Below are 72,089 nucleotides of genomic sequence, written 5' to 3'. Positions count from 1 at the left end.
AAGAAAGCAATCTCCAGCAGTGAGCAAAGTGACTTTTATTTTTAAACACAGGTCAAAATACAGCAACGTTTCGGGCTAAAGCCCGAAACATTGCTGTATTTTGACCTGTGTTTAAAAATAAAAGTCACTTTGCTCACTGCTGGAGATTGCTTTCTTTTACTTGGATTGTTTGGGCTTGGTCAGCCCTCTCCGTGCACTAGTGAGTAGTGGGTGCTGTATCCATCTTTATTTACTTTTTGTGGCGGTACTCACCAGAACTAAGAACCCCCACCTCTGCCAACTTTTAACAGGTAACATTTGTAATCATCATTTAAATACTCCTAGTTTTCACAAGATGGGCTGTAAAATACATCACACATTGTAAATAATCTTGTCCCTTTGCTTTTTCCAAAGTTACTGAGCAGAATTTATCAATCAATAATCAATGAGTACCGGCACTTTTCCTTTTACAAAACCCCTCCACTGTAAGTATGTCTATTTATGTATACATATGTATTTATGTATGTATATGTGTATATATGTATTTACAGACATATATACACATATAAACACATATATACATATATATATATATATATATATATATATATATATATATATATATAAAATTATATATATATATATTTATACACACACATATTTATAAGTACATTTGGAGCTGTTTGCAGTTACAGTAAGTAGATGAAAACATGTAAAATCATATTTATGCAATATTAATTTTTAATAAAGTGTGTTTTTACTGTAAATATTTCACATTCCAAATGTCCTGCACATAGGGGACTATGCAGATATTCCGATACATATCTGTATATATCTATACCTGTGTGTGTGTGTATATATATAGAAAAAATTGGCCAGGTATAGTGGTCCCATGAAATTTCTTAGTAGTCCCACTTTTTCAACTCCAAATTTTTACAGTGTCATACATAAACTTGTAATACACAGTTATACACTTTTATTACACATTTGTATTAAGAATAAAACACATACGGCTAGATTACGAGTCTTGCGTTATAAGTAAAAAAGCAGTGTTAAGGCTCATAACGCTGCTTCTTTACTACCGCTGCTACTACGAGCCTTGCAGATTTAGGGGCACTGCACATTTTTTTGGCCTTACCGCAAATCAACTTACTCAATTTGCATATAGTCTATTTTCAATGGGACTTCCATTGCGCCGGTATTACAAGCTTGTCCTGGGAGGCCAAAAAGTGAGCGGCACAGCCTATACCGTCAAAATTCGTAACGCATTCTAAAGTCAGTAGTTATGAGTTTTACACTACAACGCTGTAACATAAAACTTATAACTAAAGTGCTAAAAAGTACACTAACACCCATAAACTACCTATTAACCCCTAAACCGAGGCCCTCCCGCATTGCAAACACTATAATAAGAATATTAACCCCTAACCTGCCGCTCCAAACATCGCTGTCACTATAATAAACATATTAACCCCTAAACCACTGCACTCCCGCATCACAAACACTAGTTAAATATTATTAACCCCTAATCTCCCGCCCCTAACATCGCCACCAATTACCTTAATTTATTAACCCCTAATCTGCCGCCCCCAACGTCGCCGCCACTATACTAAATTTAGTATCCCCTAAACCTAAGTCTAACCCTAACACCCCCCTAACTTAAATATAATTAAAAGAAATCTAAAGAAACCTACAATTAATAACTAAATAATTCCTATTTAAAACTATATACTTACCTGTAAAATAAACCCTAAGCTAGCTACAATATAACTAATAGTTACATTGTAGCTAGCTTAGGTTTTATTTTTATTTCACAGGCACGTTTTTGTTTATTTTAACTAGGTAGAATAGTTACTAAATAGTTATTAACTATTTACTAACTACCTAGCTAAAATAAATACAAATTGACCTGTAAAATAAAACCTAACCTGTCTTACACTAATACCTAACCTAGCCCTACAATTAAATAAATTCCCTAAATTAAATACAATTAACTAAATTCAATACAATTAGCTAAATTACAAAAAAAACCCCCACTAAATTACAGAAAATAAAAAACAAATTACAAGATCTTTAAACTAATTACACCTAATCTTATAGCCCTATCAAAATAAAAAAGCCCACCCAAAATAAAATAAACCCTAGCCTAAAGTAAACTACCAATAGCCCTTAAAAGGGCCTTTTGCGGGGCATTGCCCCAAAGAAATCAGCTCTTTTACCTGAAAAAAAAATACAAACAACCACCCCAACAGTAAAACCCCCCACCCACACAACCAACCCCCCAAATAAAACCCTAACTAAAAAACCTAAGCTCCCCATTGCCCTGAAAAGGGTATTTGGATGGGGATTGCCCTTAAAAGGGCATTTAGCTCTATTGCAGCCCAAATCCCTAATCTAAAAATAAAACCCACCCAATTAAAAAATCCTAACACTATCCCCCGAAAATCCACTTTCAGTTTTGAAGATCAGACATCCATCCTCAACGAAGCCGGTAGAAGTCTTCATCCAAGCGGCAAGAAGTCCTCAAAGAAGCCGGGAGAAGTCTTCATCCAAGCCGGCAGAAGTGGTCCTCCAGACGGGCAGAAGTCTTCACTCAGACGGCATCTTCTATCTTCATCCATCCGGCACGGTGCGGGTCCATCTTTAAGACATCCGGCGTGGAGCATCCTCTTCAATCGACGGCTTCTTCTACAATGAAGGTTCCTTTAAATTACGTCATCCAAGATGGCGTCCCTTAGATTCCGATTGGCTGATAGAATACTATCAGCCAATCAGAATTAAGGTCGAAAAAATTCTCGCCTAGATTTAGAGTTTTGCGGCCAAAGGGGTGTGTTAGCTACGCATGCTTTTTTCTGGCCGCACCTTTTAAATACCGCTGGTATTTAGAGTTCACAGAAGGGCTGCGTTAGGCTCCAAAAAAGGAGCGTATAGCATATTTACCGCAACTGCAACTCTCAATACCAGCGGCGCTTACGGACGCGGCCAGCTTCAAAAACGTGCTCGTGCACGATTCCCCCATAGGAAACAATGGGGCATTTTGAGCTGAAAAAAAACCTAACTCCTGCAAAAAAGCAGCGTTCAGCTCCTAACGCAGCCCCATTGTTTCCTATTGGGAAACACTTCCTAAGTCTGCACCTAACACCCTAACATGTAGCCTGAGTCTAAACACCCTTAACCTTACACTTATTAACCCCTATTCTGCCGCCGCTATCGCTGACCCCTGCATTTTATTATTAACCCCTAATCTGCCGCTCCGTACACCGCTGCAACCTACGTTATCCCTATGTACCCCTAATCTGCTGCCCCTAACACCGCCGACCCCTATATTATATTCATTAACCCCTAATCTGCCCCCCACAACATCGCCGCCAGCCACCTACAATAATTAACCCCTAATCTGCCGACCGCACCTCACCACTACTATAATAAAGTTATTAACCCCTAATCCGCCTCACTCCCGCCTCAATAACCCTATAAGAAATAGTATTAACCCCTAATCTGCCCTCCCTAACATCGCCGACACCTAACTTCAATTATTAACCCCTAATCTGCCGACCGGATCTCGCCGCTACTCTAATAAATGGATTAACCCCTAAAGCTAAGTCTAACCCTAACACTAACACCCCCCTAAATTAAATATAATTTAAATCTAACGAAATAAATTAACTCTTATTAAATAAATTATTCCTATTTAAAGATAAATACTTACCTGTAAAATAAACCCTAATATAGCTACAATATAACGAATAATTATATTGTAGCTATTTTAGGATTAATATTTATTTTACAGGCAACTTTGTATTTATTTTAATCAGGTACAATAGCTATTAAATAGTTAAGAACTATTTAATAGATAAAATAGTTAAAATAATTACAAAATTACCTGTAAAATAAATCCTAACCTAAGTTACAATTAAACCTAACACTACACTATCAATAAATTAATTAAATACAATACCTACAAATAACTACAATTAAATAAACTAACTAAAGTACAAAAAATAAAAAAGAACTAAGTTACAAAAATAAAAAAAATATTTACAAACATTAGAAAAATATTACAACAATTTTAAACTAATTACACCTACTCTAAGCCCCCTAATAAAATAACAAAGACCCCCAAAATAAAAAAATGCCCTACCCTGTTCTAAATTAAAAAAGTTCAAAGCTCTTTTACCTTACCAGCCCTGAAAAGGGCCATTTGCGGGGCATGCCCCAAATAATTCAGCTATTTTGCCTGTAAAAAAAAAACATACAATACCCCCCCCACATTACAACCCACCACCCACATACCCCTAATCTAACCCAAACCCCCCTTAAATAAACCTAACACTAAGCCCCTGAAGATCTTCCTACCTTATCTTCACCATGCCAGGTTCACCGATCTGTCCTCCGAAGTCTTCATCCAAGCCTCCGAAGTCATCATCCAAGCCCAAGCGGGGGCTGGCGATCCATAATCCGGCTGAAGTCTTCTATCAAGCGATGGCTGAAGAGGTCCAGAAGAGGCTCCAAAGTCTTCCTCCTATCCGGGCAGAAGAGTAGATCCGGACCGGCAACCATCTTCTTCAAAGCGGTGACAAGCGGCTCCATGTTGAAGACCTCCGGCGCGGATCCATCCTCTTCTTGCTACGTCCTAAGTCCGAATGAAGGTTCCTTTAAGGGACGTCATCCAAGATGGCGTCCCTCGAATTCCGATTGGCTGATAGGATTCTATCAGCCAATCGGAATTAAGGTAGGAAAATTCTGATTGGCTGATGGAATCAGCCAATCAGATTCAAGTTCAATCCGATTGGCTGATTGGATCAGCCAATCAGATTGAGCTCGCATTCTATTGGTTGTTCCGATCAGACTTAGGACGTCGCAAGAAGAGGATGGATCCGTGCCGGAGGTCTTCAACATGGAGCCGCTTGTCACCGCTTTGAAGAAGATGGTTGCCAGTCCGGATCTACTCTTCTGCCCAGATAGGAGGAAGACTTTGGAGCCTCTTCAGGACCTCTTCAGCCACCGCTTGATAGAAGACTTCAGCCGGATTATGGATCGCCAGCCCCCACTTGGGCTTGGATGAAGACTTCGGAGGCTTGGATGAAGACTTCGGAGGACGGATCGGTGAACCTGGCATGGTGAAGATAAGGTAGGAAGATCTTCAGGGGCTTAGTGTTAGGTTTATTTAAGGGGGTTTGGGTTAGATTAGGGGTATGTGGGTGGTGGGTTGTAATGTTGGGGGGGGCTATTGTATGTTTTTTTTACAGGCAAAAGAGCTGAATTCTTTGGGGCATGCCCCGCAAATGGCCCTTTTCAGGGTTGGTAAGGTAAAAGAGCTTTGAACTTTTTTAATTTAGAATAGGGTAGGGCATTTTTTTATTTTGGGGGTCTTTGTTATTTTATTAGGGGGCTTAGAGTAGGTGTAATTAGTTTAAAATTGTTGTAATATTTTTCTAATGTTTGTAAATATTTTTTTATTTTTTGTAACTTAATTCTTTTTTATTTTTTGTACTTTAGTTAGTTTATTTAATTGTAGTTATTTGTAGGCATTGTATTTAATTAATTTATTGATAGTGTAGTGTTAGGTTTAATTGTAACTTAGGTTAGGATTTATTTTACAGGTAATTTTGTAATTATTTTAACTATTTTATCTATTAAATAGTTCTTAACTATTTAATAGCTATTGTACCTGGTTAAAATAAATACAAAGTTGCCTGTAAAATAAATATTAATCCTAAAATAGCTACAATGTAATTATAATTTATATTGTAGCTATATTAGGGTTTATTTTACAGGTAAGTATTTATCTTTAAATAGGAATAATTTATTTAATAAGAGTTAATTTATTTAGTTAGATTTAAATTATATTTAATTTAGAGGGGTGTTAGTGTTAGGGTTAGACTTAGCTTTAGGGGTTAATCAATTTATTAGAGTAGCGGCGAGATCCGGTCGGCAGATTAGGGGTTAATAATTGAAGTTAGGTGTCGGCGATTTTAGGGAGGGCAGATTAGGGGTTAATATTATTTCTTATAGGGTTATTGAGGCGGGAGTGAGGCGGATTAGGGGTTAATAACTTTATTATAGTAGCAGTGAGGTGCGGTCGGAAGATTAGAGGTTAATTATTGTAGGTAGCTGGTGGCGACGTTGTGGGGGGCAGATTAGGGGTTAATAAATATAATATAGGGGTCGGCGGTGTTAGGGGCAGCAGATTAGGGGTACATAGGTATAATGTAGGTTGCGGCGGTGTACGGAGCGGCAGATTAGGGGTTAAAAAAATATGCAGGTGTCAGCGATAGCGGGGGCGGCAGATTAGGGGTTAATAAATATTATGTAGGTGTCGGCGGTATTAGGGGCAGCAGATTAGGGATACATAGGGATAACGTAGGTTGCGGCGGTTTGCGGTCGGCAGATTAGGGGTTAAAAATGTTTAATAGAGTGGCGGCGATGTGGGGGGGCCTCGGTTTAGGGGTGCATAGGTAGTTTATAGGTGTTAGTGTACTTTAGAGCACAGTAGTTAAGAGCTTTATAAACCGGCGTTAGCCCGGAAAGCTCTTAACTACTGACTTTTTTCTGCGGCTGGAGTTTTGTCGTTAGATTTCTAACACTCACTTCAGCCAAGACTCTAAATACCAGCGTTAGAAAGATCCCATTGAAAAGATAGGATACGCAAATGTCGTAGGGGGATCTGCGGTATGGAAAAGTCGCGGCTGCAAAGTGAGCGTTAGACCCTTTCCTGACTGACTCTAAATACCGGCGGTAGCCCAAAACCAGCGTTAGGAGCCTCTAACGCTGGTTTTGACGGCTAACGCCAAACTCTAAATCTAGGCCTCTATTGGCTGATGCAATCAGCCAATAGGATTGAACTTCAATACTATTGGCTGATCCAATCAGCCAATAGGATTGAGCTTGCATTCTATTGGCTGTTCCAATCAGCCAATAGGATTGAAGTTCAATCCTATTGGCTGATTGCATCAGCCAATAGGATTTTTTCAACCTTAATTCTGATTATTTAATTATAGGGTTAGGTTAGGTGTTAGTGTAAGGCAGGTCATGTTTTATTTTACAGGTCAATTTGTATTTATTTTAGCTAGGTAGTTATTAAATAGTTAATAACTATTTAGTAACTATTTTACCTAGTTAAAATAAATACAAACTTGCCTGTAAAATAAAAATAAACCCTAAGATAGATGCAATATAACTATTAGTTATATTGTAGCTAGCTTAGGGTTTAATTTACAGGTAAGTATTTAGTTTTAAATAGGAATTATTTAGTTATTAATAGTAAGTTTTATTTAGATTTATTTTAATTATATTTAAGATAGGGGGGTTAGGGTTAGACTTAGGGTTAGGGGTTAATAACTTTAGTATAGTGGCGGCGACGTTGGGGGCGGCAGATTATGGGTTAATAAATGTAGGTAGCTGGCGGCGATGTTAGGGGCGGCAGATTAGGGGTTAATAATATTTAACTAGTGTTTGCGATGTGGGAGTGCGGCAGTTTAGGGGTTAATATGTTTATTATAGTGGCGGCGATGTCCGGAGCGGCAGATTAGGGGTTAATAAGTATAATGTAGGTGTCTGCGCTGTCAGGGGCGGCAGATTAGGGGTTAATAAGTGTAAGATTAGGGGTGTTTAGACTCGGGGTTCATGTTAGGTATAAACATGAAATGTGTTTCCCTATAGGAATCAATGGGGATGCATTATGGAGCTTTACATTGCTTTATAGCAGGTGTTAGACTTTTTTTCAGCCGGCTCTCCCCATTGATGTCTATGGGAAAATCGTGCACAAGCACGTACAACCAGCTCACCGCTGACTTAAGCAGCGCTGGTATTGGAGTGTGGTATGGAGCACAATTTTGCTCTACGCTCACTTCTTGCCTTTTAACGCTGGGTTTGTAAAAACCTATAATACCAGCGCTGTAGGTAAGTGAGCGGTGACAATAGCGTGCAAGTTAGCACCTCACCCCTCATAAAGCAAAACTCGTAATCTAGCCGTTAGTACATAATTATAAACCTATTCATGATATAAAAAAATGTATTCTCTTACCTAAAGAGCCATTCCTGCCTTAGCTTCATGGCATCTAAAGAAAAAATAGACTGGCACACAGACAGTCAGGGACAGAAACACACACATCACTTACACACACACACTCCCCGCGCACACTCCACTTTGTATATAGCTGTTACTGAGGCCAGTATGTGTGTTTACAGTGCTGCTTAGAGTGCTGTACATATATCAAACCATTGCTTTGTCTAAATCAAAAGTGCCCAAAATATAGATCATGGTCTGTCACTACATATTTAATAGTTGACTCACATCACACAATTGTTTTGGGACATCTAATTTACCCATAGCTAGAAGTATTCATACACAAACAAATCACACATCCACACACACATAAACACACACCACACATATACACACACAACACACACATACACACAACACACACACAAATACACACACAACACACACATATACACACACCACACACATAAACACACACCACACATATACACACACAACACACACATACAGACAACACACACACAAATACACACACAACACACACATATACACACACCACACACACATAAACACACACCACACATATACATATACACACATAAACACACACCACACATGTACATATACATATACACACACCACACACACATAAACACACACCACACATATACACATACAACACACATATACACACACCACACACACATAAACACACACCACACATATACACATACAACACACATATACACACACCACACACACATAAACACACACCACACATATACACATACAACACACATAAACACACACCACACACACATAAACACACACCACACATATACATATACACACACCACACACACATAAACACACACCACACATCTATACATACAACACACAAATACACACACCACACACACATAAACACACACCACACATATACACATACAGCACACATATACACACACCACACATATACACATACAACACACATATGCACACACCACACACACCACACATATACACATACAACACACATATACACACACCACACATATACACATACAACACACATATACACACACCACACACACCACACATATACACATACAACACACATATACACACACCACACACACACATAAACACACACCACACACAAATAAACACACACCACACATATACACATACAACACACATATACACACACCACACATATACACATACAACACACATATACACACACCACACAAATACACACACAACACACATATACACATACAACACACATACACACACACCACACATATACACATACAACACACATATACACACACCACACACACCACACATATACACATACAACACACATATACACACACCACACATATACACATACAACACACATATACACACACCACACACACCACACATATACACATACAACACACATATACACACACCACACACACACACATAAACACACACCACACACAAATAAACACACACCACACATATACACATACAACACACATATACACACACCACACATATACACATACAACACACATATACACACACCACACACACCACACATATACACATACAACACACATATACACACACCACACACACACACATAAACACACACCACACACAAATAAACACACACCACACATATACACATACAACACACATATACACACACCACACATATACACATACAACACACATATACACACACCACACAAATACACACACAAAACACATATACACATACAACACACATACACATACAACACACATAAACACACACACACAAAAACACACAAAACACACATATACACACACCACACATACATAAAGTGCTCGTTGAACATACGCTAAAACACGTTAGAGCAGTGTCTTCATGCATTCACAAGCAAGAGCCATACAAAACATTCTATTGTGCATTTAAATCTCATCTGTTTACACCCCTTGATCACCAGACAGGTCTGAGAGACATTGCTTTGCAATGTGCTGCCAGCATCTTTAGCAACCAAAAACAAGTTTAGTGTGACTCCTGCAATATAGGATGTTGGCACCATTAAATAAATTGTAGGTAATAGGGCCCTGAAAACAATGTCCAATATTGAGTGTTAAATTAGGGCATTGTATTACATACTAGCATCACATGATTAAGGGAAACGCCCCGAAACGTTGTGTTTGTTGTTAATCCCCATGCTTTAATAATAAAGGGATTTTAGTTAAGGTAATGAATACAGCCTCTCTGTTGTCTGCTCCCTGCAAAACAATGAACACAATATACAACATGTATAGAAAAACTGTTTCATAAAGTTAAAGCTTATTACATTTCCAAGTAGAACAGCAAACTGCAGAAATCACAAGAGGGGGTACATTGTCAGTCCCTAAGCAGTATATACAGTATAGCAGGGGGTACACTGTCATTCACTGGGCACAGCAGCTAGGTAACACTAGAGGGGGGTATACAGTCAGTCAATAAGCAGTATATACAGTGTACAGCAGAGAGTACAATGTCAGTCACTGGGCACAGCAGCTAGGTAACACTAGAGGGGGGTATACAGTCAGTCAATAAGCAGTATATACAGTGTACAGCAGGGGTACAGTGTCATTCACTGGGCACAGCAGCTAGGTAACACTAGAGGGGGGTATACAGTCAGTCAATAAGCAGTATATACAGTGTACAGCAGAGGGTACACTGTCAGTCACTGGGCGCAGCAATTAGGTAACACTAGAGGGAGGTGGATGCGGCCTCAATGGTCACCTACTAAAGCATGATCATATTTAGCCTAAGCATTTCCTACTACAGACCCAGTTGAACACTAAAATAATCTGACATTAAAAAAGCTGCTATGCACCAACGCCATCTGAAAAAGTCACAGACTGCTGAAGTTGACATGGCACATTCTCATTGTTGCACTACAGTGGCATATTATATACATACATCCCAACATCTAAACATGTGTGCTAGTGAACATATGTAAAGGGGTAGAGTCAGGTCAGTCAACAAACAGGGTCTACGTGGCCACTGAGCAAGGTCTGATTATCTTGGAAGTGTTTAAAGGGACATAATACTCATATGCTAAATCACTTGAAACTGATACTGTATAACAATAAAAAGCTGACAGGAAAATATCACCTGAGCATCTCTGTGTAAAAAAGGAAGATATTTTACCTCACAATCTCCTCAGCTCACCAGAGTAAGTTCTGTGTAAAAAGTTATACTTCACCTGCTCCCAGCTGCAGGTAAAAATAAAACAAAAATGAAGAAACGAACAGCAACCAATCAGCATCAGCAGTGCTGAGGTTATGAACTCTTACTGTGATCTCATGAGATTTGACTTAACTCTCATGAGAATTCATAGTAAACTTCCTTTACCTGATTGGTGAAATAAGATGAGAGTTCACAAGCCTCATCCCCTAAGCTGTCCCAGGACAGACACACTAAAATGCTGCTTAGAAATCCTTTACAATGGGAGGTGGCTACTGAGGAACTTTTGAGGTAAAATATCTTTCTTTTTTACATAGAGATGTTAAGGAGATATTTTCTAGTCAGCTTTTTACAGCTATGCTGCATCACTTTCAAGTGTTTAAACATTTGGGTATTATGGCCCTTTAAGCACTCTGAAGCAAAGACAGCAGGGCTAACTTCCTAATGTAGCAGGGAGATGTATTTATGTATATAAATATATATATTTGAAGCACAAAACAAAGGTACAGAAAAAGGCAGTCTTCGAAAAATAAACAAGATTTTACCACAGTCTGGATAGAGATGTAATTCATATCCAATAAGAGATCGATATTTTATATGATCTGTTTTATTTAACTATAAGTTTAATCATGCGTGCCACCCTAATCTTGCATGCTCCATTTTGAAAAATCCTTCCACATACAACAGTTCACACAAACACAAGGGGTAGATTGATCATAGTGCGAGCGGACATAATAAGATGTAACGTATCATGTCCGCTGCACATCGATAAATGTCGACAGCATACGCTTTCGGCATTTATCATTGCACCAGCAGTTCTTGTGAACTGCTGGTGCAATGCCACCCCCTGCAGATTCGCGGCCGCTAGCAAGTGGTGTCAATCAACCCGATCGTATTCGATTGGGTTGATTTCTGTCCGCGGCCTCAGAGCAGGCGGACAAGTTATGGAGCAGCGTTCTTTAGACTGCTGCTTCATAGCTGCTGTTTCCAGCGAGACGAAACAGGGGCATAAATCTCCATACGGAGCTTGATAAATCAGCCCCAAGATGTTTAATGACCAGTAAATGGTATTCTGGACAGAGATTTTTGCAGCTATCTCAATCGGCAAATAGGTATTTAGATGTTAAATCAGTATGAAATTAAATTATTTTTATTTCTGAACGCCTGCACTTTGCAGATAATACATTCAGAATATATATCATACGTAGGCTGTAGCTAATAACAACCAGTCCCCCAGCGCTATAGCTAAAACCCCCGATATCAAAAAAACACAACTACCTTACCATATATTCTCCTCATCTCTCCAGATCTTCTCGTGAGCAAGATAATTTCTGCAGGGACACCCTGTTCCACCCACCACAACCCTTCTGCCTCTAAGAATACCCGCGCGCAGTTAAATATATATATATATATATATATATATATATTTTTTAAACATTTTAAATAAAATTTAAAAATATATTTGCACAGAAAAATGTCTTTCCTGTGCCCCCCAATTCGCCCGACGTAATTTTATACTCATCCCGGACCACCGGACAACTGGGTTTTTCAACCCCTATATGTATATATATATATAAATATAAATATATATATATATATATATATATGTTATATATATATATATATATATATATATATATATTGTACTAAAAACCATCAGATATATTTAGAACTATTTATTTATGAATAAATAGAACATATTCTGTTATGTGAAGAATATTGGAATGTGAAATATTCATATTTTCATGTCGGGAATACGTGAAGGTGCACGCAATATTGTAAGTTTGGCTTTTTGCGCTAATCTGGCCCTTAATTATGTTCCAATTACAAGAGACATATGTGCATAGCCACCAAACACCATCTTAGCTCCGAGTAGTGCCCTGTTGCTCCTGAGCCTGTCTAAGAATGATTTTCAACAAAGGATAACAAGAAAATTAAGTAAATTTGATAACAGAAGTAAATTTAAAATCTCTTAGAATTAAATGCTATATACTGCAATAGTTTTATTTTGACTTTTGTGTCTGTTTAACCACTTAAAATACATATAAGTGAAATTGAAACAACTCAGTCTGAGTTCTGTTCTAATTGCAACAGCTGTGAGCTTGTACCGACATCTCAGTCAAATCATGTGAACTATTCCATTGGTCCAAAAACTATAGTGACAACTTCCGTTTTTAATTAACAAAATGTGTATATATTGTTACGATTTGTAACCAATTTTATCTGCTTTGATATCTGATGAAACGACCCTTTGGGGGTTGAGAAACGCGTCATAATAAAGCTTGAATATCTTTTAATTTTGGAAGTTGTTCACGTCCTTTTATTCAGTGCTATTGAACTGGTTATAAGCAACAGACCAGCCCTTGTAAAGACAAAGATCTTCCACGGCCATGGAAACAGGCACTCATTGAGCCGTTACCAAAGGGGAGAGCCTTAGGAGGTGTGTCGTTTGGCAGTGTACTAGCCACTGTTTAAGTGCTAGCAGGCAAAATTGTACTGGTCATAGCACAGTACCACAGCTTCTGGTAAGCTTATTACCTTTTCCACATTGTATCACTTTTATGAAAACGTATCACGCTATGTGGCGCCCTCTCTTTTCTATTCCTCCTAAATACGTTATATAAAAAACTTGTGTATATATATATATATATAATAAATACAATAAAAGTGACTGGTTTTGGTAAGACCTTTGGAGTGCTTTTCTGTTCACTGTTCTTTTATATATATATTGTGCCAAATATAATAATATTATGAATTTATAAATACTTGCTGTATGTATGACTTCTTTGTTAATGATGTTTTTACAAGTTAATAAAACCTACTTGGCTGCTTTAATAGAATCTGTAAAAATCACATATGACTCATAGTTGACACACAATAAGTTTCAGTACAGTATAATAAAAACAGATAAGAATTATACATCTATTCATTCATTGATGCACATTGCCATTTCCTTATTGATTGACCTTGAATGGGAACCAAATAAAGGTGATTAAAAATGATAGCCAAAGTCTTTAGTGTTTATATTATTTCTCCCACTTGGTTCCACAGTATACTGACATATTATATTCATACCATATAATTGCATGTAGCAAACATTTATGCCATAGACATGAATAGGTATAGTACATATATTACCTGATATTTACTTTCATAATGATTCTCAATTATCATACTGTAGTCACATGTTCCCGCATTGGCACAATTGCAAACCTGAACCGTTGGGACAAAGATTGAGCCAGAGAGTTGATCATTTACCCGCACTATCAGCTTTACAGGATTTATGTTCTGTACAGTCCATGCCAATTCACCGTCTATTAATCAAACATAAAAAATATATTATTTTTAAATCTTCCATTTCTACATTTCATGCTAATTTAAAGGGGCAGTGAATATGTTGTAATTACAATATTTTTATGCTGTCTTGCAATAAATTAAGATACTAGGTAAGTTTAAAAAAATGCCTTCTTTGCTGCAATTGTTTTTCAGTAACTAAACAAAATAATTAAAGGGACAGTCTACACCTTGGTCATCTTAAAGTCTTACCTTAGATTAAGCTGCAAATAGCCTTCTGCACCTTTTCTATATCATGAAGCAGGAATAGTAAAAAAAAGTTATTTTAAAATTAATATTGTTTCTTGCCACTTTGAAATGGCTGCCAAGTTCAGCCCACTAATGACATCATGATCTGGGCTGCATATGGCATCCAATCACAAAAGGCTCACTAGTTGGATTCAACAGACTGTCAATGCTATCAGCAGAGTGCCTAGATGCAGCACAGATAGTTATGTCATCAGTGGGTGGAGCTTGGCAGCCATTTCAAACTGTTCAGAAACAATATTCATTTTAAATAACTTTTTACTGTTCCTGTGCAATAAAGAAAGGGTGCAGGAGGATATTTCTAGCTTAATCTAAGGTAAGACTTTAAGATGACAAAGGTGTAGACTGTCCCTTTAAACCCAATAGTGGAAATGGTTACAGCTTTAATAACAATATACAAATGGCTAAGGATGTTCTGACCACATCAAGTCTTGTGCATGCTTTGGATTTGGACAGAATGCTGAATCCTGAGTCTTGGAAGTCAGAAGGTATATGCCTTTAGGTAAAAAAAGACGGAGTCTCGGAAGGATAATCAGTTATGGAGGAATAGGCCATATAACTATAAACTCAAACCCCGTAGTAAAATAGTCTCTATTTGTTAATGTTGCAAATCCCATGCAAGAATGAAAAGTACGGAAGTAGGACAACTTGTTTTTTTTAGAATCTGAAACAATGTCTAAGCATCATGTAGAAAAATAAAACTTTAGAGAACTAACAGACAAACTCGCATCTACAGCATTTTGGAGAAACTCCAAAACTGGCAAAGATTATAGGAAAATCCAAAGAATGAACTGGCCCCAGAGGTGAATATGTTGTTCATTGGCCCCCTGCAAGGGATATGATATAAGAAGAACAGGCTTTTAAATCTAAGATTACTATGTCACAACATGGTGGCACTCACCACTTTATAGAATTGGAAAGCCCATGATTTTTAAAGTTTAATTACAATAAAAGGGGATGAAATAAATAATAAGGGGCATGTATGGGATGTCCCTTGTTTCTGGCGAGCCTTCAGGCTTGCCGGAAACAGAAGTTATGAAGCAGCGGTCTAAAGACCGCTGCTCCATAACCTGTCAGCCTGCTCTGAGGCCGTGGACAGAAATCAACCCGATCGAATATGATCGGGTTGATTGACACCCCCTGCTAGTGGTCGATTGGCCGAGAATTTGCAGGAGGTGGCATTGCACCAGCAGTTCACAAGAACTGCTGGTGCAATGATAAATGCCGACAGCGTATGCTATCAGCATTTATCGATGTGCAGCGGACATGATACACTACATTATACCATGTCCGATCGTACATTGATAAATATGCCCCTAAATGTATTTTGCAAGTTTTTTGCAACACATAATTAAACATTTACAATCTCAGAGGGTCTAATGATAATTTAAGACTTGTTCTCAGAATAATTCGAACTTGATTCTGAAACAGCTCTTCATGTGTTAATATATATTTAATACATTACTTACTTAATTTTAGTACTGCTCCAGGTGGACTAGGCCTGACAAGTGAATATTGAAGACTATCGTTGTTGTAGTCGATTGCATTGAAAATAGTTTTGAATGTTGTATTTACTTTCAGTTGAAGAACAGATGGGCCAAGAATCCATGGGACCCCATTCCCTGATAATAAAAACAAACAAATGAAAAACGTATTTTAGAAGAAATGTTTTCATTGCATGAGGTAATTTACGTGGAATCTCAATAATACAGTTTATTAAAGGGAAGTCCAAATTAAACCTTCATAATTCAGATAGGGCATGTAATTTTAAACAACTTTCTAATTTTCTTTTATTACCAAATGTGCTTTGTTCTCTTGGTATTCTTAGTTGAAAGCTAATCCTAGGTAGGCTCATATGCTAATTTCTAAGCCCTTGAAGGCCACCTCTTATCTCAATGCATTTGACAGTTTTAACAGCTAGAGGGCATTAGTTCATGTGTTTCATATAAATAACATCGTGCTCATGCACGTGAAGTTATTTAAAGGACTACTCAATGCAGTAGAATTACATAATTCACAAGTACACAATAACAAGACAATGCAATAACAGTTACTCTGAATTTCAAATAAGCAGTAGATTTTTTTCTGATGAATTTATTGTTCTCCCATTTTCCAGCTCCCTGTATCATGTGACAGATATCAGCCAATCACAGACTAGTATACGTATACCCTGTGAGCTTGGGCACATGCTCAGTAGGATCTTGTTCCCCAGAAAGTGTGTATATAAAAAGACTGTGCAAAATTTGACAATGGAAGTAATTTGGAAAGTGTCTTAAAACTGTATGCTCTATCTGAATAACGAAAGTTTATTTTGATTTGAGTGTCCCTTTAAGAGTCAGCACTAATTGCCTGAAATACAAGTCTGTCAAAAGATCTGAGACAAGAAGGCAGTCTGCAGAAGATTAGATACATGGTAATTACAGAGGTAAAAAGTATAATTTTATACTTGTGTTGGTTGTGCAAAACTGGGAAATGGTAAATAAAGGGATTATCTATCTTTTAAAACAATAACATTTTTTAGTGTTTACTATCCCTTTAATGTGGTACTAGTGTTGCAGTGTTATCGAAAAAAGTGATAATGATATGAGATTTTATTATACCATCTAATCTTATTGTTTTATTAGCTGACATAGATCTCAGTTTTCTAAGAAATAGTATTATACTCTGTATAACAATATATTTGTTTCTTATACAAATTGCATTGCACTTGCAAAATAAGGCTAACAGTTTCAGAAAGTTGAAAGGAGAGGGAAGTTGTCTGAGTTGCATGGGGGAATTCTCTGGGTGTCTCTGAAGCTTTCTCACAGCCCTAAATGTATTCAATAAGAATTTTACACCTGCAGTTCTCACTGATTTATATCAACAATTGCACATATGTGAAGTTTGCTCAAAGTTCACAATACACTTATTTTACTGACAGAAGTGATGTATACAAAACCTTCAGTTTAATTTGTATCTTCTGCAATTTACATCAGTGGCAGGTGCTCCTCTGTTAATCTCACTATCCCCTGTGAGATTCTGTATCCCAGAGAGCTTCATTACTTTCTATCGGCTAGATTTAGAGTTGGGCGGTAGCCGTCAAAACCAGCGTTAGAGGCTCCTAACGCTGGTTTTGGGCTACCGCCGGTATTTAGAGTCAGTCAATAAAGGGTCTAACGCTCACTTTCCAACCGCGACTTTTCTATACCGCAGATCCCCTTACGTCAATTGCGTATCCTATCTTTTCAATGGGATCTTTCTAACGCCGGTATTTAGAGTCGTGGCTGAAGTGAGCGTTAGAAATCTAACGACAAAACTCCAGCCGCAGAAAAAAGTCAGTAGTTAAGAGCTTTCTGGGCTAACGCCGGTTTATAAAGCTCTTAACTACTGTGCTCTAAAGTATACTAACACCCATAAACTACCTATGTACCCCTAAACTGAGGTCCCCCCACATCGCCGCCACTCTATTAAATTTTTTTAACCCCTAATCTGCCGACTGCACGCCGCTGCCACTTACGTTATCCCTATGAACCGCTAATCTGCTGCCCCTAACACCGCCGACCCCTATATTATATTTATTAACCCCTAATATGCCGCCCCCAACGTCGCCGCTACCTACCTACAATAATTAACCCCTAATCTGCCGACCGGACCGCGCCGCTATTATAATAAAGTTATTAACCCCTAATCCGCCTCACTCCCGCCTCAATAACCCTATAATAAATAGTATTAACCCCTAATCTGCCCTCCCTAACATCGCCGACACCTAACTTCAAGTATTAACCCCTAATCTGCCGATCGGAGCTCACCGCTACTCTGATAAATTTTTTAACCCCTAAAGCTAATTCTAACCCTAACCCTAACACCCCCCTAAATTAAATATAATTTTATTATAACGAAATAAATTAACTCTTATTAAATAACTTATTCCTATTTAAAGCTAAATACTTACCTTTAAAATACCCTAATATAGCTACAATATAAATTATAATTATATTGTAGCTATTTTAGGATTAATATTTTTTTACAGGCAACTTTGTAATTATTTTAACCAGGTGCAATAGCTATTAAATAGTTAATAACTATTTAATAGTTACCTAGTTAAAATAATTACAAAATTACCTGTAAAATAAATCCTAACCTAAGTTACAATTAAACCTAACACTACACAATCAATAAATTAATTAAATAAAATACCTACAATTATCTACAATTAAACCTAATCAGATTGAGCTCGCATTCTATTGGCTGATCGGAACAGCCAATAGAATGTGAGCTCAATCTGATTGGCTGATTGGATCAGCCAATCGGATTGAACTTGATTCTGATTGGCTGATTCCATCAGCCAATCAGAATTCTCCTACCTTAATTCCGATTGGCTGATAGAATCCTATCAGCCAATCGGAATTCGAGGGACTCCATCTTGGATGACGTCATTTAAAGGAACCGTCATTCGGCTAGTAGGCGTCGCTTGAAGAGGTTGGATCCGCGTCGGCTGGGAAGAAGATGGCTCCGCTCCGCTCCGGAAGAAAGAAGATTGAAGATGCGGCTTGATAGAAGACTTCATCCCGATGATGGACTTCCGACTTCATCCCGATGATGGACTTCTTCAGCGCCCGCTTGGATCAAGACTTCAGCCCGATGATGGATTTCTTCAGCCGCCGCTTGGATCCAGACTTCAGCCCGAGGATGGACGTCACTCTTCAGCCCCCCGCTTGGGCTTGGATCAAGACTTCGGACCCTCTTCTGGACCGATCGGTGAACCCGGCGAGGTGAAGACAAGGTAGGAAGATCTTCAGGGGCTTAGTGTTAGGTTTATTTAAGGGGGGTTTGGGTTAGATTAGGGGTATGTGGGTGGTGGGTTGTAATGTTGGGGGGGGTATTGTATGTTTTTTTTTTACAGGCAAAAGAGCTGAATTCTTTGGGGCATGCCCCGTAAAGGGCCCTTTTAAGGGCTGGTAAGGTAAAAGAGCTTTGAACTTTTGTAATTTAGAATAGGGTAGGGCATTTTTTTATTTTGGGGGTCTTTGTTATTTTATTAGGGGGCTTAGAGTAGGTGTAATTAGTTTAAAATTGTTGTAATTTATTTCTGTTTGTAAATATTTTTTTATTTTTTGTAACTTAGTTCTTTTTTATTTTTTGTACTTTAGTTAGTTTATTTAATTGTATTTATTTGTAGGAATTGTATTTAATTTATTTATTGATAGTGTAGTGTTAGGTTTAATTGTAGATAATTGTAGGTATTTTATTTAATTAATTTATTGATAGTGTAGTGTTAGGTTTAATTGTAACTTAGGTTAGGATTTATTTTACATGTAATTTTGTAATTATTTTAACTAGGTAACTATTAAATAGTTATTAACTATTTAATAGCTATTGTACCTGGTTAATATAATTACAAAGTTGCCTGTAAAATAAATATTAATCCTAAAATAGCTACAATATAATTATAATTTATATTGTAGCTATATTAGGGTTTATTTTACAGGTAAGTATTTAGCTTTAAATTGGAATAATTTATTTAATAAGAGTTAATTTATTTCGTTAGATTTAAATTATATTTAATTTAGGGGGTGTTCGGGTTAAAGTTAGACAGCTTTAGGGGTTAATAAATTTATTAGAGTAGCGGTGAGCTCCTGTCGGCAGATTAAGGGTTAATACTTGAAGTTAGGTGTCGGCAATGTTAGGGAGGGCAGATTAGGGGTTAATACTATTTATTATAGGGTTATTGATGCGGGAGTGAGGTGGATTAGGGGTTAATACATTTATTATAGAAGCGCTCAGGTCCGGTCGGCAGATTAGGGGTTAATGAGTGTAGTTAAGTGGAGGCGACGTTGGGGGCGGCAGATTAGGGGTTAAAAAATATAATATAGGGGTCGGCGATGTTAGGGCAGCAGATTAGGGGTACATAGGGATAACGTAGGTGGCTGGGGTGTACGAAGCGGCAGATTAGGGGTTAAAAAATAATATGCAGGGGTCAGCGATAGCGGGGGCGGCAGATTAGGGGTTAATAAGTGTAAGGTTATGGGGTGTTTAGATTCGGGGTACATGTTAGAGTGTTAGGTGCAGACGTAGGAAGTGTTTCCCCATAGGAAACAATGGGGCTGCGTTAGGAGCTGAACGCGGCTTTTTTGCAGGTCTTAGGTTTTTTTTCAGCTCAAACAGCCCCATTGTTTCCTATGGGGGAATCGTGCACAAGCACGTTTTTGAAGCTGGCTGCGTCCGTAAGCACCGCTGGTATCGAGAGTTGCAGTGGCGTTAAATTATGCTCTACGCTCCCTTTTTGGAGCCTAACGCACTGAAAACCCAGCCATTCTGTGAACTCTAAATACCAGCGGTATTTAAAAGGTGCGGCCAGAAAAAAGCATGCGTAGCTAACGCACCCCTTTGACTGCAAAACTCTAAATCTAGGCGTATGGGATGCAGCTCTCATCTCTCTGGGACATCCAGATTTGCCCTTTTCTTATAGAATTAAGAGAGTTCTGCCTCTGTGAAGTCTTTACTATAATTTCTCTCCATGCTAGAGAGGCTGAGTATTTGCAAAGATTACTTCAGCAAATCAGTAAAACATTTTTTCTAATGTGAAACCTCTACCAACTTCAACCGCATTTCAGTTGTTCAAAAACAAAGTTTTATGACAGTTTAAATGATTTTTCTAAAATATTTTCCAAGATATTTTAACGCTTAAAGGACCACTAAATAAAATAGAATGGAATAATTGACAAATACACAATAAAAAAATAAAAAGACAATGGGATAGCACTTACTTTGAATTTGAAATAAGCAGTAAAATATTTTCTGGTAAATTTCAAACTTAATCCAATTTTTCTTCTTCCTGTATCATGTGACAGCCATTAGCCAATCACAAAATGGAACTGGAGCCTCACAAAGTGTGCATATAAAAGAATGTGCGTGTTTTGATAATGGAAGTATATTTGAAAGGTTTTTTTAGTTGCTTGCTTTATCTGATTTGTGAAACTTTAATTTTGACTTTAGTGGCCCTTTAAAAAAAAATAAAAAAAAATTATATGCACATTTTCTGCGCACGAGCATGTCTAAGAGTGCTCAGTATATACGTATATGTGTTTTGTGATTGGCTGTAGGATATCACATGGTACAGCGGGCTGAAAAATGGAAATAACTGTTAAATTTGCGTAAAAGATTCTAGTTCTCTACTTGTTTTAATACTTACCAAAGAGTGTAATAAGCTGTTTGAAATCACTGATGTCCTTTTTAGTTTGTAACCCCACTGCTGTATTGTTTGTCAGCAGTAGGTCACTAATACACTGCATTAAACCTGAACAAGTTATGTTTGCATCATTAACAAGTCCCTGAGAGGCTGAGGTCAGCAGCACAGAGGTGAATGTTGGTCTGAATGCTTTCCATATGTCTACTCTTTGGTTTGAAACAAACAGACTTTCCGGGGGAGGGACAATCCCTAAAATAAAACAAAAAACAATCACAATTACATTATAATGGTCACAATATTCTGTTGTGGATAAATAAAAAGATATTACAAAAAACAGCATTATCTGATACTTCATACAAAACTGAATTTATCAAGTCTTCATCCTGTAGAACTTCTGATATAGGAACAGACATGCTGTGACTCACAACTCCTGTGTAAGTCATCCACTTTTCAAATAGGTTGCTGTGTATGGTCATGTCAAGATCAACAAGACTGGAGATTGGACGCTAACTTTGTAGGCATCATTGATACAAATGTGACACCAAAGTCAACAAAAAATGCCAGATTTATCAAAGCACAGAGAGAAAAGTTTCCCAACTAGGGAACCTGTCCACAGTGAACGGCAAGCAGATATACAGCTTTTAATATTGCACAAGAAAATTCTATGAGCAGGGTCGTCAATCAACCTTAATGAATGATTTTGGGGTGTTTTAATTCCGCAAACAATAAGGTGGTAGTTCGGTTAAAAAGCAGTTGTCGAATGGCCACAACGTTTCAATATATGTTAAGTAGGCCTGCATCAGCATGCCTACCCACAAGGGCTCTAAACCTACTTCTGCTCCTTGATAAATTTTACCCAAATTATAATTTTCATGCGAAATACAAGGGTGTGTAAAATTTATAAACCACAAAAAGAGCACATTTATGTTTCCTTTGGGACTTCTGCCAACAAAAGTTTATATTCTTCTCATTTAGTTTATACTTTTTTTTTAATTAAAGAAGGTTAGAAAAGAGTAGTAGTTTCTGTTCACCATCACACTCCTGTGCCTTCTCTGTCTTGCAACTGGTGCCCATTTCTGGTTTTATCATTCCTACAGCCTGGTAGGACAGTTCCAAGCTTAAATTATTGCAACTGGTCAGCAGAATCAACAATTTTAGAGGTTATACGGGCGTGGGCTCTTTATACTTGTTTACTATAATCTTGCATATTGCAGGATTTACATGGTTTGAGTGCTCTACCCCTCTGCTTTCCATTTTCTTAAAATGCCTGATTTCTAAAAAGAAACTGCACTAACCCCACTCATGGGCCACTGATCCCCTCCCACCAAACACCTGAGACTCTGCCACTGATGGATATAACTCCACCCACAGAACACCCATGACTATGTTCACAAGTCTCCCTAACTCCCAGAAGGCTTCAGCAAATGTTGTGAGGAGTGTAACACAGGTTCATCATTACTCCTCTTTGCCAGCATATGTTGGAACCCAAGCAAGCCAAAACAAGCATAGATTGATTCTTTTTGAAGGTACTTTTAAGAAAATACAACATATTTTGTTTTGATTAGTAGTTTTTTTACAAAACTAAATTACTGGTTCCTGAAATAAAAAATAATCATTGTTCCCTAAAATTGTTTGTGTTAAAAGTTGTTGTTTTTTTAAATGTAGAGTGACTTCTGTTATGTTACAGTTAAAGCTCACTTCTAATCCATCTATCTTTGCTGCATAATATTGATAACTAAGCAAATATATAATACATGATGTTTGAGAAACATGTTATACCAAATGTTATTCAAAACGACAAAGAAAAGAGAAAGGTTTAACTGGGAGCCGTCAGAGCTATAGCGGCTTGTTCTATGGGATGGTGCAGAGGGGAGCCTCTTTTAGTCCATTTGTGCCTTTTACAAAAGAAAACTTTCATGAAACATGACAGCTATAAATTCAGTTTAAGTTGTTTTTTGTTCACACTAGTAATACATTGATATGAATAAAAAAAAATCAAATTATTTAAGTATTTAGGATTCAGGTTATTGTAGCAAAACTCCCAACAATGCAGAATTTTAAGGGATTGTCTTGGGAGAGGAACACCCTTAGTTGTACGGGATATCACATATTAAATATATATCTACATTTACATATACATATGTAAATATGTTTCCTGCAATGAATAGAGCTTTAATGAATCTAGACCATGTATGCAAATACACCTCAAAATTCTAGATTGTGGTGATAGAGTGTCTTGAAGAGGAGCAACATAAAATAATTATTCCAAATTAGTTTGGAATACTTGCAAATATGTCAAACAGGCCAGTTCAGGACTTTATCAAGTGCCTTTAAGGGTCGAATTTGTATAAAATGGTCTCAAAAACATTTAGAAAAGTCTTTAGAAAATTCATTGTGATCACTAAGAAAATTTTTAAATCCATGTTAGAAATAGTTTTTTTTCCCATGAGCCAAAAATGTGCTTGCTGCTCAGAGGAATAGCCAAAAACCTGCTACTGTGATTGTGTTGCAACGAAGAATGCCCTTTTTGGTCTGAAAATACAGCCAAAAAAAATAATCAGTTGATAGTGGCCTAGATTACAAGTGGAGTAATACATTTTTATCATTCTTGAGTGCTAATTATGCTCAAGTTAAATCAATAGCGATCTCATGTTTGCGCTGGTATTACAAGTTTTGTATGTGAGTGCAAGACTCAGGCGCGCTAACATCAGGAGGTATGATATTTCAACTGTGCTTACTCCATTTCCCCTTAGACTTCTATGAGGCACGCTACAAAAGTTTATTTGTTTTTTGTTTTTTGCTTAAGCATTAACCCAAAGGTTCACTAACCCAACTGCACTAAAGCTGCATTAGGAATTCTTAAGATACATATGTTATCTTAGAAGAAAATGTTCTTTTTAATTTTAAATATATATTTCTATATATATCTGTATATTTTTTTTGTAAATTATATATCTATAACTATATATCTGTATGAACATAGAGAGATAGATAGATCACACTAATTCTAACATTATTTCAGCTTCTGCCTGAGCGCAACCTAAATCTTTCAATTTAGCAATATTTAGCATTTTTTGAAAATACAGGGTGTGCTAAAGGGATGCACTAAACCATCTCTGGTAAATCTGTTTTACCATGGACTTGTAATATCAATTTGCACGCTAATTTTAGCGCAGTCCAACAATATTGTAATTGCACCATGCATTATCATAAGCGCTCTACTTATAATGTGGGCCATATTGTGAGTGGCGCCAAAATGCTTGGAACTTACTGCTTGCCATCCATATTGCATTTTTGTGATTTCTGGCCCTAGTTTGTTTATTAGTGGAGTTCGAAGTCTGGACAACCTACTGCACATTATAAAGTTTCATAAGTAAGATCCTCAGTATGTTTTCATGCATTCAATAGTCTTTACTTTTTGTCATACGGTGATTGTAGCTGCCGCTCCCCTATTGTATACTGCTTACATATTAATTGCAGTGTTTTTTTAACACAATCCCTATATTTAAAATGTATATCACTACCTCTAGATAAGCTTTCTTTTCTACCCAGTTCACTTGACAGCCTTATTTGGCATTCTGAATATGCAAAGCAATTCTTGGCATAAAAGACATATAATTTATGATACATTGTGCGCTTGTCTGCTAATTCCAAGTAATGCTGAAGTAATTATATATTTCCATTTTGACTTGTCCCTGATTTCATATCCCATCGGCTGACAGTTTGTACACTGCAAGAGCGTGGTTAGCATAAACAGCTGTGTCACATATGCTGTTAAAATAAAATACATTTGAAAATTATGTATACAAATTCAGAAACTTACAAGAAAGACCAAAATTATAAATGTTTTCTTCAGCTGGAATGTTGCCATTGTTTAAAGATAACATGTTTCCATTTGACTGTGTAAAGTCATCTGCTCTGTTGTTACTCCATAATCCCAACAGTCCGAGTGTTTTGTATAGGAATGTCTGAGGTAGACGAACTATTGCTTGCAAAATGGCACCTTCTCCAAGGCTTACAGACATTTGCAGACCACAGCGATATAGAATAGCAATCTTGTTTTCTTCCAGTTTGATAAGTGCAAAATTATTCTGACTGAAATACATCACATCTGCAAAATAATAATAACTATTTAACATTCATAATTTTACAAAAATGATTACTTGACCCCCGAATCTCACAGGGGTTACATTTGCTTTACCAAAGGCAATTTAAAAAAAAAAACATTTATGCTTACCTGATAAATGTATTTCTTTCCATATATGATGAGTCCACGGCTTGAGTAATTACTGTTGGGAATATCACTCCTGGCCAGCAGGAGGAGGCAAAGAGCACCACAGTCAAACTGCCAAGTATCACTCCCCTACCCACAACCCCCAGTCATTTGACCGAAGGGAAATGGAGAAAAAGGAGTAACACAAGGTGTAGAGGTGCCTGAGGTTATAATCAAAAGAAAAACTGTCTTAAAATAAAGGGTGGGGCCATGGACTCACCTTATCTGGAAAAAAATAAATTTATCAGGTAAGCATACATTTTGTTTTTCTTTCCTAAGATATGGTGAGTCCACGGCTTGAGTAATTACTGTTGGGAACCAATACCCAAGCTAGAGGACACAGATAAATAGGGGGGGACAAGACAGGCAGTCCTAAACAGAAGGCACCACCGCTTGAAGAACCTTTCCCCCAAAAGAAGCCTAAGCCGAGACAAAAGTATCATATTTGTAACATTTGGTAAAAGTATGTAGAGAAGACCAAGTTGCAGCCTTGCAAATTTGTTCCACAGAAGTTTCATTTTTTAAAGCCAAGAAGAGGGAACAGCTCTTATGGAATGAGCCGTAATTCTCTCAGGAGGCTGTTGTCCAGCAGTCTCATAAGCCAAACAAATTATACTTTGTAACCAAAAAGAAAGAGTAGTAGCAGTAGCTTTCCGACTTTACGTTTTCCAGAGAAACAGACAAAGAGGGCAGAGGACTGGCGAAAATCCTTAGTCGCCTGTAAGTATAATTTAAGAGCATGTACAACATCCAAATTGTGTAACAAACGTTCTTGGAAGAAGAAGGATTAGGACACGGAGAGGGAACAACAATTTCCTGATTGATATTTCTTTTAGAAACAACCTTAGGAAGGAAACCTAACTTAGTACGAAGAACCACCTTATCGGCATGAAAAATAAGAAAAGGGGAATCACACTGGAGAGCTGAGAGTTTCCGAGACTCTTCAAGCAGAAGAGATAGCAACAAGAAACAAAACCTTCCAAGCTAAAAACTTAATGTCTATGGAATGCAACGGCTCAAATGGAGCCAGCTGTAAAACTTTAAGAACAAGGTTAAGGCTCCAAGGAGGAGCAACAGACTTAAAGACAGGCCTCATTTTGACCAAGGCCTGACAAAAAGATTGCACATCTGGCCAAACGTTTATGTAGTAAAACTGATAAAGCAGAAATCTGACCCTTCAGGGTACTGACTGACAATCCCTACTCCAGGCCTTTCTAGAAAAAAAAGATAAAATTCTATGAATTGTAATTCTACTCCAAGTGTAGTCCTTGGATTCACACCAAAAAAGATATTTATGCCATATCTTATGGTAAATCTTTCTAGTAACAAGCTTGCAAGCCTGAATCATGGTCTCAATGACCGACTCAGAAAAACCACGCTTAGACAGAATTAAGCGTTCAATCTCCAAGCAGTCAGTTTCAGTGAAACAAGATTTGGATGAAGGAAGGGACCCTGAATCAGGAGGACCTTCCTCAGAGGTAGTCTCCAAGGTGGGAGAGATGACATCTCCACTAGGTCTGCAAACCAGATCCTGCGGGCTATTAGAATCACAGGCGCCCTCTCCTGTTTGATACGAGCAATGACTCGTGGAAGGAGAGCAAACTGAGGAAACAGATATGCCAACCTGAAAACCCAAGGAACCATCAGAGCATCTATCAGAACGGCCTGCGGATCTCTTGACCTTAAACCGTACTTTGGAAGCTTGGCGTTCTGACAGGACGCCATCAGATCTAACTCCAGAGCTGGAAAACCCCTCCGGATGGACTTCCCACTCCCCGGGATGAAAAGTCTGTCTGCTCAGAAAATCCGCTGCCCAGTTGTCTACTCCTGGAATGTGGATGACGGATAGACAGCAATTGTGGGTCTCTGTCTACTGAAGAATCTGAGTAACCTCCTTTATGGCTAAGGAACTCCGAGTTCCTCCCTGGTTATTGATGTAAGCCACAGAGGTTATGTTGTCTGACTGGAACCTGATAAACTGGGCTGAGGACAACTGAGACCAAGCCAATTGAACATTGTAAATCTCCCTCAACTCCAATATGTTGATGGGAAGAGCAGACTCCTCCCAAGTCCAAAGGCCCTGAGCTTTAAATGAGTTCCAGACTGCTCCCCAGCCCAGAAGGCTGGCGTCTGTGGTCACGATCACCCAGGAAGGTCTCTAAAAGCATGTGCCCTGAGACAGATGGTCCTGAGAAATCCACCACAGGAGAGAATCCCTTGATTACTGATCTAACTCTATTCTCTGAGATAGATCTGCATGGTCGTCATTCCATTGTCTGAGCATGCACAACTGGAGAGCTCTCAAATGGAAACGAGCAAAAGGAATGATGTCCATGGAAGCCACCATCAGACTGATTACCTCCATACATTGAGCCAATGAAAGATGAGCAGTAGCCTGAAGAGAGAGAAAAGAGGAAATTATTTTGTTTTTCCTGACCTATGTCAGAAAAATCTTCATCAATAGAGAATCTATTATGGTTCCTAAGAACACTACTCTTGTAGCAGGGGAAAGGGAGCTTTTTTTTCCAAATTCACATTCCATCCTTGGGAACAAAGAAAAGACAACAATATCTCTGTGTGAGATTTTGCTTGTGGAAAAGATGGCGCTTGAACCAATATGTCATCCAGGTATGGTGCCACAGCAATTCCACAAGAATGAATCACTGCCAAAAGAGCCCCCAGAACCTTTAAAAAAATTCTGGGAGCCGTGGCTAGACCAAATGGAAGGGTCACTAACTGGAAATGTTTGTCCAGAAAGGCAAATCTCAGGAATCTGTGATTTCCCTGTGAATAGGAACATGAAGATAAGCCTCCTTTAGGTCTATGATTGTCATGAACTGACCCTCTTGTACTAAAGAAAGAATGGAGCGTATAGTCTCCATCTTGAAGGATGGAACTTTGAGAAACTTGTTTAGACACTTCAAGTCTAGAATGGGACGGAAAGTTCCCTCTTTTTTGAGAACCACAAATAGGTTGGAGTAGAACCCGAGACCCTGTTCCTGCACTGGAACTGGAACTATCACTCCCAGGGAGGAAAGATGTTGTATACATTTCAAGAATGCTTCTCTCTTGATCTGGTCTGCAGATAATCTTGAAAGAAGGAATCTTCCTCTGGGAGGAAAAATCTTGAATTCCAACTTGTAACTCTGGGATACTATGTCCACAGTCCAGAAATCTGGGACATCTCGTATCCAGGCTTGAGGGAAATGAGAAAGTCTGCCCCCCACCTGATCCGATCCCGGATCAGGGGCAAACCCTTCATGCTGATTTGGAATCAGCTGCGGGTTTCTTTGATTGTTTCCCCTTGTTCCAAGACTGATTGGGTTTCCAAGAAGACTTGGATTGTTCCTGCTTGGAAGTAGAAGGGGAAGGCTTTCCTTTAAAGTTACGAAAGGAATGAAAATTACTCTGATGTCCTTTAGGCCTATTCTTCTTATCTTGAGGTACAAAAGACCCTTTTCCACCCGTAATATATGCAATAATTTCTGCCAAACCGGGTCCAAACAAGGTTTTGCCCTGGTAAGGAATCACCAGGAGCTTGACTTTATAGGAAACATCCGCAGACCAGGATTTCAATCATACCGCCCTGAGGGCTAGGACAGCAAAACTAGAAGTTTTAGCTCCTAGTCTAACAACCTGTAAAATGGCATCTGCAATAAAGGGATTGGCCAATTTAAGAGCTTTAATCCTATCTTTAATTTCATCCAAGAAAGTCTCTACTTGAAGAGAATCAGACAAGGCGTCAAACCAATAAGATGCCGCACTAGTCACGGTGGCAATACACACTGCAGGTTGCCATTGGAGACCTTGATGAACATAAATCTTTTTCAAATAAGCCTCCAGCTTCTTGTCCATTGGATCCTTAAAAGCACAGCTATCCTCAATAGGAATAGTGGTTCTCTTGGCCAGAGTGGAAATGGCCCCTTCAACTTTGGGTAAAGTATAGATAATCTCCCTAGCACGGTCCGGCACAGGAAAAACCTCCGAAGTGGAAGGTTCATCAAATAAACTATTAAGTTTTACAGGATTTCTTAGAAGTGACAACGACAGGGGTATTGGAGTCATCTAAAGTAGCTAAAACCTCCTTTAACAATACACAAAGGTGTTCAAGCTTAAATCTTAAGGATACCACCTCAGTCTCAGAAGAAGGAATTATACTGTCCGAATCTGAGATTTCACCCTCAGAAAGTTTCGATGTATCTTCCTCATCAGCAACTTAGAAAGCAGAACTGAGACACCTTACTTTATGAATTTCTAGATTTCCTCCTGTGTTTTCCCTGTAATCTGGGAATGGCAGCTAATGCCGCAGATACCGCTGAAGATACCTGGGCAGCAATTTCTGCTTTTAAATAAACTTCACTAAGAATTATATAGGAACTGCAGGGCACTGCATGTGATGCCATTGAGGCTTGGGATATAGCAGGAGAAGGCTGAGGTATTATTTTAACAGCTTCATTCTGAGAGACATTAGGCTAAAAAATGTGACCTTTATTTTGCAAGATTTTCTTGACACATGAAGAACAAAATTGCATAGGAGCTGCAATTTGTGCATCTAAACATAATAAGCATGAATTCATGAGAGCAGGCTCTTGCTCTATATATCAGACATGCTGTGAAACAGTAAATAAACTTGTACAGATAAGTTTCAAAGATTTTAATATTCAATTAAAATAAGCCAAGGAAAAAATACACTTTAAATTGTATCCCAAATTAGGATCGATCCCCAGCTAAAATTATGTGAGAAAAGTTAAGAAAAAACATTTAATAAACATCAAATAAACTTCTAAAATACCCCTCAGGCAACCCCACACCTCAGTTACTGAGGTGCCTTACCGCTACCAATTAAGACCGGATCACCCAGAAATGGAGAAAAACAACTTTTTTCTTAGAAACTTTATGAAGTAAAGCCGGTCATGTGACCGTAACTGACAAGCTCAAATTACTGCTGCGACACAGGGAGACACTAAAAATAGCTTCCTGGTACACTGAGTAACAGAAATATCCGTTTTTTTCAAACTTGACAGTTTAAAATGTTGCATCGCTTTATTTTAAAGCAAATGGGAAATTAATAAACTGCTGAAATAGAAAATTCAGCCTTTCTTTCAGTTTAAACTTGTATTGTTTTATCAAGTAAATATGTGTCAGAAAATAAAGCCTAATAAAAACATTTTACCCTTTCTGTTTAAAAGAGTTTAAATGTTAGTCTCACACATGCTACAGTGCCTGCTTCATACCCCAGTGTAACCCATACAACAGGATTATCTATGTCCCAATAAAAAAGCAGTATATTTTAATTTAAGTGTATAGTCCCCCCAACTGGAAGAAAAAGCACATACCTGCTCTGCTGTCCAGCATGTAGACAGTTACAAGGTATGAAAGGACACAGTTCCTCACAGAGACCTTTGAAAAAAAAATAACAGAGTAGCAAGCTCTGGCTTTCTAAACTAGGGCAGCAATTGTTAGGAAAACGCAGTAAGAACCTCTTTACAAGTTCCTAACTGCTTTAAAGCCACCACTACCCGACTGCAAGGAATGACGTGGAATACAGCTATAAACTTGCTTGTAGATGAAATCAACATTTTTCTTCAGACACCTAAACGTCACCTCCTCCATGCACCGAAGGCAAAGAGAATGACTGGGGGTTGTGGGTAGGGGAGGGATACTTAGCAGTTTGGCTGTGGTGCTCTTTGCCTCCTCCTGCTGGCCAGGAGTGATATTCCCAACAGTAATTACTCAAGCCGTGGATTCACCATATCTTAGGAAAGAAAAAGGTTTCTGAGGGAAAACAGATAATTTACAGCTAGATTACGAGTTTTGCGGTAAGAGCTGCTCGGTAATAACTTGCAAGTTATTACACCGCTCACTTCCCTACAGCACTGGTATTACAGGTTTATAAAAACTCGGCGTTATCAGGCAAGAAGTGAGCGTAAAGCAAAATTGAGCTCCATACCGCACTCCAATACCAGCGCTGCTGAAAGCTGCGGTAAGCTGGTTTTACGTGCTCGTGCACGATTTCCCATAGGCATCAATGGGGAAAGCCAGCTGAAAAAAAGTCTAACACCTGCAAAAAAGCAGCGTAAAGCTCAGTAACGCAGCCCCATTGATTCCAATGGGGAAACAAAATTTATGTTTACACCTAACACCCTAACATGAACCCCGAGTCTAAACACCCCTAATCTTACACATATTAACCCCTAATCTGACACCCCTGCATCGCCACCACCTACATTATACTTATTAACCCCTAATCTGCCGCTCCGGACATCGCTGCCACTATAATAAACATATTAACCCCTAAACCGCCGCACTCCTGCATCACAAACACTAGTTAAATATTATTAACCCCTAATCTGCCGCCCCCAATGTTGCCGCCACTATACTAAATTTATTAACCCCTAAACCTAAGTCTAACCCTAACCCTAACACCCCCTAACTTAAATATAATTAAAATAAATCTAAATAAAACTTACTATCATTACCTAAATAATTCCTATTTAAAACTAAATACTTACCTGTAAAATAAACCCTAAGCTAGCTACAATATAACTAATAGTTACATTGTAGCTATCTTAGGTTTTATTTTTATTTCACAGGCAAGTTTGTATTAATTTTAACTAGGTAGAATAGTTACTAAATAGTTATTAACTATTTACTAACTACCTAGCTAAGATAAATACACATTTACCTGTAAAATAAAACCTAACCTGCCTTACACTAACACCTAACCTTACACTACAATTAAATCAATTACATAAATTAAATACAATTACCTAAATTACAAAAACAAACAAACACTAAATTACACAAAAGAAAAGAAGAAATTATCAGATATTTAAACTAATTACACCTAATCTAATAGCCCTATCAAAATAAAAAAGTCCCCCCCCAAAATAAAAAAAAACCCTAGCCTAAACTAAACTGTCAATAGCCCTTAAAAGACCCTTTTGCGGGGCATTGCCCCAAAGAAATTAGCTCTTTTACCTGTAAAAAAATACAAACAACCCCGAAAAGTAAAACCCACCACCCACACAACCAACCCCCCAAATAAAATCCTAACTAAAAAAAAACTAAGCTCCCCATTGGGCATTTGGTTGGGCATTTAGCTCTTTTTCAGTGCCCAAACCCTAACCTAAAAATAAAACCCACCCAATAAACCCTTAAAAAAACACTAACCCCCGAATATCCACTAACAGTTTTTGAAGACCGACATCTATCCTCAACGAAGCCGGCAGAAGTCTTCATCCAACCGGGCAGAAGACTTCATCCATACGGCATCTTCTATCTTCATCCATCCGGCGCGGAGCGGCTCCATCTTCTTACGACGACTCTTCCAGAATGAAGGTTCCTTTAAATGACGTCATCCAAGATGGCGTCCCTTGAATTCCGATTGGCTGATAGAATTCTATCAGCCAATCGGAATTAAAGGTGAAAACATCCTATTGGCTGGTACAATAAGCCAATAGGATTGAGCTTTAATCCTAATGGCTGATCTAATCATCCAATAGGATTAAGCTCGCATTCTATTGGCTGTTCCAATCAGCCAATAGAGTGCAAGCTCAATCAGCCAATAGGATTGAGCTTCAGAATTCTATCAGCCAATCGGAATTCAAGGGATGCCATCTTGGATGACGTAATTTAAAGGAACCTTCATTCTGGAAGAGTCGTCGTAAGAAGAGGATGTTCCGCGACGGATGTCTTGAATATGGAGCCGCTCCGCGACAGATGGATGAAGATAGAAGATGCCGTCTGGATGAAGACTTCTGCCCAGTTGGATGAAGACTTCTGCCGCTTCATTGAGGACTTCTGCCGGCTTCGTTGAGGATGGATGTCAGGTCTTCAAAAACTGTAAGTGGATCTTCGGGGGTTAGTGTTAGGTTTTTTTAAGGGTTTATTGGGTGAGTTTTATTTTTAGGTTAGGAATTCTATCAGCCAATCAGAATTCAAGGGACACCATCTTGGATGACATCATTTAAAGGAACCTTCATTCTGGAAGAGTCGTTGTAAGAAGATGGAGCCGCTCCGCGCTGGATGGATGAACATAGAAGATGCCGTATGGATGAAGACTTCTGCCCGGTTGGATGAAGACTTCTGCCGGCTTCATTGAGGATAGATGTCGGGTATTACTTATCATGTCCTGTGCTATCATTAGCGTACCACTGGTAATCTAGCCCTTAATTATCAAATTTGCTTCTCTCTCTTAGGGCCTGATAATATAAAGTTTTCTGCTCAGATGAGATGATCTAAAATGATCCTCCAACCCTTGTGAGATCCCACAAAAGATTCTAGAAAGGAAGATGTTGCTATACTTCTCTAAGGGACATTCCCAGTATTTCTGTTTGTCAAGGAGAGACAAGACAAGTGCAACATAGCACTGCATGACATGAGAGTTCTGCTGCATTTACACTTTGTGCTTTGTATTTTATTATACTTTCGACTTTAAATTATGTCCTATGAATTTCATTACAATTAATTAAATAATTTTGCACTGATACATGATTCTGTATGCAGCAGAGTATTTAAGATTGTGATTTTAAAAATTCTGATTTGCTTTAAATGTTTATGTGTAAATTTAACAAATTAGGATCATACTTTGTATATTTCTATGAATCATTTACAAATTACATTGCACTTTGTATTTGTTCTTTGTAAAAAAAATGATTGTCTGAATATCTCTCACAATTCTCATAATATTCTCTAAGCATTTTACACCAGCAATGTTCTCACCAGCTTTATGCAGGGGAAATTTGCTCAAAATTTACAATACACTTATATGAAAAGTAATGTATACTAAACTAGAGGCAAATGCAAGTTAAATTGTAGTGCAAACATTTTATTATTTTTTGTATTTGCTGCAAACTGAGACTTTATATCAGTATCAGGCGCTCCCCTGTGATATGTTATATGCCAGATAGTTGTATTACTTTCTATGTAAAGCATCTCTAATCTCTCTGGGACTTCTAGGCTCTGTACCTTTTTCTTAGTGAATTCAGTCAGTTAAGCTCCTGTGAAGTCTGCACTATATTTTTTCTCCAAACTGGAGAATCTTTGATCATTGGCCCTAACTATCCATTGTAGAAATGTAACCTCTTTCCATAAGAGCATATGAAGGTAGATTCAGTACAGTGCACATGTCTTCAGAATAGATGGAGCAATTTATGACAACAGTGTTTTACATATGGTGCTCAAGATATATGTTTATGAGCCTACCTTAGTATGCTCTGATATAACAGGGCTCATTTTCATCAAAGATTACTTAGAGAAAGAGGTAAATTTAATTGAAGTAAAAGTTTAAATTTGTTTCTTTAATTATCATATTAATATTAGTGTTATTATACATTTTAAAGGGACAGTCAACTCAAAAATGTTTATTGTTTTAAAAGATAGATAATCCCTTTATTACCCATTCCCCAGTTTTGCACAGAAAACATGGTTATATTTATATACTTTTACCTCTGTGATTACCTTGTTTCTAATCATCTTCTGACTGCCCTCTGGTCACATGACTTTATCTATTGACTTGAATTTAAGCCAATTAGTGCTGTGTTAGAATCCACAGGTGTCAGCACAATGTTACCTATATGGCTCAAATGAACTTGCTTCCCCTGATGTGAAAAGCAAATACAAAAGCATGTGATCATGGGGCTGTCTTTAGGGACAGACGGAAATTTAGAGGTTTAAAGGTTATAAAGTATGTTAATATAACCATGTTTTGTTGTGCAAAGCTGGGGAATGGGTAGTAAAGGCATTATCTATCTTTTTAAACAATAAGAATTTTTGTGCTGACTGTCCCTATAATGGAATTTTAGTGCGAAAACTTGGCTGTACAGATTTTACATTGTAAATTAAATGTAAGATTCAATTGAAGTACTATGACTACTATGTCTCCTAAAATATAGCAGCATACATAAATCTAAAGTGCAAGGGGCCGATTTACCAAGCAGTCAATCGTCCGCAATGCATCTGTTTCCATGCAAGCCTTCCTAAACTCGTCCACCGTGTGCAATTGGGTTGATTGACAGCCCCTGCTAGCGGCCGATTGTCTGCGAATCTGCAGGGGGCAGTATTGCACAAGCAGTTCACCAGAACTGCTTGTGCACTGTTAAATGCCAACAGCGTATGCTGTCGGCAATCAGCTATGTCTGGCGGACATGATCTGCTACAGCAGATCATGTCCACTAGACATTGATAAATCAGCCCTCAAGTATCAAAACATATGAGCTAGATACTGTGCAACATTTGTTTGGAAAACCTTTCTAATAGTTGGCTGAAAACTACAGGTGTAAATTAATTTATGATATTTGTTCATAAGTAGTACAAAAGTAAGGGAAAGCTTTTAGAACAGAGCCGTCTGAAAAAAATAATAAGAACAAAATATATATACAAATATATTTTTACTTTTGCATAAATAAAATGGATACATATCCAACAAATAAAAAGACAAAAAACATCTACTTAAATACGTTTGTCTGAAAGATACCGTATCTTAAAAATTTAAAATGATAAAAAATGTAACTCAAAAAATGGATCCTTAAGTTATAATGATTAAAAGGTATATACAATGTGTCCCACTGATCATTTGAGTACTGTTCCACAAATGTTGCCTTTATGTGTGGTCATGTAACCTTGGTCCTCCAATTGGATGGCTCTGATAAAGACCGGTAGAACGGCCAAATCACGTAGCTCACTCAACCTAATTGTTTGGAACAGTCTGTGAGCAGCACGGGTATATTTGTGCACATATATAATAATTTTGCTTGCTTTAAATTATGATATGCAGTGTCGAGCACTAAGTCCTAAGTTAGTGATTGGTGCTGCATTGAACACTATATCATTCTGTTTATATCAGCCTGAAAGGTTTGCCAACATGGATAAGGAGAGACTGTGTACAAGAAATAGTCGTTATTCCCTGTTTTTTGCTTAGGTCAGGAGCCATCCAATTGGAGGACCGAGGTCACGTGACTTGAGTTTACCTAGATGTATAAGAAGAAAAGAAGGGAGCTAAAATAGCTAAACCACTAAGAAGCTAAACCGCTAAAAAAGATGTACTTAAAAAACTAAACAGATTCTATGAGGAATAAAAGTGAATAAATTAATAAAAGAGTTGCATTCAAGTAATACACATATCAAAAGGCAAAAGAATAATAAGCTAAACAGGGACGTCTCCCTGTGTATCTAAAATCCTAAAAATACCAGAGTCCGTACAGGCAAGTAAGTCCCGTGAAACAGGGGATTCTCAATGTGAACAGAGAGATAAGGAAATAAAATCCAGACTACTTTGAGTCATCCATTTGGAACATATGGGAAACCAATCAAGCAAAGTGTAAGATCACAGCTCACTGTACCTTTCTCTTCCTTGCTCACCAGAGGCTAAGATGCACCGACCACTATAGAATCCCCAAACCGTTACACACAGTTCACTTGAGTACTATCAAATTTAATGTGCGTCAAGATAGTGCAACTTCAGCGCTCTGGTTAACTTGAGATGAGTAGATACACAGGCAGAGAGACACAGGAAGATCTGTAGTCTGAGTAGTTAGTGAATCAATAATCAAGCCTATGCATATTTTCACAGCTAGAGAGTGTTAGTTCATGTGTGCCATATAGATAACATTGTGCTCTTGCCCGTGGAGTTACTTTTGAGAAGGCACTGATTGTCTAAAATGCAACTCTATCGAAAGAACTGAAATAAGGGGGCAGTCTGCAGAGGTTTAAATACAAGGTAATCACAGAGGTAAAAAGTGTCTTATTATAACTGTGTTGGTTATGCAAAACTGGGGAATTATTTTTCTTTTTAAACAATAAAAATTCTGGAGTAGACTGTATCTTTAATGCTTATAGAGAAGCTGATTGTTGTTTGTGTACAGTGCATTATCATGTCTCTTTGTACAATTAGTTAAGCTTTGACATGTTTCAAGATCAAGGGCATCTAAAATGTGCAATTCTCTATATTAAATTTACACAGAAAGAGGCTTTTTTAACACATGTAGATCCCATGCTGGAGCAATATAGTCCTTGCTTTATATACACATGCCCCTTTAAAAGAGAATGCTGTCACACTTTTTAAAATACAAAAAAACTATTTACAAAAATCAGAATGGCTAAATACAACATACAGTTCATGTTTTTTTCATCTATATAACAATGCAGAAACATTTACCTTTCTTGACTTCCACTGATTTGCCATCCACTAAAAGAACTAATTCTCTTTTGTTAGGCGATATACTCCATTCTACCTTTAACAGAATAAAATATATAGTCAAATCTTTCAAAATAATAAAAAGCAGAGAGACATAGGGGCCGATTTATCATGTGTCTGGCGGACATGATCTGCTGTAGCGATCATGTCCGTCAGACATCGATAAATGCTGACAGCATACGCTGTCGGCATTTATCATTGCACAAGCTTGTCTTGTGAAATGCTTGTGCAATGCCGCCCCCTGCAGATTTGCGGCCAGGGAGTGTCAATCAACCTGATCGTATGCGTATGCCTCAGAAGTGGCGGACGAGCTATGTAGCAGCGGTCTTAAGACCGCTGCTTCTTAACTTATGTTTCCGACGGCGGAAACAGCTACATATAGCAGCATTCAGGGGATAATAAATCTGCCCCATAGAATGGTGTATTCATAATATATTCATAAAATACATACTTTCAAAGTGCCCTGGTAGAATGCAGCAAACCGTGTAAATGCTGTTGTATTTAAATATCCATTGCCTGTTTTAATGATCTCTGTTTGTCCCTGAAGAGTAAAAACATTAGCTCCATTGCTGGAAGAGAGTCTGACAATTACAAATTCCCCAAGGCCTTTGAATGAATAGTCCAGTCCATCAAATGTTGAGACATGTAACGTTCCATACACATGCCCTGTGTGAAAATACACAGATTGAAAATATTATTGTACATGGCACAAACTCTAAGTAGTGATAGCGGTAGATAGATAGACAGATAGACAATAAAGATTACCAATGGCACTCCTTAGGTATATTAGACCCCAATCCCTAATAGAGCCACTGATTCGGGATAGGTGTAGGTGCTGTGTATTGATTCAATGAACACAATCTGAGAAGAGAGGTAGTAAGATTACTTCTCCAAAAAGAATACACTTATAGCACTCAGGGGACACAAAAAAATATGTACTGTATCTATAGGTAACTTATCACTAACATCACGTTAGAAAATGAAAAATGGGAAATAGCACAAAAGTACTCATAAAACTTAACTTTTATTGGGGTAAAGTAAAATTAGGAAAATAAGTTAAAAACACACTTAGGTACTTAACGTAGAGAATATAATGGTTCAATTATCAGAGTAATCGAATTGAAATAGGTGTGTAATACAGGATTGTTATTACTGTGTTTGTCACTGGTAGTGATAAAATTTAAATAATCTCATTGGTAAATTAATACCTCAGTTGGAAGATCTCTTATGTGCAATAGACAGTATATTTATATTGCACAGGTAGTAAAAGAAGTTGGCTAGTAACCAACAATTGAGAAGATATAGGCAACCCTGTGTCAATATATTCAGTGTTTCTATGGTAGTCACAAGAGATGTATCTTGGTGTGACTGGTAATTTTACCCTGATATTCTTAGATCATATATACCGGTATCCCACATTGAGGTTATATGCTTGGCTTCTGGCTATTGTGGCACGACTTTATTGTTTATACATTGAGTTATTACCATACATAGTTACATGTGGCAACCTAAGATAGATTGGAATATAGTGCTATTATTACGCTCAATTACAATGATAGAGCTATTACTAATATATGATAAAAAGAAAATGCATTGTCCAGCTTTTGATAGACTTGACTATATTAATTCTATTTGATAGCCTTTGTTGCCTCTGATGGTTATAGATACTACTAGGTACTTGTAGTTCTGTAGTAACCATGAAAGGAATATAGATTGGTGCTTGAATTACAATGTTGCTAGTGGTTAACAGAGGATCAGGCTAAGTGTAGCATCAATATTATTTGTCTAAGTCCTATAAGTATGCTCGGTTTGAGCAGTAAACCGTTAATAAGTTATGCTATTACGTTATTGGAAGCAAATGCACTTTGCCTTGAAGATCATATATATAAGATTATGTGCTCAAAATAATATAGCAAAGTCAGTTAACAATGTTTTTATGAAGCGGTAAAGGTTTCTCATTAAACTTGTGCAAACACAGAGGCTGAGTCAAGCTCTTAATATTGAGTATAAAACACACTGGGCATCTAATAGTGCCCCATTAAAGCGATTACGCGAGAATAAAGTTAAACACTACAGTAAAGTTATAGTAGCCTAAGGCTTTCTAAAAACCCTAGGGTGCCTAACATGTTTCGCCGGAAACAGCTTTTTCAAAGGGTAAGTGCGCCGCTCTGTAGTCGACTATTTAAGGCAATTTTCATCACGCCCCCAATAGGCGTGTTAGTATCCGACAGCCAATCCATCCAAGATCTATTTCATCCCGCCTTTGTGAGGTGGGCCAATTGTCTCAAAGTTTTAAACTATTAAATGTCTGACTGATGGTGACAGAATTTGCGTCAGTTAAGTGAGATAGATGGGAGGGAGCTGAACTTGTTTGTAACTTGTCAACTGTTTCTATGATGGTGTATGATACATAGGGTGACAAAAAATGTATGTACTTCATATTAGATATCGGAGTATGAGTTGTAACAGTAGTTTATTACTGAAGCCTATATACATCTTTGTCATAACATCTTATATTGGTTCAACACGTGTTTATGTTGATAGACGAATCTCTTATTTGTGTCAAGCTGTGATCTAATCATAATACTGGTTCCAAAGATTTGAAATATCTGTATATGTACATCTACGGATTACAGGGTATGCAATAACTTGGTGTTTCCAAAGTTACTTTGTTTGATGAATGGCATAGATAGATGGTAGGCAATACGTGTATAGGATGCAGTATCGAAACTGGATTTCTTAAAACTTATTTGTGACTTATTGTCAACTCTTCAACTGTTTCTATAGTTATGTGTAATATATAGTATGACAAGAAATTATGTATCTCATATAGGATGTATGTATTTAGCTATTCCTTAGTATAAAGAAGGCATAATTTAGAGCTAAATGCACTAAAAGACAGGATCTGTTAAAGAAAAATAATAAACCTAGACAAGAGCAGACCAGGTTTATGTCTACTTAGAATTCTAACAGTCAACAAATTCTCAATATCCTTCAAAACAATTGGCATATCCTCAGATCTGACCCTATTATATCACAAATTGTAGGGGACAAAGTCCAGACAGGCTTCAGGAGAGCACGCAATATTAAAGATCTCATCAGCCAAAGCCATCTAGAGGGATCCAAAACAATAGGAGCCTTCCAACACGGCTCATTCAAATGTGGTACATGTAGCACTTGTAGCTTTATGCTTAAAAAACAAGAAATCCATGATCGCTTCCATAAAACTCACAAGATCAATTCATACATCAATTGTTATACAGAGGGAGTCATGTATGCCCTACAATGTATTTGTGAGAAAACCTAAGTCGGTATGACGACAAGGAAGATAAGGACAAGACTTCAAGAACATCTGAGAAACATTAAAAATGCTGCTAAGGATCTGCAAGCAGGTAAAACCTTAACCTCAGTGGCTCGTCATTTTCACAATAGACATAATTCCATTGCACATAAGAGACCTTCCAACTGAGGTATTAATTTACCAATGAGATTATTTAAATTGTATCACTACCACTGACAAACACAGTAATTACAATCCTGTATTACACATCTATTTCAATTTGATTAACCTGATAACTGAACCATTATATTCACTACGTTAAGTACCTAAGTGTGTTTTTAACTTATTTTCCTAATTTTACTTTACCCCAATAAAAGTTAAGTTTTATGAGTACTTTTGTGCTATTACCCATTTTTCATTTTCTAACGTGATGTTAGTGATAAGTTACCTATAGATACAAATTTTATTTTTGTGTCCCCTGAGTGCTATAGGTGTATTCTTTTTGGAGAGGTAATCTTACTACCTCTCTTCTCAGATTGTGTAGATAGACAGATACACAGACTTGCAGGGCGAAGATTAGATAGATAGATAGATAGATAGATAGATAGATAGATAGATTATTTGCCTGTCTGCCATGCATATCTGTTTATTTAAAAACAAGTCTTAATCCAATCTATTTAATGTACAATTTATATATCCAGATTGGCTCCTCCATATAAGGCAAGGGAAGGTAGAAAAATTGGCCATTGAAAAAAAAAAACTCAACAAGCACAATGTTAATGTATCCAGAAAGGTTTCACACTCAGATGATGTTAATGTATTGTAAGATAACAGATATGTTTATTTAAATATTAGGTGATTTTTGTGAGTAGAAAAAGTAAATTTTGGCAGCCTAATTAGAATGTACCACTGTGTGTCAATATGCAAACAGCAAGTACACAGTAATGAGTTATCACATTAATATGACAAGAAAGGTTCCTACATAATATTGCAATATTATACCTGTATTATACCTGTCAGGCATGTAATAGTTTGGTAAAAGGTTATGCTGCATATAAAAACATAATGTATATTTTATACCAAGAATCTCTAATATATTTGCATATAGTACAAATAAATGTAATGACTTACCAAATCCTGGGGATGAGTAGTCTGAGCATGTTCCAGGAGGTCTTTTTTCATAATAAAGATGACATAGAGTACTGTTAATGCAGCACCACTGGAAAGGCAAAAGGTCCTTATCTGTTGGAAAAAAGTATTGTAATGTGGAAAACTGAACTCATTTTTACAATTAAGATTAAATTGACAGTAAACATGAACAAATCCTGCGGCCCCCTTACGCATACCCTTCCTGGAGTTACCCATCCTGGAGAACCGCCTGCATTACTAGGAGGTGGGAGGAGTATTGATCCCCAAGGTATAGAGGATGGAAAACGATCTAGCGGTCTCTGCAGGAGATCGGAGGCTCCCCGCCACCCAGGTGTAAACTGAAAGAAAACAACAAATGGAGGCAAGACATATCGTCAGAGCGCCCTGACAGCACTATCTCGATGAACCAGCTCTTGGCCTTAACAGCTTCCAGCCTAAATTTGTGCTCTGCATCAAGGCTGATCCAACTTCATAGATTGGGAGACGGGCAAATCCCACAGCTCCCATAAGGTACTCGGCTGAAGGGTGTCATCACACATCTTAGAGGTATTTTCGTATTCACAGATGTTTTGGGCACGTTGAGTTTTGTAACAAAAGTTTCAGATAGTCAAAGATATATAAGACTCCTGAATAATAGATGATGTAACAGATGTTAGTCAGGGCAGCTCCTCTTGATCCCGAAGTGTAAGGTAGACTGTTAAAAGACAAAAACGAAAAGAGGGCGCCTCATAGTGTAATCTTGTTTTGAAGTCAAAGATGTAATGGTAATAGTTGTGCTTACCAGAGATGTAGGCACCGTACTGCGGATCCGCTTTTTATTGTCTGAAGAAACGACCAGTGTTTTGGTTGAGAAACGCGTTACAATAAAGCGTTTTTAATTTTTAAATATTGGAAGTTGTCCTTGATTTTATATCACCTCATAGCAGACACAAAAAGGCATTCACCAACAGCCGTGCAGCGCCTAAATGCAGCGGTGGTAATGACCAGTGGAACCGGCTTCAGTGTACTAGCCACTGTTAAGTGCTAGCCTGCTGTTCTGCACCGGTCACAGTACAGTGCCTACATCTCTGGGGCGCGATCCGATATCGATCGCAGTTTGCGGCGCAAGCGAGGGAACCGGCGTCGCCCGCAGTTTCAGCTCGCAACTCGAGCCATCCCATATAGGTCGCCGTCAGATGCTAACGTGCCGTAAGTCTCACAAACCAGCGATGTCCAGAAATCTGCGTAAGTACAAATTTCTGGCGTCGCCAGTGACTTGCGCCACGTTAGAATCTGCCGGCGCCTATAAAACCTGACTAAAGTCTAAAACACCCGCACTGTCTAACACGCCTCCCTAACATAGCCCGCACTGTCTAACACGCCTCCCTAACATAGCCCGCACTGTCTAACACGCCTCCCTAACATAGCCCGCACTGTCTAACCCTCTATCCGCTATCCCCCCTCACTAGCCTAACAATAAAAAAGCTATTAACCCCTAAACCGCCGCTCCTTTACCCCGCCGCAACCTAATAAAGTTATTAACCCCTAAACCGCCGCTCCCGTACCCCGCCGCCAGCTATATTATATCTATAACCCCCTAAAGTGAGCCCTTAACACCGCCGCCATCTATATTAAAATTATTAACCCCTAATCTAAGCCCCTTACACCGCCGCCATCTCTATTAAAATGATTAACCCCTAATTTAATCTACCTACCCTGCCGCCAGCTATATTATCTATATTAACCCTAAGTATATTATAGTTAATATAGGTATTACATTATATATATTAACTATATTAACCCTAATTATATTAGGGTTAATATAGTTAATATAGTTACTATAGTATTTATATTAACTATATTAACTCTATCTAACCCTAACTAAATTTATATTAAATTAATCTAATTAATTTATAAACTAAAATATTCCTATTTAAATCTAAATACTTACCTATAAAATAAACCATAAGATAGCTACAATATAATTAATAATTACATTGTAGCTATGTTAGGGTTAATATTTATTTTACAGGTAAATTGTTAATTATTTTAACTAGGTATAATAGATATTAAATAGTTATTAACTATTTAATATCTACCTAGTTAAAATAATTACCCAATTACCTGTAAAATAAATCCTAACCTAAGTTACAAATACACCTACACTATCAATAAATTTAATAAACTACTAACATCTATCTAAAAATACAATTAAATTAACTAAACTAAATTACAAAAAAAAACAAACACTAAATTACAAAAAATAAAAAAAAGATTACAAGATATTTAAGCTAATTACACCTATTCTAAGCCCCCTAATAAAATAATAAACCCCCAAAATAAAAAAAATTCCCTGCCCTATTCTAAATTCAACAAATTTCAAAGCTCTTTACCTTACCAGCCCTTAAAAGGGCCTTTTGTGGGGCATGCCCCAAAGAATTCAGCTCTTTTGCATACAAGAAATACAATACCCCCCCCCCCCCATTACAACCCACCACCCACATACCCCTATTCTAAACCCACCCAAACCCCCCTTAAAAAAGCCTAACACTACCCCCCTGAAGATCTCCCTACCTTGTCTTCACCACACCGGGCCGAACTCCTGATCCGATCCGGGCGATGTCTTCCTCCAAGCGGCAAAGAAGAATTCTTCCTCCGGCGATGTCTTCCTCCAAGCGGCAAAGAAGAATTCTTCCTCCGGCGACGTCTTCCTCCAAGCGGCAGCAAAGTCTTCATTCTTCCGGCGGCATCTTCAATCTTCTTTCTTCGCTCCGCCGCCGCGGAGCATCCATCCCGGCCGACTGCTGAACTTGGAATGATGTACCTTTAAATGACGTCATCCAAGATGGCGTCCGCCGAATTCCGATTGGCTGATAGGATTCTATCAGCCAATCGGAATTAAGTTAAAAAAATCTGATTGGCTGATTGAATCAGCCAATCAGATTCAAGTTCAATCCGATTGGCTGATCCAATCAGCCAATCAGATTGAGCTCGCATTCTATTGGCTGATCGGAACAGCCAATAGAATGCGAGCTCAATCTGATTGGCTGATTGGATCAGCCAATCGGATTGAACTTGAATCTGATTGGCTGATTCAATCAGCCAATCAGATTTTTTTAACTTAATTCCGATTGGCTGATAGAATCCTATCAGCCAATCGGAATTCGGCGGACGCCATCTTGGATGACGTCATTTAAAGGTACCTCATTCCAAGTTTAGCAGTCGGCCGGGATGGATGCTCCGCAGCGGCGGAGCGAAGAAAGAAGATTGAAGATGCCGCCGGAAGAATGAAGACTTTGCTGCCGCTTGGAGGAAGACGTCGCCGGAGGAAGAATTCTTCTTTGCCGCTTGGAGGACGACATCGCCCGGATCGGATCCGGAGTTCGGCCCGGTGTGGTGAAGACAAGGTAGGGAGATCTTCAGGGGGGTAGTGTTAGGCTTTTTTAAGGGGGGTTTGGGTGGGTTTAGAATAGGGGTATGTGGGTGGTGGGTTGTAATGGGGGGGGGGGGATTGTATTTGTTGAATGCAAAAGAGCTGAATTCTTTGGGGCATGCCCCACAAAAGGCCCTTTTAAGGGCTGGTAAGGTAAAGAGCTTTGAAATTTGTTGAATTTAGAATAGGGCAGGGAATTTTTTTTATTTTGGGGGTTTATTATTTTATTAGGGGGCTTAGAATAGGTGTAATTAGCTTAAAAATCTTGTAATCTTTTTTTTATTTTTTGTAATTTAGTTTAGTTAATTTAATTGTATTTTTAGATAGATGTTTGTAGTTTATTAAATTTATTGATAGTGTAGGTGTATTTGTAACTTAGGTTAGGATTTATTTTACAGGTAATTGGGTAATTATTTTAACTAGGTAGATATTAAATAGTTAATAACTATTTAATATCTATTATACCTAGTTAAAATAATTAACTATTTACCTGTAAAATAAATATTAACCCTAACATAGCTATAATGTAATTATTAATTATATTGTAGCTATCTTAGGGTTTATTTTATAGGTAAGTATTTAGATTTAAATAGGAATATTTTAGTTTATAAATTAATTAGATTAATTTAATATAAATTTAGTTAGGGGTGTTAGGGTTAGATAGAGTTAATATAGTTAATATAAATACTATAGTAACTATATTAACTATATTAACCCTAATATAATTAGGGTTAATATAGTTAATATATATAATGTAATAACTATATTAACTATAATATACTTAGGGTTAATATAGATAACATAGCTGGCGGCGGGGTAGGTAGATTAAATTAGGGGTTAATCATTTTTATATAGGTGGCGGCGGTGTAAGGGGTCAGATTACGGGATAGATAAGGTAGATGGCGGCGGTTTTAGGAGCTCACAGTAGGGGGTTAGTTTATGTAGATGGCGGCGGGGTCCGGGAGCGGCGTTTTAGGGGGTAATAACTTTATTAGGGATTTCGGGGGGGGGGGGGGATCGCGGTTGACAGGGAGATAGACATTGCGCATGCGTTAGGTGTTAGGTTTATTTTAGCAGATCACGGTTGACAGGGAGATAGACATTGCGCATGCGTTAGGTGTTAGGTTTATTTTAGCAGCCAGTTTAGGAAGTTACGGGGCTCCAATAGTCAGCGTAAGGCTTCTTACGGCTGCTTTTTGTGGCGAGGTGAAAATGGAGTAAGTTTTCTCCATTTTCGCCACGTAAGTCCTTACGCTGCATATTGGATACCAAACTGCGCGGGTTTGGTATACCTGCCTATGGCCCAAAAAACTGCGGGCGACGGCAGAAATATACGCGCGTAACTTCTAGCTTACGCCGTATATAGGATACCAAATCCGCGCAATTATTGGCGTCGCCGGCTTTTGCGGGCGACGCTTTATATCGGATCGACCCCGTGGTAAGCACAACTATTACCATTACATCTTTGACTTCAAAACAAGATTACACTATGAGGCGCCCTCTTTTCGTTTTTGTCTTTTAAGCTTGCTGATTATTGAACTCAGTAACACTTAAAGTGTGACTTTCGTTGTGCAAAGAACGGTACATTATAAGAGTTTTCTCAGGAACTTTTTACGGCCTGACCTGAGGAGAAGGAACTTGCTTGTATAGAGTTAAATATTGCCTCCTCAAGTTAAAACAACATGTAAAGACACGCTGATAAGGGTTAAGTTATAGGGGCAGATCTAGTGTTAAAATGTTAAAGTGTCACAGAGTACAAAGTGTTAAGTACATATTAACGCGAACTGGCCTAGTTAAGCGTTTACTTATTTAATAGCTGTTAAAGTTGCTATTTTCTTTGATCTTTCATTCAAGGTGTAGTTTTTAAAAATGAGTGACAGTTCTTTTTATTTCTATTTTTTTTTTTCTCTGTTCTCTATGAATATGTAATATGATTGGCATACTGGGCCCTTCCGACATTAAGCATTGGAAAGAGTCTGATATAGGGCAAACTGGATAACCATATGTACGAGGTTAAGAGAAAGCTGAATTATTATTTTATTGTTTAAACTGTTAAATATCTGTAACTTTGAAGAGATTTGTGTATTGATTTCTCTAAATCCTCGGGAGCGGCTGGTCATATAGTCCCTGCACTATTCCCATCCCTTCACTTTTATAAGCTATAATAACCACTATACTATAAAGCATCTTACGCTTTTAAGTATACGCAAAAAAGGTTAAAAAAAAAAAAAGAGAAAAAAGAAAAAAAAGGGAAAGAAAAAAAGGGAAAAAACAAAAAGGTTTGCACTTTGAAATCACATATATGGATACATTTTTATCACAACACAAGAATAAATCTGCAGCAATGGCAGCTAAACTAAAGGAAGTAATGAAACTGTGTCAGAATCTATCAATGAGAGTATAAATCAGATAGATACCCAGGTTTTGATTAAAACAATCTCAGATATCTTTATACCAACAGTTTGATCAGATAAAGCTAGAGATATAAGGTTTGGCTAGTGAAGTTAGACCGTTTGCAAAAAGACTTACAGAAGCAGAACAGCGTATAATATGGGAAAAAGTTATGACAATCTGCAACAGAAAGTAGACGATCTAGAGAATTGTGCATGCAGAAATAATGTTAAAGTAATAGGGCTTTCAGAAAGTACGCAGTACAAAGATTTAAATATATTTATGTCAGAAATTCTACCTAAGTTCTTGGATATTCCACCCACGGATATCCCTCTTATAGTCGAAAGAGCCCATAGAATAGGTCATTTTAGAGAGGGTAGAAATAGTGATAGACCTAGGCCTATAATTGCCAAACTCCTTAATTTCAAAGACTAGGTAAAACTGCTACAATACTACAGGAAAAAGAAAGAAATAATTATAGAAGGGTAAAAAAATCTTATATTTCAAGATTTTTCAGTAGAAGTATCCAATAAGAGGAAAAATATGTCACCAATATGTACTCAATTAATAAATAAAGGTTATAATGCTACACTAATTTATCCAGCTAGAATTCACATTCAGGGAACTGAGGAGGTTAGAATTTTATAAGAGGCATTCATGAGGGAAGAAGTAACATAACAAGAGTTTAAACATCTAGAATAGAATCTGTGTCTTTGAAATATAAAATGTGAGTTATGTTTGGTATAGTATGGCTGTATAGAGAATTTGATGTTCTTAAGGGGGGTTTATTTTTCCCTTTTTCACCAGATTAAAAGATTTGAGATAATATGATTAATCAGTTCCGTTGTACCTCCTGGAATGTAGGGGGTATCACCTCCCCAATAAAAAGGAAAGCAATATTGAGACAATTTAAGAATTTAGGGACTGACATAGCCCTCATCCAGGAGACACAATTAAAGGAAGAGGAATTAAATAAAATGAAAACCAGTTGAGTTGGGGAGATCTTCAGAACCCCGTGTAAAAATAGGAAAAGAGGGGTGGTGATCTTATTAAAAAAGAAGTTTCAATATACAATATTATGTTGTTATCTAGATCCAGAAGAGAGGTTTATGATATCAAAAATGGAAATTGGTGGAACAAGATTCACCATATGTAATGTCTATGGTCCTAATGAACACTCCCCTAATTTTTGGTTAAATCTTCAACTCCATTTGTTGGAAAAAGTAGAAGGGATTCTCATAGTTGGTGGGGCCCTCACCCAGGAGACACAATTAAAGAAATAGGAATTAAATAAAATGAATACCAGTTGAGTCGGGGAGATCTTCAGAACCCCGTATAAAATAAGAAAAGAGGGGTGGTGATCTTATTAAAAAAGAAGTTTCAATATACAATATTATGTTGTTATCTAGATCCAGAAGAGAGGTTTATGATATCAAAAATGGAAATTGGTGGAACAAGATTCACCATATGTAATGTCTATGGTCCTAATGAACACTCCCCTAATTTTTGGTTAAATCTTCAACTCCATTTGTTGGAAAAAGTAGAAGGGATTCTCATAGTTGGTGGGGATTTTAATATGTCCCATTAGACAGATTTAGACAAGATACAGCCATCAAGAAAAGCAGAAAAGATAAATTAGAGGCTAGTCTCCTTAGGAAATTTATAAACAATTTAAGCTTAAAAGGTGTATGGAGAGACAGTAATCCGGTGAGTAGGGATTATACATGTGCCTCTAAGGCTCACAAAACCTTCTCGAGGATAGACATGTTTTTGATCTCAGAGATATTATTCGGAATAGATGCAGAAGTTGTATTAAAAGAGATAACAATATCAGATCATGCTCTGAGCCATCACAGAGTTTCCCACTTTGGTGCTAATGACGGCTCAGAGCCGTCACTAGCACTCTCCCACCTTGAGGGAGATCTGGGGGCTCCCATCCGCTTCCGTTTTGCGTGGTGACGTCACGCGCAATAACGTGGTGACGTCACCGTGCAACTTTATTTATACTTAATAATGTTAAGTATAGGAGCAGGGAGCATGCTGCTTAGAAGCCTGTAGGAAAAAAAATCTCTCTATCTCTCAGGAAAAAAAATGTTCAAAAAATAAAAAAAACATTCAAAATCTTAGCACCCAGGTTGGAAAGTGCTTAGCACTCAAAGAGTTAATAAATGTAACCTCCCCATAAAGAAATTTTGATTTCCTGGGTATTTGATCAATTATATAGAATTTAAAAATTTCTTTACTGCGAAATGGCAGGAATATTACGTAAATAATCAAGAATTCTTAGATAAACCAGAGATCTTCTGGGAAGCATCTAAAGTGGTACTAAGGGGGAAAATAATAACATTTATAAGTAGAAAAAAAAGAAAGAAATAGGGAGAAAGAAACTGTGAACAGATTAATATCTGCATATAATAAATATCTAAGTGAACCAAATAGAAAGAATTGTCAATGATATGAAGAAGCTAAGGAAGCCAGAGATCTGTGGTTACCTAATATTATCACTCAGCAAGAAATCAGAACTAGTTCAAGATTCTACAGATTCAGAAACAAATCAGGGAAATTTCTAGCAAAATTAGTGAATAAAGCGAGACATTTTAACTCCATAGGCAGTATAAATAAAGACGGGGTGATGTCAGAAAAATTTGAAGATATATTAAAATAATTTAAGGAGTATTACCAAAAGGTATATAGCACAGAAGTATTAAACCTAGAAAATAATAAAGATTTTTGGTCCAAGCTTAGAAACCCCAAAGTAGACAAAGATAAGATGAATAAGATCATTGAACCAATCTCTGAAGAATAGATTAGTAAGGCAATTAAATAAGAAATTAAAAAATAATAAATCTCCAGGGCCAGACTTACTACCAAATGAATATTATAAACTTTTAGCTCACTGTATATTACCTAAATTAAATTCTCTGTTTAATTCATATTTTATAAAGGAAAAGTAATGTCACCCAACTTTATGTCATCTTGGACAACGCTAATACTTAAACCAAATAAAAATCCAACTATGATGGATTCGTATTGACCTATATTCCTGTTGAACTCAGATTATAAATTATTGACAGGTATTATTGCCGATAAATTTCTGGTAGTTTTAAAATCAATAATTCATAGAGATCAAATGGGTTCCTGATTGGGAGAAATTCGGCTTCTAATATTAGGAAGGTTTTTTAGTATTAGATCATCTTAAAAACCAAGAGAAAATTTCTACATCTACTGAAAGACATAATACAGCAATAATCTCCCTAGATGTGCAAAAAGTATTGATTAGGTTAAGTGGGATCATTTGTTCACCTCATTAGCACAATTTGGTTTTTCATGAGAAAATAATTAATTTTGTTGAGAATATTTATGTGTCCCAGTACTGCCTTATTAATAAATGGTCAAATTTAAAAAAAACTTATCATAGAAAGAGGTACCCGCCAGGGATGCCCGCTCTCCCCCCTGTTATTTAATATCGTAATAGAATCATTAACCATTGTTCTCAGGGAAAATATACAAGGAATCAGACTGGGTGGCTATGAATGCAAAGTATCTTTATATGCAGATGATTTATTATTATTTGTAAGCAACCTCAAGAACAATATTCCATTAATAATGGATTTAATATCTACTTTTAGTTCCTTTTCGGGATATAAGATTAATGTGGCCAAATCCGAGATGATGATGATGGGTGAACATGAAAACATAAGGGTAGATAAGTGTTTCAAGGTAGCACAAGAGGGCATAAAATATTTGTGGATCTTTATCTCAACTCAAGAAGATAGATGGTATAGCTTAAATTACTTACTGTTATTCAAAAAAATAAAAGAGGATCTTAAATTCTGGACTAAACTACCAATATCAATTTATTTAAAATGATAATTCTTTCTAAAATAGTGTCCCTCATGCAAAATATTCCTATTCCAATATTAAAGAAAGATATAAGAACTCTTTAATCTGTCATCAGGCATGTTATTTGGAATAATAAAAAGTATAGAATATCGCTAAATAAATTATACCTACAAAGAGAGTTTAGTGGATTAGCCCTCCCAAATTTAGAATACTACAATTTGGTAATTCTAAAAAGAGTAGTGGTGGAATGGATCTCGGAAGCAACATATTACACAACCCCAGAATTAGAGACAAACTTTTTTCTCCCTATACAAAATATCTTACATAGGCCATGGCAGAAGCTACCGGCAAAGATTAAAAATGCAAAAACAATGTTTAATCCTATCTGGGCATGGCAGAAACTCAAGGGCTGAATGCCCTTTTCAGGGCAGGAAAAAGAGCTGAATGCCCTTTTAAGGGCAATGCCCATACAACTGCCCTTTTTAGTTAGGTTTTTTATTTTGGGGCGTTGGTTGGGTGGTGGGTTTTACTGATGTGGGGTCTTTGTATTTTTTTTCAGGGAAAATAGCTTATTTCTTTGGGGCAATGCCCTAAAAAAGGCCCTTTTAAAGGCTATTGGTAGTTTATTGTAGGCTAGGTTTTTTTTTATTTTGGGGGGCTTTTTTATTTTTTAAAGGGCTATTAGATTAGGTGTAATTGTTTTTATTTTGGATAATTTCGTTTGTTATTTTTCGTAATTTAGTGTTTTTTATTTTTTTGTGATTTTTTAATTTTTATTTTTTGTAATTGTAGATTTAATTTTTTTAGTAGTGTTAGGTTTTTTTAATGTGTAATTTAATTTATTCAATTGATAGTTATTTTAATTTTAGTATAATAGTAATGTTAGTTTAATTTATAGTTTAAACTTAGTTTTTTTCTTAATTTCCCAGGCAGGTTTTCATTTATTTTAAGATAGGGATATTGCCATTTTAATTTAGAGTAAGGGGGTTGTTAGGTTTAGTGGTTAATAGTTTAATTTAGTTTTTTCAATGTGGGGGGCTGGCAGTTTAGGGGTTAATAGGTTTATTTAGTGGTAGTGATGTGGGAGGCCAGAGGTTTAGGGGTTACTAATGTTATTTAGTGGCACCGATGTCGTGGAGCGGCGGAATAGGGATTAATATCTTTATTATAGTGTGGGCGATGTTGGGGTGCAGGGTAATAGGAGTTAATAACTTTATTACAGTGGCGGCGATGTCGGGGAGCAGTGGAATAGGGGATAATACATTTTATTAGTGGTGGTGATGTCAGGAGTGGCAGATTAGGGGTTAATAACTTTAATATAGTGTTTGCGATGCGGGAGGGCCTCGGTTTAGGGGTTAATAGGTAGTTTATGGGTGTTAGTGTACTTTGTAAAAGTTTAGTTATGAGTTTTGTGTATCAGTTTTGTTGCAAAAACTCATAACTACTGGTCTCAGATTGCGGAACGGATCATGTCAGTATAGACTGTAACGCAAGCTTTTTAGCCTCACCGCAAAACTTGCAATGGCAGCGCTATGGAAATCCTACACAAAAACGTAATTTTTTTTGTGTGCGGGACTGACGTTGCGTTACAGGCTAAAATGCTTGCGGTACAGCTATACCGACAAGATTCGTAATGGCTGCGTTGCTGTTTTAACTCTGAAATGGACATTTTTTCAGCGTTTAAACACAAACGCAAAACTCGCAATCTAGGTGAGAGTTAATTATGTGCAGTTAAACAACTTTGCAATATAATCATTATATTTCATTATTTATGTTGCACCCTTTTACTGTATTTTATGTCTGAAGATTGTGGGTTTTCCAGTTCTTATAACTCAAAGTGCACAATGCAGTCTTCACAAGCCTGACCCTACCACATATCTGCCCCTAAATGGCATCAGCAGAGAGGATAAGATTAAAAACTGCAAAGCAATGCAGCATTTGTTAAAAAAATCCATAGTGTCTAGCTGTGTCTACTCCAGTAACTCCAGTAAGTCCTAATTGGCTCCTCCAAATAAGGCAAATGGTGGGTGGAGTTTGAGTGTTTAAAAATAGTTGCAGCAAGCAAGGTGTTAATGTTTTGTGTTTCATTGTCATACTCATATGTTCATTTAATGCAAAGCTGTAGAAAAACCTTGCAAATACAAGGTCTTTATTGCCCCTTTATTGTTTATTGTTTATTTTTGAAGTGATGCAGTTGTAAAAAGCTGACTAGAAAATATCACATGAACCACTGTGTAAAAAAAAATTGTTATTTTACCTCAAAATGTCTTCAGTAGCCAGATCCTATTTATAAAGAGAATATGAGCAGCCAATCAAGGTTGCTTTTAAGGGAGTGTGCATTTAGCATGGGAAGGCATGCTATTTCTTTAATCAGTTTAAGGAAGTTTACTATGAAATCTTGCAAGATTTTAGTTAAATCTCATGAGATCACAGTAAATTGTGCCTGCAGCACTGATGAAGCTAATATTTTTTAACATGTAGCTGAGAGTATCTGAAGGATTACTTATCAGACCACTTATCAAAAAAAAATTTAAGTAAAATATTTTCACTTGAAAGTATTATGTCTATTTAAGTGTTAGGAATATTTTACTACGACCGCTTGCAGTTTTTTTTGTTTTTTTTTAATGAATAGCAAATTGCCATAATGCTAATCAAAGAGAGATACAGTATGTGTGCATGCAAGGTAGGTACTTACCATACAGATTTAATGACCATTTACGGGTTGTACTAGGTCATATAGCCAGAACAGTCAGAAAGAGAGGCAGAAATATAGAAATGCACAGACAAGTACAGTATGCAGACATTAATGTTACAGATATTTAGAAATCACGATGCATTAACATTTTTTGGTGTTACTAATATTGAAGGTGATGTTTTGAATTTTCATTCATATCTTCCAGATACACATGTCCTGGCCATTGTATATAACAAGGTCCATAAATATTTCTTGATGATTTTGCCTGCTTTTCCTGTAATTTACCTCTAAATATTTGCTTTTTCCACTTCCCAGAGGGGATGGAGTGCATAATGCACACTTAGGAATGCTGTTGCTTAATTGAGATTGCAATATACTACACACTTAGGGCTAGATTACAATTAATGCTCCTGCTCAAGTGTTAAATGCCCTAGAAGTTCAGCTTTTTGCGCTCGTTGGGTTGCGCTGGTATTATGATTTAAAAGTAAAATGTTTTTGCTCACGCGCTAACTTGTTAGTGTATCATGTGCAAGTATAGATATATATACAGGAATATCTGTTTATAAATACATAGAACATATTCCCCTATGTGAAGAACATTGGAATGTGAAATATTTACAGTAAATACACCGTATAACACTTTATTAAATATGAATATTGCATAAATATGTTTTTACATGTTTTCATCTACTTAACTGCAAAGGGATTCAATGCATGTGTCTATATATGTATACATATGTATTTATTCCAAGGAACTTCTGAAGTCCAGACTGTTACTATAAAAAAAAAATGCTATATCCACATTGCATCTACATTTAGAAGCTATAATTAACATGGTAGTGATAGGAGAATAGAAGATATTTTATAGAAATAACAAGAACCAGTTATGCAACTGCCACTGCTGATTGGCCCACCTGCAGTTTCTTCTCTGGACAAGCAGTTCTCTGTGGCTCTCTGGTAGTACCTTAACTATGCATTTAACCCCTTTGTGGAGTTAAACCCATAGAGATACAGGTTCACTAGTGATACAATTACATGCTCAAACAATTCAAAGAATGTAATTTGTTCCAGTATAATGGCCCTAAAAAGTAGTTTTTCTTAGCTGCATATACATGAAGCATTTTGAAGTGCATCACTGTTTTTGTTTTTTGAAAATTGTAATGTTCTGGGCTATTAAACCTATGCTTTGTGTTCATGGTCATGGAGGTGTGTCTCTGCCCACCAATAGAGCTGTGGCAATTGTTTTTATCAACCAGTGTGCAGCTGATTCGTTAACAAGTTATGTACACATTTGTAGAGCTGTAACAACTAATCAATATAATTGATAATAATTGATTATCTGATTAGTCCATTCATCAAAAAAATAATCGGTCGATTAATCGACTATGAAAATAATTGTTAGTTGCAGCCCTGCACATTTGCATTTCATGCTATGCTGTTGATTTCAATAAGAGATTAAATTCAAAATTAGTAATATATATATCTATATCTATATATCTATATATATATATATATATATATATATTTGGTTTACTGAATTAATTTTAATAAAAATGCACAACATTTTAGGCATGTATTATTTCCCTCTCCAAAGCTGTGTCAATAATAAAGACTAAGGGCAAAATGTATCATAATTGCAGGTGGACAGGTTAGCAAGTAGAGAATCTGTCCTCCTGTAATTACCACTTGTGAAGCTGTACCTTATGAAAATATGTAACATTACACAAGAGATTTCTTATGCAATGCCACCCTCGTGCTCATGCAATGAGAGCAGGGCATGTCAATCACACTGAACAAGTCATTCATTTTGCCACTTCTGATTTGGTGGAGAGGCAAAAGAAGCAGTTTGAGCTTCATAAATCTACACCTAAGGATGACATCCAAATTTGACAATGATTTAATGTTTAATGATACAGGCATGCAAATTTAATGCAAAATCTATATCCACATACCAATATGATCTTGAATCCCATTGTCATTATATTCATAGAGGAAATATCTGTCAGTAATTCCATTTATCAGGTAACCTTCCAGGTCATAGACACATCGCCGGCCAGCTAGATAAGAATTGGGAAGAGAAGACTGAAATGTCGTCCCGTTGCTCTGCAGTGTTCTTAAAATTCTTATAAGCTCTGCATTGGAGGAAGGAAGTATTTCAGAAACAAAAGTATTGTCTTTAGAAGCCTGAGATTTGATACATGGACATGATGGTAGAGCAGTATTCCATGGAATATTATCCTGCTCTGATAAATACCAGCGCCAGCATTTTTTATAGTAATTTGTTGTGTTTTTACTGGCAGGAGTGTCTAAACGGAAGGCCCAAAGACCTGTTACATTTGTGTTTCCGGTGACTTCATGAGCACGGTATCTTCCTCTAGGGCCATAAGTATTGTTTTTTTGGGTGTGTGGATCATTGTAGAAAACACCTGCTCCATTAGTGTAGCCAATCAATGCTCTGTGATGAGCCCTTTGCCCAGGTCCCCATAACATTTTTTCAAACTTGAATAATGCAAATGATAGTGTTCCGTTGGTTGTTAAAATGCATTGAAATGTGTTGCTCTGCATAAACAAATAACATATATATTAATATACCTTCGGTAAAACCTGATCAAAATATCAGAGCTATAGAGAGAATCTAATATAGAGATCCTATATTATGTACTGTATCTTTTCTTAAATTGAGTGCTAAGATTTTGGGGGATATTTATCAAAGCCTCAACTATGCTACATTCGCCGGCACCAATACGCTCGCCTAACATCGCGGCCGCGGACCTGAATATGATCTCCATATTTAAAAAAAAAAGCTGCGCAACAAGTACGGGGCGCTGAGCATCGGACTGTTGTTAACTAGCAGTCATCGATCTCGCTGCTATTCGGCTTTTTACCAACTTTATTTATACCCTGTCACTAAACGCCGCCACTATACTAAAATGTTTAACCCCTATCCCGCCGCTCCCGGACCCCGCCACAACTTTAATAAAGATATTAACCTCTATCCTGCTGCTCCCGGACCCCGCTGCAACCTAAATAAAAGTATTAACCCCTATCCTACCACTCCTGGACCCCGCCGCCACTAAATAAATGTATTAACCCCTATTCCACCACTCCCGGACCCGCCACCACCTAAATAAAGTTGTTAACCCCTATCCCACCGCTCACGGACCCCGCCACCACTAAATAAATGTATTAACCCCTATTCCACCACTCCCGGACCCCGCCACCACCTAAATAAAGTTATTAACCCCTATCCCACCGCTCCCGGACCCCGCCGCCACTAAATAAATGTATTAACCCCTATTCCGCCACTCCCGGACGTCGCAGCCACCTAAATAAACGTATTAACCCATAAATCTCTGGCCTCCCACATCACTACCATTAACTAAACCTATTAACCCCTAAACTGCCAGCCCCCCACATCGCCATAAACTAAATTAAGCTATCAACCCCTAAACCTAACAACCCGCTAACTTTACATTAAAATTACAACATCCCTATCTTATAATAAATTAAAACTTACCATTAGAATTAAAATAAACTATATTAAACTATTAATTAACCTACCCTAACTATTATACTACAATTACATTGAACTAGCAATTAAATTAAATATGTTACATATTAAAAAAAAACCTAACCCTACTCAAATTATTTAAATCTACTATTAAAAATTACTAAATTACAAAAAAAACCACTAAGTTACAAAAACAAACAAACACTAAGTTACAAAAACAAACAAACCACAATATCAAAATTAAAAACAAATTACACATAATCTAATAGCCCTATCAAAATAAAAAAGCCCCCCAAAATAAAAAAAACCCTTAGCCTACAATAAACAACCAGTGACCCTTAAAAGGGCCTTTTGTGGGGCATTGCCCCAAAGAAATCAGCTCTTTCACCTGAAAAAAAAATACAAACACCCCCCAAAAGTAAAACCCACCACCCCCCTAACTAACCCCCCAAATAAAAAGCCTATCTAAAAAACCTAAGCTCCCCATTGCCCTGAAAAGGGCATTTGTATAGGCATTTCCCTTAAAAGGGCATTTAGCTCTTTTACCTGCCCATACCCTACTCTAAAAATAAAACACACACAAAACACTTAAATAAACCTAACACTAACCCCCGACGATCCACATATAGTTTTCGAAGTTCCGCTTGAAGGATCCATCCAGCCGGCAAAAAGTCTTCATCCAGGCAGCCTCTTCTATTCTCATCCATCCGGTGAAGTCTTCATCCATGCGGCTTCTTCTATCTTCATCCATCTGGCGCGGAACAGGTCCATCCTGAAGACATCCGGCACGGAGCTCCTCTTCAATATGGTTGCCGTAAACTAGAAAGCCTATTGGCTTTTCCAATCAGCCAATAGGATTGAGCTATCATCCTTTTGGCTGATTGGAACAGCTAATAGGATGAAAGCTGCTCAAATCCTATTGGCTGATTGGAACAGCCAATAGGATTTTAGCAGCTCTAATCCTATTGGCTGCTTGGAACCTTTCAGCCAATAGGAATTCAAGGGACGCCATCTTGGATGACGTCACTTGCATTCAAGTTCCAGTTTACGGAGGCCAGAGGTTTAGGGGTTAATACATTTATTTAGGTGGCGGCGGGGTCCGGGAGCGGCGGGATAAGGGTTAATAACTTTATTTAGGTGGCGGCCTGTATTTACCTCATCTTCTACCTCTCACCCTTCTGACCTGCTAGAAGCCTACAATGACATAAGCCTGTAATGACCTTGCCTTCTACCTCTCACCCTTCTGAACTGCTAGAAGCCTACAATGACATAAGACTGTAATGACCTTGCCTTCTACCTCTCACCCTTCTGAACTGCTAGAAGCCTACAATGACATAAGCCTGTAATGACCTTGTTTTGTACCTGTCACCCTACTGACCTGCTAGAAACCTACAATGACATAAGCCTGTAATGACCTCATCTTCTACCTCTCAACCTTCTGACCTGCTAGAAGCCAAAAATGATATAAGCCTGTAATGACCTTATCTTCTACCTCTCACCCTTCTTACCTGCTAGAAGCCTACAATGATATAAGCCTGTAATGACCTCATCTTCTACCTCTCACTCTTCTTACCTGCTAGAAGCCTACAATGATATAAGCCTGTAATGACCTTGTCTTCTACCTCTCACCCTTCTGACCTGCTAGAAACCTACAATGACATAAGTCTGTAATGACCTCATCTTCTACCTCTCACTCTTCTGATGTACTAAAAGGTTACAGTGATATATGGCTTTAATTATCTCATCTTCTACCTTTCACTATTATGACCTGCTAAAAGGTTACAATGATATAAGTCTGTAATGACCCCATCTTCTACCTCTCACTCTTCTGATGTGCTAGAAGCCTACAATGAGATAAGCCTGTAATGACCTCATCTTGTGAAACAACCAGTGCTCCTCTGTCTTTCCTGTATATCCTAATATTTTAACCACTAGTTCCTTCCTAAATTGCCAGCTCCAGTGTTGATAATATCTACTTGTAAAAGCATATTGTTAAAAGTAAAACTGGAGAACCAAAATCTTATATAGAACATCTGTGCTTAATTAATCAGAGAGTTAATGGTGTACTCTCCAATCTTTATGCTTTGTTTAATGATAAAAGACATCAGTACTAACCGTTCACGCTGATGACATGCTTTCCTCTTGCATAAATGATCAATATTATGTTGACATTTACTTCAACAGATTACAAATGATTTTGTCCTGTTCAGATCAACTTACGCTACTGGCAGATTTGAAGGGCTTTACACTTTAGCGGCACTCACTGTTCACTTAGCATGGCACTCTTTTTGAAAGGTATTAGTATTATGTCTTTGCAATCCCCTTTTTCTTTCTTTTTTTTCCGGTCTGATGGCAGGCTATACTGTAGCATAGATTTTTTTTTTAACTGGCTTGAGAGATTCATTCTACTGTCTACCCAATATATGGTCAGTACCGTAGGTTTTATATGTACCTCCCTCTTTAAATTAAAATTAATTTAATTTGAACGACTTGTTTATTTTATTCAGTTCCAGGTACGATTTTCAACAGGATGTGAATAACCGACTCTTTATTTCCATTTATTACATGAGTAATTGTAATTACTGGTACTATTTTACTATTATTATTATTACTATTATTCTCCTTCTTTTAAGGTTTCATATTAATAATCCTGTCTTCTGAATTTATTATGTTGATTTGATCTATGTATTTGCTTACCTAATGGTTCCCTTTGTAGCTTTATTGAGAAAATTGAGGCTAAAAATTGACCTCTACCACAATCTATATTTTACTGCCTATATCAGCTGAATTTCATAAATCAGTATCTGCAGAAAACAGATTGTGATCAACCTCTGTGTGTTCTACAAAAATTCCAATCTGCATCTGTGGGCGATATTACATATGCGGCTTAAGTTTCAGCGCAACTGCTGAAACCCACGTCACCCGTAAATTCACCTTGCACATTGGGTGAATCGCATAAATTGCGCCGGCAGATGATATATTGCCGTAAGTCGGATAAACTGCCGAGCTTCAGAAATGTGTGTGACTATACATTTCTGGCATCGCCAGTAACTTACTCAGTATAGCATATTGCGGCACGTACCAAAAAAATAAAAATTAGTTGAATTTGCATGTAAAATCTTAACCAGCCTAAAAAATGTAACCGACACGTCAAAACACTATTCTGACCCCCTAATATGCCATCCCCCCACACCTCAATGTCCAATAAACGTATTAACACCTAAACTGCGAACACCCACATCGCAAACTACCTAATAAATTTATTAACCACTAAAGCGCCAACCCCCTACATTGCAAAGTATCTAATTAACCTATTAACACCTAAAGCGCCAACCCCCCACAACGCAAACACCTAATTAACCTATTAACCCCTAAACTGGCAACCCTCCACAACAAAAAGTATTTAATTACACTATTAATACCTAAACTGTCAACTCCCCACAACGCAAACTACCTAATAAAACTATTAAGCCCTAAACCACCAACCCCCCACAATGCAAAGTATTAACCTAATAACTAAGCCCCCTAACCTAACACCCCCTAAGTTAACCCCAATTAAAATATACTTACATAAAATAAAAAAATACTGACTACATTAAAAATAAATATAAAATTAAAAAAAAAAAAAAAACATAAATTACTAAAAAAAAATCTAACATTACCCAAACTAAAAAATCCTAAAATTACATAAAAAAACAAACCTAACATTACATTAAAAATAAAACACCTAACACTACAACAACAAATAAAGCTAAGATAACAAAAAATAAAAAATTACATTACAGAAAATAACAAACGAAATTATATAAAATAAAAAAGTTATTCCTATTCTAATACCCCCTTAAAAAAACACCGCAAAAATACTAATCTATAAATAAATTACCAAAAGTCCTTAAAAGGGCCTTTTTTGGGGCATTGCCCTAGGTTTACCAGCTCTTTTGCCCCAAAAAATACAAAGTACCCCCTAACAATGCAACTGCCCAAAATAAAAAAAAAACTAATTAAAAAAAAATGTTATCTACCTAAAAGGGCATTCATATGGGCATTGCCCTTAATAGGGCAATCAGCGCATTTTCAGCCCATAAGATAGAAGATGGGCCCGCGATGGATGAAGATGGAGCCGCCTGGATGAAGACCTTTTCACCGCCAGGAAGAAGATGGATCGCCGGACTTCATCTATTTTTGGGGTTAGTGCTAGGTTGTTTTTTTTTGGGGGGGGGTGTTTTTTTTTTTAAATGATGGCTTTTTAATGGGCTGAAAAAGAGCTGATTGCCCCTTTAAGGGCAATGTCCTTACAAATGCCCTTTTAGGGGCAATGGGTAGATTAGCGTTTTTTTAGTTAGGTTTTATTTTCATTTTGGGGGTGGGGGGTTGTCGTGTTAGGGGGTACTTTGTATTTTTTGGGGGAAAAGAGCTTAACCTTTTAAGGGCTATTGGTAATTTATTTATAGATTAGTTGTTTTTTTTTATTTTGGGATGTTTTTTTTTTAAGGGGGTATTAGATTAGGAATAACTTTTTTTATTTTGGATAATTTCTTTTGTTATTTTCTGTAATGTTAGTTTTTTGTTTTTTTTGTAATCTTAGCTTTTTTTTGTAATGTTAGGTTGTTTTTTTAATGTATATTTAGGTTTTGTTTATTTATGTAATCTTACACCTAGATTTAGAGTTTTGCGGCCAAAGGGGTGCGTTAGCTACGCGTCTTTTTTTTCTAGCGCTGCTTCTAAACAATGCTGGTATTGAGAGTTCTCTGAAGGGCTGCATTAGGCTCCAAAAAGGGAGCGTTGAGCCGAATTTACCGCCACTTCAACCCTCAATACCAGCGTTGCTTACGGTAGCGGCTAGCTGGAAAAACGTGCTTGTGCGCGATTCCCCCATAGGAAACAATGGGGCAGTTTGGGCAGGAAATTTTTCGTTATATTGTAGCTATATTAGGGTTTATTTTACAGGTAAGTATTTAGTTTTTAATAGGAATACTTTAGTTAATAATATTTAATTTATTTCGTTAGATTAAAATTATATTTAACTTAGGGGGGTGTTAGGGTTAGGATTAGACTTAGCTTTAGGGGTTAATATATTTATAATAGTAGCGGCGAGGTCCGGTTGGCAGATTAGGGGTTAATACTTGAAGTTAGGTGGCGGCGATGTTAGGGAGGGCATATTAGGGGTTAATACTATTTATTATAGGGTTTGCAAGGCGGGAGTGCGGCGGTTTAGGGGTTAATACATTTATTAGAGTAGCGGCGAGGTCCGGTCGGCAGATTAGGGGTTAATAAGTGTAGGTAAGGTAGCGGCGACGTTGGGGGGGGCAGATTAGGAGTTAATAAATATTATGTAGGTGTCAGCGATGTTAGGGGCAGCAGATTATGGGTTCATAGGGATAATGTAGGTGGCGGCAGTGTGTGGTCGGCAGATTAGGGGTTAAAAAAAATTATTATAGTGGCGGCGATGTGGGGGGACCTTGGTTTAGGAGTACATAGGTAGTTTATGGGTGTTAGTGTACTTTAGAGCACAGTAGTTAAGAGCTTTATAAACCGGCGTTAGCCCAGAAAGCTCTTAACTACTGACTTTTTTCTGCGGCTGGAGTCTTGTCGGTAGAGGCTCTACTGCTCACTTCAGCCAAGACTCTAAATACCGGAGTTAGGAAGATCCCATTGAAAAGATAGGATACGCAATTGGCGTAAGGGGATCTGCGGTATGGAAAAGTTGCGGCTTGAAAGTGAGCGTTAGACCCTTTCCTGCCTGACTCTAAATACCAGTGGGCGGCCAAAAGCAGCGTTAAGAGCCCTTAACGCTGCTTTTGACGGCTACCGCAGAACTCTAAATCTAGGCGTTAGTTTTTTTTATTTTGGGTAATGATAGTTTTTTTTTTAGTAATTTATGTTTTTTATTTCTTGTAATTTTTTATTTATTTTTAATCTAGCTAGTATTTTTTTTATTTTATGTAAGTGTATTTTAATTGGGGTTAACTTAGGGGGTGTTAGGTTAGGGGGCTTAGTTATTAGTTTAATACTTTGTGTTGTGGGGTGGGATTTAGGGGTTAATAGTTTTATTAGATAGTTTGCGTTGTGGGGGGGTTGGCAGTTTAGGAGTTAATAGTGTAATTAGATACTTTGCATTGTGGGGGTTGGCGGTTTAGGGGTCAATAATTTTATTAGGTAGTTTGCGTTGTGGGGGTTGGCGGTTTAGGTGTTAATAGGTAAATTAGGTGTTTGTGTTGTGGGGAATTGGCGGTTTAGGTGTTAATACGTTAATTAGATATTTTGCGATATGGGGCGTTGGCGCTTCAGTTGTTAATATGTTTATTAGGAAGTTTGCGAAATGGGGGTTGGCGGATTAGGGGTTAATACTTTTATTAGTTATTGCAATGTGGGGAGATTGCGGTTTAGAGGTTGATATTGTGCATGCGTTAAGTGTTTGTTAAGGCTTCCAGGGAGCTACAGTACTTTTATAGTCAGCGCAAGGCTTGCTGCGCTTGCCTATGTGTGGAGAGGTGAAAATGGAGTAAAATTTCTCCATTCAGTGTGCGTAAGTCCTTGCGCTGAATATATGATACCGACTGGCGACGTCAGTTCTATGTTAGTTTATGGGAGTAAAAACTGTGGACGACGGTTGAAATATACACACGGAACTTGTATGCTGCGCCGTATATGTGATCGCTCAATTCGACAAAAAATTGGGGATGCTGGGTTTTGCGCCCATCGCCACATATGTAATCTCACCCAGAGTGTTTTAGTTGTCTGTGACTAGCTACACTGTTAACCAATTCCGTGATTCCTGATACTGCTCATCTTCTAATAATAATTGATCATGCGTTTTATGACCTTTAAAAGAGGGAATCTGAGTTCTCAAAAATGTGGCTACACAAACTCTGATTGCCGTGCAGATCACTGCTAACAATTTATTTTAGCGTTTACGGATGTTTTTGATTGGGTCATGTAACAAAGCTTGCCCTGAAAATAGTGTAAACTTTCTTTATAGGATAGTTCCTAATAATTGTGAAGTTTGATTCCAGGGGGCCGATTTATCAAGCTTCATAAAAGCTAAAGACCCCTGCTCCATAACTTGTCCACCTGCTCTGAGGCCGTGGACAGAAATCTACCCGATCAAATACGATCGGGTTGATTGACACCCCCTGCTAGCGGTCGATTGGCTGCAAATCTGCAGGGGGCGGCATTGCACCAGCAGTTCACAAGAACTGATGGTGCAATAATAAATGTCGACAGCGTATGCTGTTGGCATTTATCGATGTGCGGCGGACATGATACGCTACATCGTATCATGTCCGCTTGCACATTAATAAATATACCCCCAGATCTCAAAAACATGATGTGCCTCTATCTCCACGTCCCCTGAAATATTTTTCCCAAAATGGGTTTCCTTAACCTGGAATCTTGTTGGTGATGATACCAGGGAAAAGCCACTTTGATGTAGTTCTCCTGCAGGTTTGCGCTATCCGTAAATGAGGTCCCCTTATTCAAAGTTTCTGGCCATTTTTCCTTTTTCCAAGTGATATTTAAATCTGTCTCCTATTTGGTCATAAATAATAGTTTAACATCCTTTTCAAGATCATTAAACAAAGCATAAAGCTTGTAGTTTGCACCCTTAACTCCCTGATTAGTTAAGTGCAGATGTTCTATTTAAGATTTGGGTTCTCCAGTTTTACTGTTTACAACCTCCCTAATATGAAATTTTAGTTGTAAATAATGATACCAACAAGATATGTCTTCTTTTTTTGTCTTCTGGATCTATTCTTTTATATTGAGCAAAAGAAATGAGGGGCCCCGTTAATCAGAGCATCTCAAATTCTATAAAGGCCTACATTTTTCCCATTTGGGGTCAGATTATGAGTTATGCGTAAGTGATATTGGATTTATTGCGGCTATTTGCGTGCTTCGGATGTAGCGTGCGTATCACAAGTTGAAAGTAAACGTGATCGCTTGAGCACAATTGAATTTAACGTGCATTGAAATAGCAGGACCTCAGAGCTCTGGTTAACTGTTAAGCTCGAAGAAAAAGTGTCCTAAAAAACACATCAAAAATACATTTAAAAGTACAGTTTTACTTATTATAACACTATCTAATAACAATTATTTTAAAAAATATTGCACAAAAAAGTTGTAAGGGCTCAAAGATATGAGGTCTCAGGCGTTATAAAAAAAAGAATGCAAAGTTCTTTAACATAGAGATACATACATATTTAAATATGCATGTAGGTATATATATATATATATATACAGTATATATATATAGTAGCAGAGAAAAAGATAGGCACTCTCTGGAGTTGTAAAAAAATATACTTTTATTAAATCAAACTAAAAACGGCATAACGTTTCGGGATTCTTGCAATCCCTTTGTCAAATGGCCAAAATATGATCCACCGCAGTGAATCTAAAAACATATGTTTACCTGAACCGCCAGCTCTGTATAAATGCACCTCTGGGAACCGCAAACTCCACAAGCGTCCCACGCTAATGCGCACGCATTCCCATCGGCAACGTCAGCCCTCATGACAACGTCACAAATGTGACGCCCCAGAAGGGAGACGGAGACCAATGTAAGAACTGGTGCCATAGTAACATGTCGCATTCCCCCTGTTTGTAGCCGATAAGCATATCAATACATATACTATACATATTACAGCATGGGATATCTGTTTCCAATGGATTTATCTAACAAGCAGCATAGTTATATATTCAATTAACCATACAGATTGACTATATAATGAAAATGGTCAAATACTGTTATAACCTCACATTATATATTATGCTATACATCCCTTATCAAAGAATAGCAGATTCACAAAGATCAGACTAAGAACAAATTGAGAGCTAAGCAGGAGTAGAAGTATCTAGTGGAAAAAACAAACTATCTGAATATAATTTATTTTCACACTTAACCCCTAGTATAATCTTAATACTGATATCAACTGAACCAAAAAAACTGACCCTCTCACTTTTGAACTGTCTTCAATGCCAATTAAAGAATGGTAGAAACCAGTGAGATTCTAGTAGATTGAACAATCATGTACAATCCTGCTGGTATGTCCATACAGTGGTAACAGTTGTGCACATTTAGGAGATACTATTTATTAATATTAATACACATTTTAGGGTCCTATTAGCTTTTTAAGCGCCCTCTTTATCTGATTGCATCAGCCAATAGGAATTTTTATCCTTTAATTAAAGGGACGCCATCTTGGATGACATAATTTAAAGGAACTTTCAGTGAACGGCTGGGACCGTATGAAGAGGATGCTCCGCATCGGATGTCTTGAAGATGGAGCCGCTCCGCGTAGGAAGGATGAAGATAGAAGATGCCGTCTGGATGAAGACTTCTGCCCGCCTGGAGGACGACTTCTTGCCGCTTGGATGAAGACTTCTCCCGGCTTCGTTGAGGACTTCTGCCCGCTTGGATGAAGACTTCTCCCGGCTTGATGAGGATGGATGTCCGGTCTTCAAAAACTGTAAGTGGATCTTCGGGGGTTAGTGTTAGGTTTTTTTTAAGGGTTTCTTGGGTGGGTTTTATTTTTAGCATAGGGACTTTGGGCACAGAAAAATAGCTAAATGCCCTTTTAAGGGCAAAGCCCATCCAAATGCCCTTTTCAGGGCAATGGGGAGCTTAGGTTTTTAAGGTAGGTTTTTCTGGGGGGTTGGTTGTGTGGGTGGTGGGTATTACTGTTGGGGTTGTTTGTATTATTTTTTTACAGGTAAAATAGCTGATTTCTTTGGGGCAATGCCCCGCAAAAAGCCCTTTTAAGGGCTATTGGCAGTTTAGTTTAGGCTAGGGTTTTTTTTTATTTTGGGGGGGCTTTATATTTTGATAGGGCTATTAGATTAGGTGCAATTAGTTTAAATATTTGATCATTTCTTTTTCATTTTTTGTAATTTAGTAGTTTTTTTTTGTAATTTAGTTAATTGTATTTAATTAATGTAATTTATTTTATTTTAGTGTAATTTTAGGTGTTAGTGTAAGACAGGTTAGGTTTTATTTTACAGGTAAATTTGTATTTATTTTAACTAGGTAGTTAGTAAATAGTTAATAACTATTTACTAACTAATCTACCTAGTTAAAATAAATACAAACTTACCTGTAAAATAAAAATAAATCCTAAGCTAGCTCCAATGTAACTATTAGTTATATTGTAGCTAGCTTAGGGTTTATTTTATGGGTAAGTATTTAGTTTTAAATAGGAATTAGTTAGGTAATAATAGTAATTTGTATTTAAATTTATATTAATTATATTAAAGTTAGGGGTGTTAGGGTTAGGGTTAGACTTAGGGTTAGGGGTTAATATATTTATTTAGTGTTAGTGATGTGGGAGGCCAGAGGTTTAGGGGTTAATAATTTAGTATAGTGGCGGCGGGGACGTTGGGGGCAGCAGATTAGGGGTTAATAAGTATAATGTAGGTGTCAGCAATGTAGGGGGTGGCAGATTAGGGGTGTTTAGACTCGAGGTTTATGTTAGGGTTTTAGGTGTAAACATACATTTTCTTTCCCCATTGGAATCAATGGGGCTGCGTTATTCATTTTGCAGCAGACATAAACTTTTGTTATTTCAAACATAAACTTTTGTTATTTCAAACAGACTGACACTGTGTTATTTGTCAAGTGTCGTATCCAGTAAAAAATCGTTTCCAATATATCATATATCTATTCTGGTGTTCACAAAAAAAAAATCATAATAAAATCATTAAAAAATCACTAAAAGAAGGACCCTCTTGGTATCTGTAGTGAGTAACAGTTCTTATGGCCACAATTATTTCTTCATGTAAAAGTTTTGATTTGCAAATTACCGGTAATTGCTATAACATAGATGGTATCTTTCTGCTTGTTTCCTTACTCTTTGCACTCAGACCCTCTTGTACTTTACCTCTCCGTCTGCCCAATATGAGCGGTGTGACAGCGTCCAGCTCACACAATGCACGCTTAGGTATCTTGACTTCCTGGGGGGGTGTACTGGCCTCTAGAGCTTCCTGATGCAGGTGATGGGTAATCCGTCTTGATTGACTCACTTCAGCATTACTTTGCTCCTTTGCAGTTGTTGCAGGAAGTCAAGATACCTAAGTATGCGTTGTGTGAGCTGGACGCTGTCACACCGCTCATATTGGGCAGACGGAGAGGTAAAGTACAAGAGGGTCTGAGTGCAAAGAGAAAGGAAACAAGCAGTAAGAAAAGTCTGACCGGTTTTGGTCCACAGGACGGTAATCATAGACCTAGTCAGTGTCACTCTGTTTGAAATAACAAAAGTTTATGTTTGAATAACAAAAGTTTATGTCTGCTGCAAAATGAATAACGTTTGATTGCAATAAGATATTTTTTATATTATATATTGGATTTTATATTGTGCTACACATGTTTGTGGGCAAGATTTTAAGAACCCTGACTGTATGATTTTTTGGATACATAGTAAAATATTTTTATTTAAGAAAATCAGTGTGTATGAGTTTTTTGTCACTTTATAATTTTGTTATAATCGCAGTGAGATCCACTTTATAGATAAAAGCGTACTCTAGTATACTACAAACAATAGTTCATATTCTAAGTTTACACCCTATATTCAAAATTAACAATATTTATTATATACACAACCTGAGTTTTCAGACATAACCTAAAGGCTCACTCAAAAGCAACCATTTTTTCATTTTGGAATGACAATGAGTATCCATACAGGGATAATGGCCACACAGGCTCACATATATGTACAGACTGGGAGGGCTGCTATGCCCCCCCAGCACTTAGCCCCTGGTGCCAACTGCACCTGCTGCACCAATGGTAGTTCCTCCCCTGAGCACAAGAATATGAACGCTATTGATTTAACTTGAGCGGTGTTCGCACTCAGACGTGATAATATTTTTGTGCTCTACTTGTAATCTAGGCCTTAATGTATAATTACTCTTTTTTATGTTGTTAAACACTGATTAGCACAACTGCCCAAACTTTATTCATTTTCCGTTAGTCTAGTAGTCTAGTAAATAAAACCACACTAATATCCAATAAACACTTCACAATAAAATTTAATTGTTAATTAATAAATAACATCTAGATTACGAGTTTTGCGTTTGTGTTTAAACGCTGAAAAAAGCGTTAAAACAGCACCGCAGCCATTACAAGTCTTGTCGGTATAGCTGCACCGCAAGCCTTTTAGCCTATAATGCAACGTCAGTCCTGCACTCGTAAAAATGACGTTTTTTCATGGGACTTCCATAGTGCTACCATTACAAGTTTTGCAGGGTGAAGCTAAAAAGCTTGCGTTACACCCTATAACGACAAGATCTGTACCGCCATCTGAGAGCAGTAGTTATGAGTTCTACGCAACAAAACTGTTACATAAAACTCATAACTAAACTGTTACAAAGTACACTACATACAGTAAGCTGAAGTACCCATAAACTACCTATTAACCCCTAAACCGAGGCCCTCCCGCATCGCAAATACTATATTAAAGTTGTTAACCCCTAAACTGCTGTTTCCAACATCGCCGCCACTAATAAAAGTTATTAACCCCTATTCCGCCACTCCCTGACATCGTCACCACTATAATAAAGTTATTAGCCCCTAAACCCCCGCCCTCCCGCATCGCAAACACTATTTAAATATTATTAACCCCTAATCTGCCGTCCGCCCACATCGCCCCACTATACTAAAGTTATTAACCCCTATTCCACCGCTCCCCGACACTGCCGCCACTATAATAAACCTATTAAGCCCCCCACAACGAAATATATTAAATTAAGCTATTAACCCCTAAACCGAAAGCCCCCACATCGCAATAAACTAATTTAAACTAGTAACCCCTAAACCTAATGCCCCTCTAACTTTATTTTAAAATTACAATTTCCTTATCTTAAATTAAATTAAAACTTAGCTGTGAAATTAAAAAAACTAAGTTTAAACTAACAAATAGGATTTCAGTAGCTCTCATCCTATTGGCTGATTTGAATTTCCAAAATCAAATCAGCCAATAGGAATACAAGGGACGCCATTTTGAAAAGGCTCACTTGCATTGAAGATTCAGTATACGGCAGTGACTGTATGAAGAGGATGCTCCGTGCTGGATGTCTTCAGGATAGACCCGCTCCGCGCCGCCGAGATAAAGATAGAAGACACCGCCGGGATGAAGATAGAAGACACCGCCGGGATGAAAATAGAAGATGCCACCTGTTTTAAGATGGAGCCGCCTGGATGAAGATGGAGCCACCTGGATGAAGATGGAGCCCCCTGGATGAAGATGGAGCCGCCGGGATGAAAATCCTTCAAGCGAGACTTCAGCACCTAAAGAGGGGTTAGTGTTAGGTTTTTTTAAGGTTTTTTGGGTGTTTTATTTTTTAGGGGTTGGGCATTTCTTAAAAGA

The sequence above is a fragment of the Bombina bombina genome, chromosome 4, assembly GCF_027579735.1.
Source record: "Bombina bombina isolate aBomBom1 chromosome 4, aBomBom1.pri, whole genome shotgun sequence".
Classification (NCBI taxonomy): domain Eukaryota; kingdom Metazoa; phylum Chordata; class Amphibia; order Anura; family Bombinatoridae; genus Bombina; species Bombina bombina.
The sequence above is the reverse complement of the archived record's forward strand: the minus strand, read 5'-3'. Positions refer to the sequence as shown.